The sequence below is a fragment of the Mustela nivalis genome (assembly GCF_964662115.1).
Source record: "Mustela nivalis genome assembly, chromosome: 4".
In the NCBI taxonomy this organism is placed as follows: Eukaryota; Metazoa; Chordata; class Mammalia; order Carnivora; family Mustelidae; genus Mustela; species Mustela nivalis.
Window position 1 is genome coordinate 147838579 of NC_139023.1, and position 72089 is coordinate 147910667.

The 72089-nt window shown below is 42.9% G+C and overlaps 1 protein-coding gene across 4 annotated transcripts; it reads right to left on the reverse strand.

Moving 5' to 3' along the window:
• Positions 1-37090: 37090 nt before the first annotated feature.
• On the reverse strand, positions 37091-55367 carry STMN4 (stathmin 4). 4 transcript variants are annotated; one of them, XM_082727847.1, is made up of 8 exons: positions 55281-55367; positions 44364-44455; positions 43129-43224; positions 42384-42464; positions 41747-41955; positions 40665-40856; positions 39923-39976; positions 37586-37708 (listed from the first exon to the last, which is right to left on the reverse strand). In XM_082727847.1, exons 2-7 carry the CDS (start codon positions 44374-44376, stop codon positions 39956-39958), a joined length of 612 nt encoding a protein of 203 aa, XP_082583973.1. In that variant the 5' UTR covers positions 44377-44455; positions 55281-55367; the 3' UTR covers positions 37586-37708; positions 39923-39955. The 4 variants fall into 4 exon arrangements, with proteins under 4 accessions (XP_082583972.1, XP_082583974.1, XP_082583973.1 ...); XM_082727846.1 differs by lacking the exon at positions 39923-39976 and having other exon boundaries at positions 37091-37708; XM_082727849.1 differs by lacking the exon at positions 42384-42464.
• Positions 55368-72089: the final 16722 nt, after the last annotated feature.

Below are 72089 nucleotides of genomic sequence, written 5' to 3' on the forward strand. Positions count from 1 at the left end.
CTGGAGAACAGTTTCACTGTGTGGGAATCTACGTTGCTATTGCGTTTTCAGCATTGATGTGTTATTTTATCTTCCAACATCCCTCATTTCTGCTGGGAGGTTTTCATCAGATTTCCTATGATGTGTCTTCCTGTGGTTTTCTTTGCGTCTATCCCGCTTACAATTTAATTTTTGAATCAATGGATTGATAATGTATTTCCACTTGGGAAGATGGTTTAGCCTTGAGATCTTCCACTATTGTTTCCACCGCATTTTTTCTATGTCTGCCTTCTTAGATTCCAAAAGACGCACGTTAGATGCACGTTAAAACTTTTGCTATAGCCCTGTGTCTCTTACACCCTCTTATCTATTTTCTGCCCTTTTTTTCTATTTGCATAGCTGTTTTTTACAATTTATCTTCCAGTTTACTAAGTCTCTCTTTATCTGTATATAATGTGATGTTAAACCATCCATTGAGTTATTAATATTTTATTTATACATTTTCTACTTATTCCTTTTGTATAGTTTTCAGTTCCCAGAAATTCAAAGCCTTTTTTCATAAGACTCCTTGAATATAATCAAAATGGTTATTTAACTTTCTGTGCCTGGTAACTATATTATCTGGAGCTGTATGGTCTGTTTCTGTTATCTGTTTCTTAATCTTGGATTCTTATCATGTTGTCTTGTGTCCTTATAAGACTAGTAAGACTAGCTATTCTTTTATTATTTCCCAGACATCTGGACTTTTGGATATCAGTATATTCCTCAGTATCTTATTTGCCATTGCTTCTTTCAAGCAACTAGGGTCACCAGCAATTTTGGATCATTTGAAGACAATTTCATTGATGGAATCATTTGAAACTGAAACTGAACTTTAGCCCAGCAAATGCAAATTTGTTTCTGATTTGTCAATATTTCTAAGGTATAGCTGCTTGAAGTCTCAATACAAATAATGTTTTCTGGGAACCCTTCATTTAATATATAATAAACTCTAATTCTTATCTCCCTATGTACTGGAGGCTATGAAAAGCTCTGTTCAGTTTCTCCGACACAAAGCCACCTCTTCTGAAATTCACAGATTCCCTAAAAGAAGAAAACCCACAGATGTTCACCTCTGTAGATTTTGTTCTTCTCCTGGATTTTAACCATATTGTTTCTCACTGCTTTCATAATAGTGCTGTTCCTGCCTTTTATATCATTCCTGATTATCTGTCCACTTGTTCTATCAATTTCGAGTGGGGATGAAAACATTCAACATATCTGAAATGTTTATTGACATCCCTGAAGAAGGAAGCCTAAACATATCTGTATATTAGGCTGCTTGAAGTTGTTACATAATTTACTAGTAACTGTTCTTTTCCTTTTAAGTTTTTTGTCTTTTGTGTGCTTAATTTCAGATGGTGCTATTCTGTGACTTCCAGTTCTCTAATATTTTCTTTTTCAGTGTTTAATTCCAGTGGATTTTTCATCACAGAAATTCTATCTTTCATCTTAGACATTGTATTTTCATTTCCATGTGTTTGATTTCTGCCTTTTTTTTATATTTTTCATATTTCTACTTAATGTAATCCATTTTTCTCTACATTTTTCAACATATCGAATGTGGTTTAGTAACTGTCTTATTATCCTTATCTACTAATTCTATCATCTCTGTCACTCCTTGGTCTTTTTCTATGGATTGTCTTTTCTCCTTTCCCTATTTTCATACCCAGTAATTTTTTTTTAAAGATTTTATTTATTTATTTGACAGAGAGAAATCACAAGTAGATGGAGAGGCAGGCAGAGAGAGAGAGAGAGAAGCAGGCTCCCTGCTGAGCAGAGAGCCCGATGCGGGACTCGATCCCAGGACCCTGAGATCATGACCTGAGCCGAAGGCAGCGGCTTAACCCACTGAGCCACCCAGGCGCCCCCCAGTAATTTTTATTATATGTTAATTATTGTAAATTTTTTCCTGTTGCCTGCTGGATGTTTTTGTATTCCTATAACTATTCTTTTTTTTTAAGACTTTATTTATTTTTTTAATTTTTTTTATTAACATATAATGTATTATTAGCCCCAGGGGTACAGGTCTGTGAATTGCCAGGTTTACACACTTCACAGCACTCACCGTAGCACATACCTTCCCCAATGTCCATAACCCAGCCACCCTTATAAATATTCTTGATCTTTATTTTGGCATATAGTCAGGTTACTTGGAAATAGATTTTTTTCAAGACTTGATCAGAAACTTTGTTATGTGGGATCAGAGCAGTCTCTTGTCTGGGGCTGATTCTGTCTCACTATTGAGGCAATATTTTCCTGGGTATTTGACAGGCAATGAACTACAAGGGTTTCCACTCTGGCTGGTGAGAACATAAACTATTCTCAGATGTTTAGGAATCCAAAGAGTATCATTGTATTCCTTTGGATTGGATATTTTCCCAGTGTTGGGTAGTGTCTTCACATGCATACACAGATCAATAGTCAACTTACTATCCAAAATGAACTTACTGAAGCTCTCCCTATACATACCCCTCCCTTTAGTACTCAGCAGTGCAAACCTAGCTGACTAGGCATATTCATCTCCCTCACTTTCTCACTAACCTAGAGAGACCTCTGGGCTCTGACTGAGTTTTTCCTCTCTACCCTGCAGTCTGGAAACTCTCCTCAGTCCAGGGAAATTGTCAGGCTCATTTATCTTTCCCCTTACTGTCTTGGGGTCCACTGTCTTGTATTGCCTGGTTTCCAATGCCTAAAAACCCCTGATTCATATATTTTGTCCAATTTTTTAGTTGTCTCAAGACTGAAGGATAAATCTGATCTATATTCCTCCATCTTGACCAAAAAGTGGAAATCTTCACGATTCCATTAGCTCTCCAGTGTCTTTATGGGTATATTTTTATGAAATATTCTTACTGTTTCCAGTGTGAAGGTTCACCCTGGCTTTAAATTCCCCTGTTTCACTCACCATGATACTATTCTCCCCTTGTTCTTCTCATTAAGTGTAACTTCCTGGTTTCTGCCATAGCTTAAACACATTAATTCTCATAAACTTGCTTTTATCAATTTATAGCAGGCTCCATGCCCAGTTCGAGCCCAGTACAAGGCTCAATCTCATAACCCTGAAATCACAGTCTGAGCAAAAATCAAGAGTCGAACACTTTACTGACTAAGCCACGTGGGCACCCATAAACATATTTTATTAAAATGATTTGTTACACCAATAGTCTAATTTGTTTATGTGACATATCTGATTTTTATCTACTTTTTTATTCACTTCTATATCCCTATTATTGTAAGTATTATTAACCCTATAACCTGAATAACCATAACAAAATCCTAGGAAATCCCCTAATTCCCAATTCCATGACACTGTACCCTCAACTGGAGACCCTCTGAGGGAGAGAATAAAATGTATCATTTTACTAATATCAGTTTGAGAGCATCACTTACTGCATAAATCATGATCACTCATTTGAGACATCATATTATTTACAGTTATTGTCCATCTTTTGGTTACCTATGTGATTCTTCTTCCCAGTGATCAGACCCATACTGCTTTGATAACAATCTCCTCGGTCTGCTAAATTCTTTCCCCAAATAATAGTTCTTGTATGAGGCAAAAGAGAACCATGAACTTAGTTCTGAACTAGCATTCTTCATAGCTACATACATCTAAGATAGTAAAACATGTGTATTTATATACTATTTATTTATAGTAAAACATGTGAGGATATTTGGAAAAAGGTAATCCATGTTGGAACTTTGGCTTAAATACTTTTTATATTTCCATATCATACTGAGTTAATCTGGACCACATTTGGGAAAATTATTTTTTACCTAATTAATAAACCTAAATAGACTGCCTCAAGACTCCCTTCCTCTGGGCACCACGTTGGTTGCTACTTTGCTTTGCAAGAGATAGAGGGGGTCATTGAGTATAGTCTTTTTAAAAGTAGGAAGTGGTACCAAGCCATCTTACATTAGCCAAATTAGAGAAGAATGACAAAGAAAAACAGTCCTCCACAAAGAGGGGAAATGGACTCAAGAAAAACAAGTAGGAGCAATTTTTGACTTCGTGATTTTCCCCTTTCAAAAGCATCAAGTCCTTACTCAGAGGCTCAAGTGTGTCCGTTTGCTCCTGATGAGGCTTCTAGCTTTCAGTAAGAGAAGAAGGGTAGATAGCCAAGATACAGAAGCAACTGTAAGTAGGAATGAATGGGTATGGAAAAGATATGGGACACACACAGAAAAATTTTATGCCCCAAAAAGGGATGAGGTCTTGGCGCATGAAAAACCCAGGTGAACCTAGACGGTGTTATGCCAAGTGAAGTAAGTCAGACTGAGAGAGACAAATACCATGTGGTTTCACTCATTATGTGGAATCTAAAAATCAACACATGAATAAACAAGCAAAAAACAGAATCGGATTTATAAATACAAAGAGCTGATAGTTGTCAGAGGGGAGTGGGTAGGGGAGGACGAGCAAAATGGGTGAAGGGAAGTGAGAGATACAGGTTTCCAGTTACAGAATAAATTTAACTCACAGGAATAAAAAGGCACAGGATAGGGAATATGATCAATGATATTGTGACCGCATTATATGGCAAGAGATTGTAGCCATACCATAGTGAGCATAGCATAATGCATGGAGAATTCAGATCACTATGTTGTACACCCAAAACTAATGTAACATTGCATATCAACTATACTAAAAAAAAAAAAAAAAAAAAAAAAAAAAAAAAAAATTAAAGAGCTAGGGAAGATAGGACAGAGGAGAAAGCCTTGAGCGCCCCCTAATGCTACTAAGGGCAATGATTTTATCTGATTCTCCAGTACTTAGAAAAATCTGTGACTCACTCCCTTCTCTCTCTCCTCTTCTAAGACATGAAAGAGGGACAAGTAAGGCATAATTTCCAGAAATAGTCAAGAGACCCATTTAGAGTCAAAGGGAAGAAAAGAAGAAAGAAAGAAAGAAAGAGAAGGACACAGAAAGACAAGGAGGAGGAAGAAAAGAAATGGAAGGAAGAAGGAAAGAAGGATAGAAGAGTGGAAGAAAATGAACATTCCAGGATTACCAGTAATGTCTCTCAAAATGCATTAGGAGCTTTGCGGACATTATGTGATTAATGCTTATTATCATTTTGCAAAGGAAGATTCTTTATCATCTCCACATCATAGAGGAGGGAATTGTGTCCTAGATAAAGAAAATAACAATAATTTTGTTGACACCTACATAATGTTTTCCAAAGCCAAGCAATGGCAGGAAGGTGGTGAATGGATAAGTGACTCCCTGACAAGGCATCTGGTCATTCAGGAACAGTTGTTGGATGGTAGACTCTGAGAGGAAAAACATAGAAGACCTGAGAAAGTTGGAGGACCTGAGGCAACTTTAAGAGAGGAGGGGTGGAGAGAAGCTGCAAGTATAGTAACTGAATGGATTCTATGTGGGGAGGGGCCAAAGACGGGCTCCGCGTCAGTGAGCAGATCCTGAGTATTACTGAGTGAGAGATTGGGCCCGAGGAACAAAGGAAGTCTAGAGAGATCTTTCCTTTCCCAGGACCCAACAGCGCTACATCTCCAGCCTTAGACAGCAAATAGGAACTTGTAACAAATGGTTACATGAATTTAACAGCTGAATGGATTGATTCATTTCATTCATGTTTACTGCAGGTGCAACAACATGGGCGGGGCATCGGGATATAAAATGAGCTCCTGGAGTAACCTATCTAATTACGAAACGAAATGAAGGGCGTAAAATTCCTCCTACTAAAGATTAAAGGCAAGTCAGAACCGAATAACATGAATCTGTATAAATCAAATTTCTTTATAGGATTTTTCTCCAAATTCTTTCCAGCTGCAGTAAATTTGTTTCTGAAGTTGAAACAGCTAACTGAATTTGATCTCAGTTATATTTTTCCCTGACTTTTGAGGGGAATTATTTGTATAAAATTTATAATACATATGTAAAGGATTATGTTTTATAAAACTAAATGTTAATGACTTTGGGAAAAAACATCCATTATACAATTAATTCTTCTTATAATCAAATAAACTGCTAGAATAGCTAAATGTGTGGGTACTGATTCGTTTTTAAGCTGGTCATTAAAGTCATTAACTGATCTATCAAGTATAAAAAAGAGTGCTGTGTTGGTCATCAGTGAAATCTCAGAAAAACACTCATATGTAATTAAAACATCCTAAATAGAAACCAATCGTCAAATCTCAGAAAAAAAAAAAAAAACTTGGAGGTTTGATCAAAATTAACCTGTATATTTTTTTTAATTTTATTTAGTTATTTGTCAAAGAGAGCGAGCGAGGACAAGCAGGGGGAGCAGCAGACAGAAGGAGAAGTAGGCTCCCTGCTGAGCAAGGTGCCAGATGACCCTGGGATTATGACCTGAGCTGAAGGTAGATGCTTAACTGACTGAGCCACCCAGGCATCCCAAATCTATAAATTTAGAACAAACCTTTAAAATAAAACCATACAAAACACTACTGATAGACAAGTACCAGTCAAAAACCTACCTGACAAAAAGCCAGCAAAGCAAAATAGTAACTCAGTGAATGAATGCAAAGGAATGGGAAACCAGAGCTAGCCTGAAGACAAGTACACGTGGAAATTAATCACCTAGCAAAAACTGGCTAGTGAGCACCAGCTGGGATATACAAGCGAGAATGTTTCTATTTTGTGCTGAAATAAGCCTGGACCTATGCCCCTAGGGGCCTTGCCCGCTGACTTCCCCTGCTACCTTCAGAGAGTTTTGTGAATCTAAGATACTGACACTTGTCAGTGCTGGAAATAAAAGACATAAAGCAAGTTGAAGGAGGTGGCAGGGCTCATCATGTCTAAAGATTTATCCAATGGAACTTGAAAGAGTTGAGACCGAAAAGTGAAGTATTTAGGTGTAACTCCAGATGTGGGTGTCTGTCTTATTCTTTTTGCACAGAATTTGTCTTTCTCACAGCTCTGGAGGCTGAAAGTCCAAGATCGGGGTGGCTGTGGGTTCAGGTTCTGGCGAAGGCTCTCTTCCCAGTTACCAACTGTGGACTTCTGGCTGTGTCCTCACATGGTGGAAGGGACAAGCTATCTCTGGGACACCTTTCATAAGAGAACTACTTCCACTGGTTTTCTTTCCTCCTTCTCCTTCTTGTTCTTCTTCTTCTCTTTCTTCTTCTTTTTTCAATTAGCAATAATCGCGCCTCATTGGCTACGATATTTAAATTCCAGTTAGTTAACATATATTGTAATATGAGTTTCAGGTGTAGAATTTAGTAGCCCATCACTTATACACAACACCCAGTGCTCATCACAACGAGTGCCCTCCTCAATCCCCAACAGCTTGTTTAACCCATCCTTCTCCCCTCTCATAACCCTCAGTTTATTCTCTATAGTTAAGAGTCTCTTACAATTTGTCTCTTTCTTTCCACCGCCCCCCTCCATGTTCATCTCTTTTGTTTCTTAAATTCCACATGTGAGTGAAATCCTATGATATTCATCTTTTTCTGACTAGCTTGTTTCAACATATGAGTTTGGGAGAGACACAGACATTCAGACCATAGTGCCCCCCCATCCAGACCCCCAAAACTCATGTCCTTCTCACATATCACTAACTCAAAATTCTAAATCCACAATCTCATCTAAATATCATTTAAATCAGGGCTGAGATTCTGATTGTGAACCTGAGAAATCATACAAGTTGTGGGCTTCCAAAATACAAGGATGGGACAGCATAGGATAGACATTCCCATTCCAAAAAGGAGAAATAGAAAAGAAAAAAGAAGGAACAGGTCCTAAGCAAATTCAAGCCCCCAAGACTCCCCTGGGCCCATCCCTGCAACTTTGCTGGGTGCAGCCTAGGACCCGGTTCACACAGAATGGGCTCACTGACTCACCAGTGGTGGGCTCTACTGGTCGGGGGTCACAGGGATGGCCTGCCCCCATGGCTTTGCCAGCCACTGCCCTAGGGGTGACTTTCTACAATATCTCTGCCCTGGGGTTTCTCTCTGCTTGGGTCATGCACCTGTGACTCTAGATGGAGGGAGCCAAAATGTACCGCATGGGGCACCATGCCCCCCAGAGCAGTGCAAAGAGCATGGTGGACTGAGATTTGGGGAGCAGACGCTAAGAAGTGAGGGCCTCTCCTGGAAACCACTGCACTCGCCAGGCCCTTCACTCTGGGCTTGTGATGGATGAGGCAGCCCTTCCGACCCTCCCATGATCTCCAAAATGCCTTTGGGGTTACTCTTCCATGGTCTTGGATAGCAAGTCCCAGCTGACTAATACCATCAAAGCCTGGTTTGGCCACACCCATGTTTTTCTTCCAAACACATTTTCTTACTTTTCGTTCAATATGGATAGGTGGAGAATTTCCTAAACTGTTCCGTTCTACTTCCCTTTTGATGAACAATTCTATCTTTAAGTCATGTCTCCTTTCTTGCATTTGAAGCACTCAAAAGGAAAACAGGCTGCTTCTTGGATGCTTGGCTTGGAAACATGTTCAGCCAAATCTCCAGTTCCGTTGCTTGCAAGCTCTACCTTCCACAGAACACCAAGACACAAAACACAGCTCCTCCAGACTCCGAACTTTAGAGTAAGGATCACCTTTCTTCAGTTTCCAGTGGTATGTTCCCCATTTCTGTCCAACACCTCACTGGAACACGTGTCAACCAACATTCTGTTTCTGACGACTTCAGTATTTTGTCAGAGGACTGGGCTTTCTCTACAGCTCACCTCCACCCATGAGCCATCAAGAGAGCCACCGTGACGGTCAGTTCATGACAACACAGGCTTTTCTAGCACGCTCCTGTTGCAGCATCTCCCTACTAGCCAGTTCCAAAGCCAAACCCACATTTTTAGGTGTCTACAATGGTTACAGCAGCACCCTACTCTTGGCACCGATTTTCTGTCTGTCCATTCAGGCTGCTGAAACAGAACACCACAGACTGAGTGGCTTCTAAACAACAGGACTTTATTTCTGTTGTGGAGGCTTGAAATCCAAGATTGGGCTGTTTCAAGCATGGTGGGGTTCTGGTGAGAGCCCGCATCTGGGTTGCAGACTGCCAACTTCTCCCTGTTTCCTCACACCGTGCAAAGAATGAGCTAGTCTTCTGGAACCTCATTTCTAAAAGCATTAATCCCCTTAATGAGGTCTCTGCCTCCACCTCATAAAAGTCCGAACTTGTAATACCATAGTCTCGGGCATTAGATTTTCAACTTATAAAATGTGGGGGACACAAACATTTAGACCAGGGCAGTGTCTTCCAATATTATCCCCACCCCAACTCTTAGTTTTCATCAGTTTTTATCGCCACAATGCCGGAAGAAAGAAAACAATGGGTGGCTCAGTCTGTTAAGCATCTGACTCTTGGTGTCAGCTCAGGTCATGATCTCAGGGCCATGGGATGGAGCCCTGAGGCCGGCTCTGGGCTCGGGGCTCAGCAAGGAGTCTGCTTGAGATACTCTCTCTCCCTCTCTCTCTGCAGCCCCCACCATGCATGCACTTATACACTCTCCCTCTCTCTCTCTAAAACAAGTAAATAAATCTTTAAAAAAAAAAAAGAAAGAAAGAAAGCAATAGAAATCTTAAGAAGGTGAAGGGAGAAGTAACATTTATTGAGTGCCTACCTGTCTGACAAACACCTTACTTCTTCATCATATACCTTACCACATTGTATCCTCAAAGTAACCCATTTGGTGGATTTCATTACCCCCATTTCACAGATAAGAAAATGAAGGCTCAGAGGTTATACACAGCCCCAATCTTGCACAACTTACAAGTAGAAAATTATTTTGGAGCCTAGATCTGTTCAAAGTTCAAATCTAGCAGAGGCTTCATTATTTAGAGAAAAAAGCCCCACAATGGAAGCAGCAAAGAGTCCACCAGAAGAAAGGAGTGAGGAGACCATCTGCCTGGTGTCCTAATACAGGTTTCAACAAAGACCATCCCCCCTTGTGTGCAATGGCTATTGTTCCTTTTCTGCTAGCGAGAGTCAGTTCACACATGAAGGTGCTTCCAAAAAAGGCAAGAGGCACAGGAGAAACACACAATAAAATATTAGTGAGGATGACTCCCTTGGTGAGATAAAGCAGGTTTGAGCAAATACGCAGTGTTTTGCATGTCTGTGTTTTTTTTGGAGCTATGTTTTATGATCAATCACAAATGATTATTCACGAAGGGAATGGCATCTCCCTGAAAAATTGTTAGTAACATATTGATCTTAAAACATTGAGAAGATGCACTAAAATGGAAAATAAATGGTGTGTAGAGGCAAAAGTGCTTCGATCCTTTGCCCTTTCATGAGAATGTGGTCATAATTTGATGCGAAGTTACAGATGACTTATCCCTGACACTGTTAGCTATGTCTCGGTGTTGAATTCATTTCCCCACTAAAACTGAGAGCTGAAGATCATTTATGAATCAGTAGTATCTGTGGACAGATATCAGTTCAAGAACATTTCTTAGGAGCCCATAAACAACAATTAACATTTATTGAACCTCCATTCTGCACTGAGTGAGGGACACCTAGCCTCTCCTGGGCCTGTGCCACAGGAAAGAACCCAACACCTCATTGGAGAAACCTACATAAACATGATCAATTACAACTGAATCCATTTTTAACAGAATATTCATTAATATCCTAGCAACAAAATGAGGGTAGATTCCCTAAGTGTTCGTGAATATTCCACTAAGATGGATTCAGTTGTCATTTGACTTTTTGGAAATGAATGGGACTTTGCATTGATTCTAATATGCCAATGTATATTGTGAATCTCCAAGAGCAATAGCATCATAGTCCTTTCCAAACCTGTTAGACCTCGAAGACTTTCCTCTTGGAGTACTTTTACGAAAAAAAAAAAAAAAATACATTGAGAAATGTTGGGGATGGAGAGAAAACAAATACGGGAAGAATAAAAAATCCAATGTGGAATAAGAAACATGTTAAAAAGAGTACATTCTGTCACTCTCGACACCCTGGTTATAGCCCTCCAAACACAGAAGAACCTAGAAAGAATAGCGGCCACTGCAGCTTGCACAATCTTAGGGGATTTTCATGACCTTGTTATACCAGCCATTATCATCAAAGGAAGCAGTCTGATAGCTCACAAAGCATTGGCGCTTACAAAGCCATAAACATCCCAAGACATCCCCCTCATCACCATAGCAACCCTATCCCTAATTACCAATTGTGTGAGCTCTGGAATAGCAATCTCTTTTCTGCAAGTCTACGGTTTTGCACAACTATTGCCGGAGCACCCAGAACGAAAACAACAAGAACCAGGCGCGCCACCTGGTGGTCATCACTCTCTCCTGCGCGCTCCAGGCCGACTCTTCTCAGCGTGTGCTGCAAGTTATTTGTGGAGCATAACAAATAACAGGGAGGACAAGGGGAGATGGAGAGGAGAAGGGAGTTGAGGGAAATTGGAAGGGGAGGTGAACCATGAAAGTCTCTGGACTCTGAAAAACAACCTGAGGGTTTTGAAGGGGCAGGGGGTGGGAGGTTGGGGGAACCAGGTGGTGGGTATTAGGGAGGGCACAGATTGCATGGAGCACTGGGTGTGGTGCAAAAACAATGATACTGTTACCCTGAAAAGAAACAAAATTTTTTTTAAAAAAGAAAAAAGAAATATATCCATAAACAAATAATAAAAGATTATTGTTAAAAACAAACAAACAAACAAACAAACAAAAAACCAACTATGTGCTGCAAGTTACCCTCCTGATTTCCAGAAAGAAATGCATCTTGATCAGACAGAGCTTGCCCAGTAATACGTTTCCATTCCTACATCAATGAAAACAAAAGTCCCAAGCCCACTGGCAGGTTCTTAAAACATAAGAGGAAGCCAAGACAGGAATTAGGAACTAGCTTGTGGAAATAGAAGCACATTTGGTTTTTCTGTTAATTTCTGGAAAATCTGTCTCTCCATAGACTCTTTGCTGAGATCGACTTTAAATGAATTCAGTACTGTCAATGGGTAAATAAGTAGATAAATACCTCCTTTATAATGAATGTTTAGCTCAATGTAGTAACATTTTAGGGTTCACAATTACAGAACAGCAGGCGAGGCACCCTCGAAGCCAAAAGCACTGGGAGCCCTCGCAGTCATGGAAGCCCATAAATTCCCTTTGATGCTTCAATCTGTTTGAGATGAATTTCTATTACCTGTACCCAAAATAATGCATATCAACACATACTACATTCTACTTATGGTTTGTTCACTTTAAAAACTGTATTTCTCTTTTTTTTTTAATTTTTTATTTTTTATAAACATATATTTTTATCCCCAGGGGTAAAGGTCTGTGAATCACCAGGTTTAAACACTTCACAGCACTCACCAAAGCACATACCCTCCCCAATGTCCATAAAAACTGTATTTCTCTTTTCCCTGCCCTCTGGGAGAACTTTTCAAGTGTGTATGACGCTTGGCTTAAATAATCTATTCATGGTGAGTTATTTATTTGTTTGTTTGACTGACGCTAATGTAGAACTCAACTGCGGTATGCATTTTTATTTTTCTTCAAGGCTTCTCAGTATCATAGGCATCTCCATGTTTCTTTCTTTCTCTTCTTGGTTCTTCTCTCATTAATCTTTTGTCTTTGATTTGTTCCATACCTTCTGGAATTTTATTGAAAGACAAAGAAAACACTGTGAAATTCACTTCTCTTTTCTATGATAATACTTCTCAAAACAATCCGAAGCATTCATAGACACAGTCTCAGATTGGTTCTGCCCTATTTATATGTCCTTGAGCAAGGACAATTCTATCCGGCTCTGGAATTGATCAGTTCTCCTAGGGCCTTTTCACTATGTTTCCGTTTATGGAAATGCCTTATCACAGATCATAAACTGGAAGGCCTGTTGGCAATAATCTATGTGAGGACTCGATGATACAACAGTCTAAGGGAACAAGAGAAAAGTCCTTGGGGAGCCCCAGGAGGCAAAATTACCCTGGTGCAGTTTCTTCTCCTTGTTTTGGTGTAGTGGCAGAGTGAACGAGCAGCTTTCTCCATTAAATCTCATCTTTGTTGTGATCTCACGCCACAGTTTCCAGGTGGCTGTTGCAGGTCCTCACCCTGGAGGAGCTGTGTCTGGGTCTGGGAAGCCCCAAGGCCCCCCTGGCTTTCTGCCCTAACAGAGCACCGCAGAGACCCTGGCCTCCCCATCCCTCCACTGCTTTCTGACTATGTTGCTCTTTGAGGGCAGGAGGAATCCCCAGAGGCACGTGGTCCCTAGTGTTCCTCAGCAGGCTGTTGTGCGTATCTTTTGACCCTTTCAATGAGGGTGTGTCATAGGCAGAATTCTGGTCCCTTCAGACGGATCCCAAGATTTCCATATCCCAGAAATGGGTTTCTTCAGTCAAACACTAATGTAGGTGCTGCTGCAGAGACATTTGGTAGATGTTGTTAAAGTCCCAAATCCGTTGACCTTAAGATAGGAAGACTACCCAGATACGCCTCGCCTAAAACCACGAATCCTTTTATTTATTTATTTATTTATTTATTTGATTTTTAGTTCCAGTATGATTAACACATCATGTTATATTAGTTTCAGGTGTGCTATATAGTGATTCAACAATCCCATAGTTTACTCAGTGCTCATCAAGGTAAGTATACTTTTAATATGCTTCACCTCTTATCCCCATTCCTCCCACCAGGACCCCTCCCCCCAGTAACCATCTGTTTGTTCCCTGTAATTAGGAGTCTGTTTTTTGGTTTGTCTCTTTTTTCTTTGCTCACTTGTTTTGTTCTTTAAATTCCACATGAGTGAAAACACATGGTATTTGTCTTTCTCTGACTGACTCATTTCACTTGGCATAATATCCTCCAGTTCCATCCACATTGTTGCAAATGGCAAGATTGCATTCTTTTTTATGGCGGAGTACTATCCCACTGTATGTATATATGCCACATCTTCTTTATCCATTCATCCTCCATGGACACTTAGGCTGCTTACGTAATTCGGCTATTATAAATAACTCTACAATAAGCATAGGCATTCATCTATCTTTTCAAATTAGTATTTTTGTATTCTTTGGGTAAATATCCAGTAGTACAAATACTAGGTCATAGGGTAGTTCTATTTCCAATCTTCTGAGGAAACTTCATCATGCTTTCCACAGTGACTACCAGTTTGCATTCCCACCAGCAGTGCTCAAGGGCTCCTTCTCCCCCACATCCTCACCAACAATTGCTGTTTCTTGTGTTTTTTATTTTAAACATTCTGATAGGAGTGAGGTGATACAATAGCCAGGCTGTGGAAAGAGCCCAGATGTCCATGGACAGACGAATGGATAAAGAAGATATGGTACATCTATACAGCAGAATAATCCTCAGCCATCAGAAAGGATGAATGCCGACTGTTTACATTGAGGTGGATGGAACTGGAGGGTATTGTGCTGAGCAAAATAAGTCATTGAGAGAAAAGCAATTACCATATGGTTTTACTCAGATGTGGAATAGAAGAAACAGCCCAGAGGATCATAGAGGAAGGGAGGGAAATCTGAATGGGAGGTCAACAGAGAGGCAGAAAAACCCTCAGCTACACTTAACTATAGGAAACAAACTGAGGGTTACTGGAGGGAAGGTGGGTGGGAGGATGGAATAACTGGGTGATGGGCATTGAGCAGAGCAGATAATGTGATGGGCACTGGGTGTTATACGTAACTGATAAATTATCGAAAACTACATCTGAAAATAATCTTATATAATGGCTACTTGAATTTAAATTCTAAAAAAGTTTTTAAAAAGGAAGGAAGTTATAGTTCATGTAGTTTTGATTTGCATCTCCCTGATAACGAGTGATGTTGAGCGTCCTTTGTCTGTAGTCCCTCTGGATGTCTTTGGAGAAATGTCTGTTCACGTTCTCTGCCCATTTTTTAGTTGGATTATTTGTTTTGGGGTATTGAGTTGATCAGTTCTTTGTATAATTTGGATACTAACCTTCCATCAGATATGTCATTTACAAATATCTTCTCCTATTCAGTAGTTTGCCTCTTGGTTTTGTTGGTTGTTTCCTTCACTGTGCAGAAACTTTTGATTTTGATGTAGTCCCAGTAGCTTATTTTTGCTTTTATTTCCCTTCCCTCAAAAGACATGTCTAGAAAAATGTCACATCTAATGCCAGAGATATTACTGTCTGTGCTCTGTTCAAGGGTTTTTATGGTTTCAGGTATCACATTTAGGTCTTTAATCCATTTTCAGTTTATTTGTGTGTATGGTGAAAGAAAGTGGCCCAGTTTCATTTTGTTTTGTTTTGTTTTGTTTTTTGCATGTAGCCGACCAGTTTTCCCAACACTATTTGTTGAAGAAACTATCTTTTTCCCATTGTATATTCATCCCTCCTTTGTCAAAGATTAATTGACCATGAATTGTGGGTTTACTTCTGGATTTTCTATTCTATTCCATTGATCTATGTGTCTATTTTTATGCCAGTACTATACTGTTTTATTCACTACCACTTTGTAATATAGCTTGAAATCTGGAATTGTGATGCTTCCAGTTTCGTTTTGGTTTTTCAAGATTGCTTTGGCTATTTGCGGTCTTTTGTGGTTCCATACAATTTTTAAGATAGTTGGTTGTAGTTCTATGAAACATGCTGGAGGTGTTTGACAGGGATTGCATTAAATCTATAGATTGCCTTGAATAGTATAGACATTTTACCCATATTTGTTCTTCCAGCTCATGGACGTGGGATGTCTTTCCATTTCTTTCTATCATCTTGAATTTCTTTTGTCAGTGTTTTATAGTTCTCAGAGTACAGATCTTTCATCTCCTTGGTTAAGTTTATTCTTAAGTATTTTATTATTTTTGGTGCAACAGTAAATGGGGCTATTTTCTTAATTTGACTTCCTGCTACTTCATTATTAGTGTATAGAAACGCAACAGATTTCTGTATATTCCCAATTGATTTTGTATCTTACTATTTTACTAAATTCATTTATCAGTTCTAGTAGGTTGTTGGTAGAGTCTTTAGGGTTTTCTAGATAGACTATCATGTCATCTGCAAATAGTTTATTTCTTTACCAGTTTCGATGTCTTTTACTCCTTTTAGTTGTCTGATTGCTGTGGCTAAGATTTCCAGTACTACGCTGAATAAAAGTGGTGAGGGTGGATATCCTTGTCTTGTTCTTGACCATAGGGGAAACTCAGTTTTTACCATTGAGTATGATGTTAGCTGCAGATTTTTCACATATGACCTTTATTATGTTGACGTATGTTCCCTCTAACCCTACTTTGTTGAGGGTTTTTATCATGAATGTTTGCTGTGCTTTATTAAAAAGGTTTTTTGAATCTATTGAAGGGATCATTTGGTTTTTACCCTTTCTTTTGCTGATGGCATCTATCATGTTGGTTGATTTGCAAATATTGTACTAATTGCAAATATTGGCCCATTTATTCCTTACATCCCAGGAATACATCCCACTTGATCATGGTGGGTGATTTTTTTTAACATATGTTGGATTCACTTAACTAATAATTTATTAAAGATTTTTGCATCCTGTTCATCAGCGATATTGGCCTATCATTCTCTTTTTTATGTAGTTTTTGTGGCCTCATAGAGTGAATTTCCTTCCCCTTCTATTTTTTAGAATAACTTGAAAAAAATGAATATTGACTCTTTAAATGTTTGATAGAATTCACCTGTGAACCTGTTTGATCCTGTTCTTTTGTCTGTTGGTAGTTCTTTGATTGTTGGTTCAAGTCATTGCTGGTCTCTTTTTCTCTCGCTGCTTTTAAGATTATCTCTTTATCACTACTTTTTGCCATTTTAAATACTATGTGTCTTGGTGTGGATCTCCTTGGGTTGATCTTGCTGAGGACACTCTGTGCCTCCTGCATCTGGATTTCTGTTTCCTTTCCCAAATTCAGGAAATTTTCAGCTATTATTTTTCCAAATAAGTTTTCTGTCCATTTTTCTATCTTCTCTTTTTCTGGGATCCCTATAATGGGAATGTTATTATGCTTGATGGTGTCAGTGGCTTTCCTTAAGTCTATTTTTATTTTTTATTTTTTTCTCTCTCCTGTTCAGCTTGATTGCCTCCCATTACCGTCCTCCCGGTCACCGATCCATTCTTCTGCTCCTTCGAGTCTACTCTTTCTCCATCTAGTGCATTTTAATTTCATTTATTGAGTTCTTCATGTCTGATTGGTTCTTTTTTGTTTTCTGTCTCTTTATTAAGGATCTCACTAAGGTCCTCCACTCTTTTCTAAGTCCAGTGAGTATCTTTATGATCATTATCTTAAATTCCTTATCAGACATATTACTTATCTCCATTCCACTTAGGTCTCTTGCTATGATTTTGTCCTGTTCTTTCATTTAGGACATATTCCTCTGTCTTTTCAGTTTGTCTAATTCATGATGTCTGTTAGGAATATCAACTACGTCTCCTACTCTTAAAAGTAGTGGTCCTATCAGGGAGATTCAAATTAAAACCACACTGAGATACCACCTTACACCAGTTAGAATGGCCAAAATTAGCAAGACAGGAAACAACATGTGTTGAATGGGATGTGTAGAAAGGGGAACCCTCTTACACTGTTGGTGGGAATGCAAGTTGGTGCAGCCTCTTTGGAAAACAGTGTGGAGATTCCTCAGGAAATTAAAAATAGAGCTTCCCTATGACCCTGCAATTCTACTACTGGGTGTTTACCCCAAAGATACAGATGTAGTGAAAAGAAGGGCCATCTGTACCCCAATGTTTATAGCAGCAATGGCCACAGTCGCCAAACGGTGGAAAGAACCAAGATGCCCTTCAACGGACAAATGGATAAGGAAGATGTGGTCCACATACACTATGGAGTATTATGCCTCCATCAGAAAGGATGAATACCCAACTTTTGTAGCAACACGGACGGGACTGGAAGAGATGATGCTGAGTGAAATAAGTCAAGCAGAGAGAGTCAATTATCATATGGTTTCACTTATTTGTGGAGCATAACAAATAGCATGGAGGACAAGGGGTGATGGAGAGGAGAAGGGAGCTGAGGGAAATTGGAAGGGGAGGTGAACCATGAGAGACTATGGACTCTGAAAAACAATCTGAGGGTTTTGAAGGGGCGGGGGGTGGGAAGTTGGAGGAACCAGGTGGTAGGTACTAGGGAGGGCATGGATTGCATGGAGCACTGGGTGTGCTGCAAAAACAATGAATTCTGTTACGCTGAAAAGAAATTAAAAAAAAAAAAAGTAGTGGCCTTATGAAGAAGAGGCCCTGGAGTGCCCTGCAGGGCAATGTCCCCTGTTCACCAGAACCTGGCACTTCAGGAAGGTCTCCTATATGTGTTGTGTGCTCCCTGCTGTTGTGGCTGAGCCACTTCTGCCTTCAGTCCAGTCATCTGCCATGTCTCTCTTGGTCTGTTGTGGGCAGGGTTTGGTCTTTGTACTGTTAGTGTGCCAGTTTGGGGCCACTTTGGGCTTGAGTTTGCCCAGGGTTTGCCAGAGATACAGTAGCACTGAACTACAGGGTGCTTTCCCTGTGATTGCCCCCTGAGAAACTCTCATTGGTGGATGAGACCTGTAGTCAGACCAGATGTCTGCCCACATCTGGGACCACAGTCAGACAGGTATTTGTGGTTATTTTCCCTTCTCCCTGGGCCAGGAGTCACTATGGAGTGGTTCCTGCCCCTGTCGGAGACCTTACACACTGCCAGGTTTGTGGCACCACTTTGGATGGCTCCAGCTAAGGGTGGCTTCGAGGGGGCAGGTCCACTGGAGAATGCGGGGGCAGGGCACACAATCTTAGCAAGATTTCCTCAGATCTGGTATAGGATGGGACCTGGACTTGGGACATAGCTGGAGAGGGCATGTCCACAGGAGAACTCAGGGGCAGGCGGTGCTGTTACCAAGTTAGGTAGCAAGTGTTGTTGCCCTGCTGGTTCCCACATGTGTCTGGGTGTCTAGGATGGACATGAAGAGGGAAATGGTGCCCACCAGCTCCTTTGTTCTTGGTGAAGTCTCCCAATGATCCCTACTCTTCTAATACAGGTTCTGGGATTAATAAAAACAATTGTCCCTCCTGTATTCCCCAGGAGTTTGTTTTTGTTTTTGTTTTAAAGATTTTATTTATTTATTTGACAGAGAGAGATCACAGGTAGGTAGAGAGGCAGGCAGAGAGAGAGAGAGAGGGAAGCAGGCTCCCTACTGAGCAGAGAGCCCGATGTGGGACTCGATCCCAGGACCCTGAGATCATAACGTGAGCCGAAGGCAGCGGCTTAGCCCACTGAGCCACCCAGGCACCCCTCCCCAGGAGTTTTTGAAGCTGCTGTTTCTATGCTGTCTCCTTGGGGCTGTTTGTTGTGCTATCTCCCTAAGGCAGGGACCCAGTTTTCTGTCACTTTCTGGGCTCTCCCAAAGCCAAGCCCACTGATTCTCAATGTTCCAGGGGTTAAGCCCCACTGTAAAAACTCAAGAAATTGGGCCCCTCTGGTTTTCAAAGCCAAATGTTACAGGGATTTGCTTGCTTGCTTGCTTGCTTGCTTTTAATTTTACTTATTTATTTAAGAGAGAGGGAACAAATGAGGAGAGGCAGAAGGAGAAGGAGAAAGAATCTGAAGCAGACTGTGCACTGAGTGTACGACTGTGAGATCTTGACCTGAGCCGAAACCGAGAGTCAGACACTTAAACAACTGAGCCACCCACGCACCCAAGGATTTGTCTTTCTAAGGCACCTCTATACCTGAGGTGCCTGGTAGGAGGGTCTATCTCCCCTCTCCCTGATATCATTAATCCTCCCTACCAAAAACAGTCCTATGGGTCCCTTAAACTCCCAACTGCATATCCACCCTACCTATTCTCTTCAATATGGCCTCTTCTCTACACTTCGCTGTGAAGACTCTGTCGTGCCAGTCCTTGGGTCATTTTCTGAGTTATTCACACTGATGTGGGTGTTATCTAGTTCTATCTGTGGGACAAGGTGAGCTTTGGAGCCTCCTACTCTACCATCTTCCCCAGAAGTCCTCAATATGAACCCTTTAAAACAAAAGGGAAGTCAGAGGAGTTTCAAGCATATGATGGATTTTACGTGTCCTCGCCAGCTTGAAGATGGAGGCCACACATGAGAAGAATGTGGGTAGCCTCTAGAAACAGAGAACAGACCCTAGCTGCAACTATCAAGGAGATGAAACATTCAGATCTGCAACTAGCGAAGAAATGGGGACTTCAGATCTATAATCGGGAGGAACTGGATTTTGACAACTTCAATAAGCATAAAATTATTTTCCCTAATCTGTAGTTAAGAGTCCAACCCGGCCAACACCTTGGTTTCAGCAGTAGGAAACCCTGAACAGAGAACCCAGCAGAGCCCATACTGGATTTCTGGCCGACAGAACTATGAGCTAATAAGTGGGTGTTGTTTTATGCTGATAAGTTTTCTCAGCAATAGAAAATGAACATATTGTGTGTTAGTGGGTTTCTTCTAGGATCTCCTCTGCTCTATTCTTGGAGTTCTGCAGATTTCTTAGGGAAGGAGCTTCAAATCAACCCTCATCCCTGCCTTCAGTCTGGTCATATCAACAGTAGATGTAGCAAAATTCCTTGAGATGGTATTTCTACTTTACAGATGAAGATAGCTTAGAATTAATTTGCACAATGTCATACAGGTACTTATTTTTAGAGCTAGAATTTTAATGCAAAGATAAAGCTTATAGTTTTTCAATAATGCTAAGTTTCAGTAATGTTTTTGCCTAAATCAGGGAAATCAAATGCATGGTAAGCTTTTCATTACCTCCTTCTCCTGCACCCATGTCAGACATCTCCAATCTATCATAGAGTTCTTGGTCTCAGTCTGGATGGGGTTTCAGAATCCTTCTTAACACAGAGACCCAGAGCCTAAGGTTAGTTCCAGTGATTGAAGTTAGTATAATAAATGAACATAATTTGTTCATGAATTGGAAGAATTTGTATTGTTAAAATGTCCATACTATGCAAAGTGATCTATAGAGGCAATGCAATCCCCATCAAAATTTCAATGACATTCTTTACAGGAATTAAAAAAAAAAAAAAAAAAACCCTAACATTTGCATGGAACTATAAAAGATCCCAAATAGCCAAAGAAATCTTGAGAAAGAAAAGCACAGCTGGAGGAATCAAACTCTCTGTATTACAATGTTCCAGTAATCAAAAATAGCCTGGTACAGGCATAAAAACAGACATAGGCCAATAGAACAGAATAGAGAGCCCAGAAATACAACCATACACATAGAGTCAACTGATCTTTGATAAAGATGTCAAAAATACAAAATGTAGAAAGGACAGTCTCTTCAATACGTGGTGCTGGGAAAACTGGATATCCACACACAGAAGAATTAAATTGGATCCTTATTTCACACCATATACAAAAACCAGCTCAAAATAAAGACTTAAGCTAGACCAGAAACCATAAACTACGGGAAACCATAAAGCTACTAGAAGAAAACGCAGGGGGAAAGCTTCCTGATACTGATCTAGGCAATGATGTTTTGGAGATGACACTAAAAACACAAGCAACAGTGTTCCAAGATTCATTGTTTATGCACCACACCCAGTGCTCCTGGAACACTGAAAAAATAAAATTAAATTAAAGAGTGAAAAAAAAGAAAGACTGATAAATCACTGACCTCTATTTCTGAAACTAATAGTATGTTATGTTAATTAATTGAATTTAAATTAAAAATAAGTAAATAAAGAGAAAAACAATTTATTAAAACACACGCCCACAGGCAACAAAAGCGAAGATAGATAAATGGGATTGTATCAAACTAAAAAGCTATGCATAGCAAAGAAAACAAAGGCAACAAAGAAAACAAAGTTAAAGGCAATCTACAGAATGGGAGAAAATATTTGCAAGTTATATCTGATAACATCCAGAATATATAAGAACTCATACAACTCAACAACAACAACAGAAAACCTGATTTAAAAACAGGTAAAGAATTTGAGTACATTTCTCCAAAGATAATATATAAATAGCCAACAAGCTTATGAAGAGATGCTTAATGTCACTAATCATCACCAGAATGAAAGTCAAAAACACAATGAGATAATCACCTCACAGCCATTAAGATGGCTAATATAAAAAATAATAATAACAAGTGTTGACAAGGATGTGGAGAAATTAGAATCCTTGTACACTGTTGGGAAAATTGTAAAATGGGGCAACCATTGTAAAAAATAGTATGGCAGTTCTTCAAAAAAGTAAAAACAGAATTACCATATGTTCTGGCAATTCCACTTCTGGGTTTTAGCCAAAATAATTGAAAGCAGGGTCCTGAAGTTGTAGTTTCACATTCATGTTCATAGACACGTTATTCACAATAGACAAGAGCAGGGAGTTCTCCAGAGGTCCACCGACCGATGAATGGATAAACAAAATATGGTATACGCATACCATGAAACAACGTTAAAAAGAAAGGAAATTTTGTCATGTGTTATAACATAGATGAACCTTGAGAAAATTAATTGAAATCAAATTAACCACTCACAAAAGGACAAATACTGCCCAACTCCACTTATATAAGGTATGTAAAGTTGTCAGGTTTATAGAAATAGAAAGTAGAATGGCGGTTACCAGGAGCTGGGAAGAGGGGGAGATGGGCACTTCTTGTTCAGTGGTTGTGGGGATTCCATTTTGACAAATAAAGAAGTCCTGGAGATCTGTTACTCAACACTGTGAGACTACTTAACACTACTGAACGGTGCAGTTAAAAATGGCGGTGATCATCAAGTTTTTACCACAACTAAAGGTTGATTTTTTTTTTAATCAGAGAGGAAAAAAAAAAGACACATTCCATATATCCAGAAAAGCTGTATTTATTTATTTATTTATTTATTTATTTATTTATTTTTATTTTTATTTATTTATTTTTAAAGATTTTACTTATTTATTTGTTTGACAGAGGGAGACGCAGTGAGAAAGGGAGCACAAGCAGGGGGAGTGGGAGAGGGAGAAGCAGGCTTCCCGACAAGCAGAGACTCAATCTCAAGACTCTGGGATCATGACCTGAGCCGAAGGCAGACGCTTAACAACTGAGCCACCCAGGTGACCTGAAAACCTGTTATTTAGAAATATAAAATCATCTAAACACTCCAGTGAAAAGGTGGAAATAGTTAGATTGAGCAGAAAAACAGAACTCAGTTATGTGCTACAAGAAGGCCAGTCCAGCTTTGTTTGGATTTGCGTTAACATGCATCTGTTTCTTTCTTTCTTTCTTTCTTTTTTTTTTTTTTACTTTAAATGTTTTGTGTCTTTATATTTAAAGTGTCTTGCTTAAAGGCAGCATACAGGATTAAGAAATAATAAATTGAAACTTTTCCCAAAATAATAAAGAAAATCAAACCACAGATCCCAAAAGCTCAGAAAACCTGAAGCAGATAAGGCAAAAAAATCCTGAAGTCAGCCAAAGAAGAAAGACACATACAGAGAAACAAAGATAAGAATAAAAGATGACTTCTCATCAGAAAGTATGCAAGTGGAAAGATGATGCTAGAGATTTTTAAAGGACTAAATATTTCCTTCCTTAGGTGCAGACAGAATGGAAAAAAGAGGCTAGACATGAAACCGTGAGGTTAGAACAAGTAAATCCCAGGTGCGAGAAAGCGTAGGAGTAGAGAGGAAGCTAATAAGATCTCATGTTTTAAGTTTTTATTATATTTCTTGTACCATAATAAAGCTTCAGACGCTGTTTTAGTCATTTCTCATGACTAAATGAAGTATTATTACTCTCATCTCACAGATGAGGTATAGGCGTTGGGGTAACTGTCAGTCCTTCAGAGAAGCTGCATGTCCTGGTGTTCCTGAGACCCACGCAGGGCATCCCAGCTCTGCAGACAAGGCAATGGTAGAAAGCCGGCATCAAGAACCGTGAGGATCTGAGAGCTGAGCCCCAGAAGACAATGGTTGGCAATGTGCGAGCAAACAGGAGACCTCGGGTAGTAGAGTAGGGAACACTGGAATGAGAATGTTGAGAGCAGAGCTGGGTCACCAGGAGTTCCCTGAGGAGATGGAGGTTTTGAGAGTCGTGCTGCACTCCTCGTTACCTGCCACGCAGCTGAAAAAGTAGACTTTTGACCCGGGACCCATCAATCCTCCATCCTCACGGCCTAAGCACCCATTAAGTGCTGGCAATATTCTCAAATAATTTAATCAGAAGCAAATAAATTAAGGTAGGGGATTAAAAAGACGTGAAAGCAGCAGACTTTGAAGTTCCAAGGGAAGGGCAGACTGTAAGAGCCACTAAAGCTTCCTGGTAAAGCTGAGATTTGCACTCTTCCATGGAAGAAGAGCAGCCAGAGGTGAACAGATGAAAGAGAAGCACATTCCAAGCATGCTGGAAGGCACAGAGTTGGAAATACGTATTTCATGATAAGCATTGTGCTGACAGGCAAAGGGGCTTTGCCAAAAAGAAATACCAAGGGTTAGGATTGGAAAGATAAATGCCAGAATATGTGAACACTTGACTTCTGGTCTTGAGGGCAATCCAAGGTGTTTCACTTTCCAGTCATTTCCCATCTCTACATCAGGGTCCCACAGTCTAATGAAAGAACTTTAGACTCGTAATACCGTATTTCTACCTTCACAGATGTGACAATTCCATGAAATCACCATGGAGGCAGGGAAGTAAGAAAACTAAACGCCCATTACCATGAAGGTTCAAATACTTTTCTTGAATTTTGGAAGTTGAAAAACAGATCAATATCCTGTCTGATTTGAGATATTCGAGGCTTATGAAACAGACTAAAAATAGCACATAACAAGGCAGTCCCATGTTCCTATAGCTTCCCATATGGTTCAAGAGCCTTATACTCATCACCTCTCAGTGAAGCATATGGTTTATGTGTGAAGAGAGGCAGTGATTCAAGGTGGCTTTAGAGTTGCTCAGCTATCCCTCCTGTCTCACTAGGGCCAGAGCATCCTAACAGGCTTTAAAAGGCTTTTCTTCATAGATGCAAAGGACCCAAATAAAACTGCCAACAGGAAGTCATCGATGAGTGCTCTATTTTCTTGCCATGAGAAACTTAACCTGGAATCACGAGTACACCACATTTCAGGGTTCTCAGAAGCATCGCCTTTGGGAATTCAGGACATAGCTTCGTTCACCTCATTACAGCCGTACAACAAAGCCCTAGTTCTCTCAGCTGGTGGGAGGCAGGCCATGATGTTCTTCGGGTTTCGAAAGAACAAAGACTCTACAGTCAAGCTGATTAGAATTCCAATCCTGGTTCTGCTGCTTGGGCATTCTCTAAGACCATCAGCTCCCTCTGTAAAATGGATGCAATCATGTCTACTACCTCTGGGGGCGCCTGGGTGACTCAGTCAGTTAAGGGTCTGCCTTTGGCTCAGGTCATGATCCCAGGGTCCTGGGATGAAGTCCCTTACAGGGCTCCCTTCTCAGTGGGGAGTGTGCTTCTTCCTCTCCCTCTCACCCAGTTTGTGCTTGCGCTCTCTCTCTCTTTCTCTCTCTCTCAAGTAAATAACTAAAATCTTTTTTAAAAAGCTACTTCTTAGGGTTATGGTGATGGGTAAACCAAATGAGGTGAGGTAGACTAAGCACCAGCCATTGTCTAGGCACATGGGATGCATGTCATGTCCATTTTCTTCTCCTGTTTCCAGTGCGAAACTTAATTTTAAAATTATAAAATTTCCCTTGGGTATTTATAAAAAAAAAAATCCTGAAATTAAGTAAGTATTGCATGAAACATTTCTAGAAACTGAATCAAAAAGGCATTTAACATCTATTACCATTAACCTGCAAAAAAAGCCACAAAAATAGACCAAGGAAGAAAGTGTGAAGATCTCATTATAAATAAATTTAGAGACAGTTTTCTCCTTCCCTAAGGCAAAACGTCCCATGCTCTTAATTAAACTTCTCAAAATTCATCTTCATTCTTCCTTCCATTCCTTTAAAATCTTTTCTGATTCAAGTCTTCAGGCTTTCTTCTCTCTCTTTCTTATCTACCATCTGGAGCTTCTATTAAACATGCACATGTACATACACATTGTGTGTGTGGGGGGGGGGGGTTCCCCTCCCTCCCGCTCTTCCTTCCCTCAACTCCCAGTTCTTGTCTGAAAAATTATTTGATTCCTTGGGAATAAATTGTAATTATATTGTATTTCTATAGAAAGCCCCTTCACTATTTTGCTGTCCACAGATAGATGATCTGAAAAACGGAACTGTGTGATAATTGCCATGGCAGGCTGTGCTGGACTTTGTATGTTTGCAGATTATTAGATAGCTCTTAATTACCTGTAGATTAGGTACGAATTACTTAGTTTGACATTAGGGTTCCTTCCTAGGTTCGTCTTCTGTCAGTCTCATTGCAATGGCATTCTGGTCTTTCTGGATAACAGACTGTTCCCTAAATCCACTCTCCTTCCAGACAACATTTCCATTAGTTGCACATACCCATTGCCTTTACCCCTTGCTGTATGATCCTTGAAATGCCCTCTCCCCGCATTGTTTCCATACCTGCCTCCTTACATAGAGTGTTCAGCTCAAATGTCACTCATTTTCACTCTATCTGAGCTAATGACTCCCTCTTCTGTGCCTCCAGCAAACAACAATGGGACCTATCACCTGTAGTTTGTGGTAGTTGGTGGTGTGTGATTCTTCCCCAATAGAACACAAGTTTTATACTCCTTTTATTCATATCCATCATCCCCGTGCTTTCAATGTGTCATTACAATCTCAGGGCACAGGGAGGACAAAAACTATATGTAAATTTTACTAATGAAAAAATAAATTATCTTGTTTTTATTTTTTAACACTTTTTTAAGTAGGCTCCATGCCCAAAATGGGGCTTGAACTCGTGACCCTGAGATCAAGAATCGTTCGCTCTATAGGCTCTGAGCCAGGTAATTGCCCCTGAAAATGGAAATTAAATTCAATATGATTAGATCTCATTGTTATTGACAGGAAGGAAAAAAAAAAAACCAGAAAAAGAAAGGGTTTATTTCTCTTTCATATGCCTGAAGTATGTTTGGTTCCCAGGTGTTAGGGACCCAGGCTTCTGCCCACCCCGTTATGCCCCAAAGCATACCTCTTTTCTCATTTCCACCTCAGGATCCAAAATGGTTGCCCCAGTTCCAGTCATCCCGCCCACATTCAATCCAGCAGGAGATAGGAAAGGAAAGAAAAAGGGCACATTTCTCCAATTAAAAACATTTCCTGGAGGGGCACCTGAGTGGCTCAGTTGGTTAATTGTCCAACTCTTGATTTTGGCTCAGGTCATGATCTCGGGGTCATGAGATCAAGCCCTGTGTCTCCAACTCTGTGTTCGGCATGATGTCTGCTTGAGATTCTGTCTCTCCCTCTCTCTCTACCCCTTGCCCCTACTTGTGCATGCACATATGCTCGCTGCTGTCTCTCTCTCTCAAACAAATAAATAATAATAAAATCTTAAAAAAAAAAAAAACAGTTCCTGGAAATCATATGTTCCATTTCCATTTCCTGATCAGAAATTTATAAACTGACACCTAGTAATAAGGCAGGTTGGGAACTATAGAGTGTAGTTATCTGAAGTTTCATTATGCAAGCTAAACACGTACTTATGAAACAGAATCCCTGCAACTGCAATGACTTATGATAATTTGAAGTTATGCTCAAGGCAAGTTAAAATGTGCAACACATTTAGCATTAATTACTCTGCATTCATGCATATATTTTCACATGTATTTATAGCTAGGATTTAAACTTAACCATGTAATGGGATATTACTGCAGTCTCTGCTTCTGAGATTGCCCACGTCTAATCGTGCCAGAATTGTTCCCCCAGCTTTGGTTGTTAAACAGGGCCCCCCATTACTCCCTGACGATGTTAATGAAAAATGGTTCATAAGCAAAGTAGGTAACTTAATTGTAATCAAGAAATCAGCTTAGTGATATTACTTAAAGAAATCACATCTGAAAGTCACCATACCCCAAACCAAATCCTTCCCCTCCTCCTGTGCTCTCATCTTAATGATGGCACCACCATCTGCCCACCTGCTCAAGCCAGAAGCATGGAAATCTCTCTGTACAGTCACCAAGTTCTGTAGATGCCTCCTGTTTCAGTCCCTCCCTCTATGCCCTCACCATCAGGTTCTTGATGTGCAGGCTCTCACCCCGCCTGTTCTTCTCCTGCACTTTTCCTACCAGACTCCCACTTCTAGTTACAGCCCCCTCCTCACTGCTGTCAGAATGACCTTCCAGATTACAAGTGTGTTGTTCTCTTGCCTTAAATCCTCCATAACACTCACAGGATCAAGCCCACACTGGTTAATTCCCAACCATCCTGGCCACATGAGGAATCCTGCCAACCTCCCTATAACATTAAAATTTTTAATAAGCATCTATTATATAACAATTCCCTACTTTTTAAAGTATTTCCCTATTGCTAGACATTTACATTATTTGCATTTTTATCTTTAATGCTTTGATGAGTATTAATTTTCATGAAGCTTTGTATTTTAGAATATTTCTTTAGATTAGATTTTTAGAAAGAATATAACTAAGTCAGTGAGTCTGGACTTATTTTGGGGGGATGGACATTTTTAAGGACCATGTTACATATTGCCAAATGGCTTACTAAAATGCCCAAACCCATTTGGATTCACAAAAGCAGTACCTGAAAGTAAGCATCACATTTAAAGAGCTATAAGCCAACTATAAAGCACCTATAGCAGGAGGAAAGAAATTTGAGGAATTTGCAAACATCCCATGCAAGTGATTATTGGAGACACATGGGACCTAGGTAATAAGGGTGAAGATAGGAGAGGATAGTTGTTCAAATAGGATGCTTCTCTGAAAAGAGAAGTAAGTGTAGGCCATGATATTTGCTAAACATGAGTACAATATTATGATAAGGTTACCATGAGGAAGAGGAAACAGACTTTGGTGTCATTTACAGAAAACGATAGAATAGCACTAGCTACTACTGATTGAGCATTAGCTGTGTGTCAGGCACTGGGCTAAGCATTGTAGATATGTAATTACTGACTTCATTTTACAGATGAGTAAGTAAGACTCTGAACGGTTTAGTCACTTACCCAGAATCACAGAGGTAACTGATAGCAGATCTAGTATTCATAAATCCAAGTGCACTGATTTTAAAGACCATGTTTTTCACCACTACACCAGGAGTTCCCATTCTTTTCCACCAAAGTAAACCTAATGGTAGAGAAGAATGAAAGGGGATCCTTGGGATTTGTGGAATTGAGTGGACAGAGCTAACTCTCTATTGTGTCTATACGTTTATATCATCACCATCATCATTCACATTGGGCAAAATGAGAAAGTAACTCAGAGGTCCACCAGTGGGTAAATGGATAAACAAAATGGTATGTTTGTACAATGGAATTCATAGAACTCTTTAGAGGAATGGAAATACCGTTGCATGTTACAATATGGCTGAAACTTAAAGACATTATGCTAACTAAAATAAGCCAATCACAAAAAGATAAATATCATCCAATTCCACTTATATGCCATATCTAAGGTAGTCAAACTCATAGCATCAGAAAATAGAATGGTGGCTACCAGCAGCCAAGGGGAAGGTGAATGGAGCTGTTTAATGGGTATGGGGTTTCAGTTTTGCAACTTGAAAAGTTTCTGTGAATCTGTTTCACAGCAATGTGATTATACTTAACACTGCTAACATGTACACTTAAAATGGTTAAAATGGTAAATTTTACATTATGTGCTTTTACTGCAGTTTAAAAATCTAGATACATTTTTGTATCAGATTTGATATTTACCATAGCAAGATGTCCCGCTCCCAACTTTCCAATAAAAATGATCCTGTAGGAGGACGCCTGGGTGGCTCAGTCGGTTGGACGACTGCCTTCGGCTCAGGTCATGATCCCAGAGTCCTGGGATCGAGTCCCACATCAGGCTCCCAGCTCCATGGGGAGTCTGCTTCGCTCTCTGACCTTCTCCTTGCTCATGCTCTCTCTCACTGTCTCTCTCTCTCAAATAAATAAATAAAATCTAAAAAAAAAAAAAAAATGATCCTCTAGGAGCATGTGCAATTTTATCTGTAGCTTTGCATATCCCTGCATGTGTTGTGCTTAGTTTGAGAAGCACTGCTCTGCACCACTCTTCAAAGGAAACCAAATGCAACATTATCCATGGGGCACTGCCATTTCTGTATCTTCATCCAGAGTAACAATTGGTTATTGTCTTTCTGTTTTTAATTCCACTGATGGTATCTTTAGGTAGGCTTTCCTTTTGGCTACTTTTAGTTTAATCTGTTCTTCCTTTTCTGAATTCTTAAGGTGGATTTAGATCTGTTTCTAACAAAAGTATATGAAGATATAAATTTCTGTCTAGGCATTTCAATAGCTGCTTTCTATAATTTTTAATACATTTTTGTTTTCATTCAGTTTAAAATATTTCTAATTTTCCTTGTGATTTGTGCATTCACCCACAGGTTATTTAGAGTGTGATGTTTAATTCCTAAATATTTGGGAATTTCCACCTCTCTCTATTGCTGTTTTCTACTTTCATTCTATCATGGTCAAAGAATTTATTTTGTGTCATTTCCATCATCTTAAATGTTTTGACACTTGTTCTATGGTCCTGAATATAGTCCTTCTTGATAAATTCCATGTGAACTCAGAAAAGAATGTACATTCTGCTGTTGTGGGATATAATGTTTTAGTTGGTTTTTCCTTTCAGGTCTATCAGGTCTTGTGTATTTTGAAGCTCTAGTTAACAGATACACATATATCCAGAATTATTATTTTCTCTTGGTAAATTGATTCCTTTTGTTATGATCAATTTTCTTTCTTTGTGTCTGGCAATAATCCTTGTTCTGAGATCTACTTTGTCTGGTATGAATGTGGCCACCCCAGCTGTCTTTTGATTGGGTAATACACCTTTGCGTATTGCATGATACATCTTTATCATACTTTCCCTTTTAACCTGTGTTTGTAATTATAGTTAGAGTGGGTTACCTTTGTCTAGCAAATAGCTGCATCTCGCTTTTTGGTTCAGTATGACAGTCTATGCATCTCAATAGGAGAGTTTAGAACTTTTAAATTTAATATGATTATCAATATGGCATATTTGACAGTTGTTAAGAGAGTAAATTCTGAGTTCTCATCAGAAGGAAAAAGCCATTATTTTCCTCTTTTTTGTGGATCTATAGGAGATGATGGATGCTACCTTAACTTATTGTAATCGCTTCTCAATAGATGTAAATCACTATGCGGTATATACACGGTAAACTTTTTCTGTGCTGTATGTCAATTACATCTCAATAAAAATGAAGAAAATGAATGAAAAAATCTTCATGTGGTTAGATGTAAATATACTACCTTGCTATTTGCTTTACATTTGCCTGATTTGGTCTTTGTTTCTTTTCTCTTGTCTTGTTTTTGGTTGGAATTTTTTTAATATTCCATTTTATCTCTGGTCTTGGCTTATGAGCTACACCTCTCCGTTTTTCTGGTTCTCATCTTTCTTTTTATTGGCAATGCTGTTTTCATTGTTGTTCTAAGACTTACAATACACATCCTCAACCTACTTCAGTCTCTCATCAAACAACATCATACAAAATCCTCACCGCAGGATGCTTTCATTTCCCACCTCCAGTCTCCCATGCCTTCTTTGATACATCTCACCTTTATATGTGATAAAGCCCTCAATACATTGTCATTAATTTTGCTTTAAACTTTTTTAAGTGAGGAAAAAAATGTGTTTATGCCTACCCACATATTTACGATTCTTTTTAAAATATTTATTTATTTATTTATTTATTTGAGAGAGAGAGAGAGAGAGAGAGATAGCACAAGCAGAGAGATGGGCAGAGGGAGAAGCAGACTCCTCACTGAGCAGGGGGCCCAAAGTGGGACTGGATTCCAGGACCCTGGGATCATGACCTGAGCCAAAAGCAGACATGTAACTGACTGAGCTATTCAGTCACCCCCATATTTATGATTCTTGATACTCTATAGTCTTTTAATAAATCTGATAGCATGTTCCTGCTGCCTGAGGAAAGTTTATCATTTCTTTTAGTTCAGGTCTGCTGGCAATGAATTCTCTCTGATGTTGATGATCTGAAAAAAGTGTTTACTTCTCCTTCATTCTTAAAGGATATTTTTGGTGCGAATATAATTTTAAACTGCCAGATTTCTTCCTTCTAGAACTTTAAAGATTTTGCTCCATTATTTTATTAGTTTTTTTAGGGCTGCCATGAAAACTACCAGAGACTGGGTGGCTTAAACAACAGACTCATAGTTCTAGAGGCTAGAAGTCCACGATCAAGGTGTTGGCCAGGTTGGTTTCTCCTGAGGCTTCTCTCCTTCTCTCCCAGATGGCCACCTTCTTGCTTTGCCTTGCTGTGTCTTTCCTCTGCATGTTTGTGTCCTTACCTCCTCTTCTTATAAAGATACCAGTCACATTGGGTTAGCGCCCACCATACAATCTCATTTGATTACCTCTTGAAAGACCTATCTCCAAATACAATCACTGGGAGTGCTGGGAGTTAGGTCTTCAACATGGGAATTTGGGGAGTGCATGTTCAGCCCGTAACAACTGTTTTCTGAGAAGAGTGTGCTATCACTCTTAGCTCTGATTCACTGTATCTAATGCCTTTTCTCCCCAGCTGCTTTTAAGATTTTTCTCTTTACCACTTTTTAAAAAAAGATTTATTCATTTGAGAAAGTTGAGTACACATGCAGAGGGGCAGAAGGAGAGGGAGAGAGAAACTCCAGGCAGACTCTGCACTGAGCACAGAGCTTGATGGAGGACTCTATCCCAAGATCTCAGGGTCTTGACCAAGAGTCAGGCACTTAACTGACTGCACCACCCAGGCACCCCTCTTTATCACTTTTTTCAACAGTTTGATCAGGATATATATTGGTATGGTTTTGCTATGTTTATCCTTTTTGAAGTTTGTTGCAATTTTTAAATCTGATGCTTACACTTCTTATAAAATCTCAAATATGTCAGCCATTATTTCTGCATATATTTTTTGTTCCCTCACTACCCCAGCATTCTCCTGTCTTTCTGAGACTCAAATTTTACATATGATAAAACATTTATCTTGCTCCATGGGTCATTGCTATCTTCTTCATTTCTTTAGTACTTTTCGTCCTATGCTTAGTTTTAGATAGTCTTTATTGTTTTGTCTTTCTTTTAAGATTTTATTTATTTATTTGAGAGGGAAAGAATGAGAGAGAGAGAGCACAAGAGGGGAAGGTCAGAGGGAGAAACGGACTCCTCGCCCAGCAGGGAGCCCAGTGCAAGACTCGATCCTGGGACTCCAGGATGATGACCTGAGCCGAAGGCAGTCACCCAACCAACTGAGCCACCAGGCGCCCTTATTGTTTTGTCTTTACCTTCCAGCTTTCCTTTACTGTAACTAACCAGCCATTAATACCACCAGGGTATTTTTTCCCAATTGTATTTTTCATTCTAGAAGTTGCATTTGGGTCTTTTTTATATCTTCCATTTCTTCTATGCTTTCCACTAGTTTCTTGAATATCTGGAGTGAATTTCTAGAAGTCTTAATGTCTTGGTTAATTCCATCATTTTTGTCATTTCTATACTTGCACCTATAGATTTTTCTCTTGACTAAATGTTGTATTTTCTCATGTCTTTGTATGCCTGACAAAGTTTTATTGAATGCTAGACATTTTGAAGTCTACATTGTTGGTCCTGGGTTTTGTTGGATTCCTTTAAATTGATTGGGACTTCATTCTGGCATGACTTAACTTTACTTGAAAGCAGTATGATTCTTTCAAGACTTGCTTCTTTCTTAAGATCTTATTTACTTATTTATGTATTTATTTATTATTTGTTTATTGTGAGAAATAGAGCAGGAGCGGGGCGGGGGGGGGGGGGATGCAGAATGCAGACAGAGGCAGAGGAAGAATCTCAAGCAGACTCTGTGCCCTGACAGGAGCCTCCATCTCATGACTCTGAATGGACAGGACTAAGAGGCAGGAGACAGAAAAGAGCAGGAGGAATGAGCGCGATCAAGGGACAAAGACCAGAGACGGGCAGACCTGAGAAGTTGCATTCCTGTAAAAGTCAGCAAATATTTAAATTGTCATGGGGGGGGGGGCGCCTGGGTGGCTCAGTGGGTTAAGCCGCTGCCTTCGGCTCAGGTCATGATCTCAGGTCCTGGGATCGAGTCCCACATCAGGCTCTCTGCTCGGCAGGGAGCCTGCTTCCTCCTCTCTCTCTGCCTGCCTCTCTGCCTACTTGTGATCTCTGTCTGTCAAATAAATAAATAAAATCTTTAAAAAAAATAAAAATAAAAATAAATTGTCATGGGGGGAGGGGGAACGGAGTGTGTTTATTTATAAAACTGAGCTAGGGTCTGGGCTGAGATGATCATAAACAGGTTTCTCCTTTTCATTCAGAAGTCCAGTGTGATGTGGGACATTGTCTCGGTGCAGCCAAGCATCCTTCGCCCCCCCCCCCTGCCCCCCAAAGGAAGCGCTAAGCCTGCTATTTGTTTACCAAATTTGCAGCTGCACATTTCCAAAATGCCCTCTAGGGGGCATTATGGCCTCCATTGAAAACCTGGTTTGGGATCTCAGGATTTAAAATATGCCTCTCTTCCGTGGCCCCAGTTCCTCATCCTGCCACAACATCTTGCCACAATCCCAAGAGCCCTTTTCTTTGTACACTCTTCCTGGATGATGAATTTATTCACTTTTGCAGCAGCAACTCCCTCCCACTTGTACAACTCTCCCTTCCCATATCTGCCTCATCCTCTCTGTTCAAAGTCAGCTCACCCTTGAGTGCTGCCCACTCCGTGAAGGCTTCTCTCTCCCTCTTACCTTCAGATATACTGCCTAAGGCTTAGTTCTCAATCTTAAGGAACTCCTCAAGCTGTAGTCAGGATTGGCACCTAAAAAGCTGGGAAATGGCTTTTTAAAACATCGATTCCAAAGCAAGCTCCTCAAAAAGGTAGTAGTATTTCAGTAAGCCTGATCAATTATTTTCATTTATAAACACCCACTGTTTGTAACATACTTGGTAATGTACATTTTAACAAGCTCTCAGAGATATTTTGATATAAACTAAAAAATTAAGATCTGCCACATTGGACATTTCATTTGCATCCCAAGTGGTGTGTAAACCTTTCAATGTAGGAATCCTTTTTAATGCTTGGAAGCTAGCTCCATGCTGAGCACATAATTGGAGTTTTCACTTTTCAACGTCAGGCACTGAGGATTAGTGGGACCCAGGGGTATCTTGTTGACAGATTGTAGTTTTCTGCCTGATCTAGATCAGCCATATTCTTTGATATGCAATTGAGTGTGTTTTCTGGGTCTTATATACAGTGCTTCAGTAAAATGCTATACCAATGAAGACAAGTGGCCTGACCTTTCTTTTAACTAGATTGCTGCCCATAATCCCATCCTATGAAGAAATTCTGGAGCAACCAGTGCCTAGGACACAGAGAATAATAAAACTGGTTCCTGCTTTCAAGAAACTTCAAGTCTAATAGATGAGAGAGATAGGTAAACAAATAATTACATGGTAATCAAACCATGTAAAAGGTACCAAATATTGATGAAGTCAGGGAACTTAATATCTGAGATGACTTTAAAAGAATGGTTAAGAATTAATATTCAGCAAGGCAGGGAAGAGCAACCCAAGTAAGAGAATTGCCTTTGCAAAGGATGGCAAGGTGGATTCATAGGGTTGAACAAGGTATGAATGCTAAGTACAAGTGTTTGGTGAAAGAGAATAGTGGGAATGAAGCTTCCTCCCAGTCTTGGGTTTTCCCATGGCAGGACGGAGATGCTAGTGGGGTAGATTTGTGGGAATAGATCCTTAAGCCATTCTTGTCTCCTTTTACTCAGAGGCAGACAGTTCTAGATGGCATGGCCCCAAGCCTCTCACTTTCTCAAGCACAGTAGCTTCTAAAGCCCCTGGGGCTATAAGTCTGATCTCCACATTCACTGGAGAGCAGTGACTTTCAAGGAGCTTGGATTGCAACTCCCAGAAAGAAATACATCTTATGCTGTGACCTAGAACACACATGTGCAAATGTAAAACTGAAACACAACTTCTCCAAAACACTATCTCCATTGTTGCCTGCAGTCACTTTGATGTTTTGTTTCCTAGTCTATTCCATTAAAAAAAAAAAAAAAATTAAGGTTAGGTGGCACCCACTAAGTTGATATCACAGTCTAATGAGCCACAACTGGCACTTTGAGAAATACTCTCCTGGAACTTACATTCTAGTTTGGAAGTGTTGAGAAACAGCAGAGTACAGCCACCAAGGGCTTGGACTCTGGGAACAAATGGCCAGAATTCAAGTCCCAATTCACCTATATATTGCCTGCATGACCCTGATGAAGTTACTTAACCTTTGTATGCCTCAGTTTCCTAGTCTGCAAAATGGGATAAGAGTACTCCTGGGTAGTGTTGTGAGGATGAAGTGATAGATGTAGAGATAGACATAGATATATACCCAGAAAACTGCCGGGCATCTAGTAAGTGCTGCTGAAGTGTTAACTGCCATTATCTTCTTCCTCCTTGGCTCATCCTCATCATCAATGAACCTCCTGTCATCCCCTCCTAAAATGAAGAAGCCAAATGCAGTACCACTGGTGGGTTGGGTGGGGAGATTTACCAAAAGGTTTATTTATAAAGCTGTCCAAAGCTACAAAGAGTGTGGGCCAGGGGGAGACCCCTTGCTCTTGCAGGCTGTGGCCCTGTTTGCAAGGAAGAAGAAGGAAACTCCTTTCCCAGTCATGGTTTAGTGTTTTGGATAAGGTGGGTCTGAAATGATCCCTCTGCATTCCATTAACAAACATTTTATTTCCTTGCTCACTTTTATGACCACCTAGAATCCCACACTCGCAAAGGAATGGGAACCTTCTTACTGTGTGTGTTGAGGATGATTGGAATGCCAATCCACAGAAGGCAGGCTGGAATTTCTTTCCTCATCAATTCAGTGAACTCAATCCAATAATGGACAACCCACAAAGGGGGTTTAAAAAAATGAAGAAGAAGAAAAGCAAAAGCAAATTTTTCCATTATGCCGAAGGCTGCCATGTTTAACCCACCTCACCTAGCACCTTTCAGTTGCTCTGATGGTCCAACTAAGGAAAAAAAGGGACATCAGCCACCCTAGGGGTAGAAACCCAAGAATACTCTGTCCAACACTCAAAGGACAAATTCAGAAAATAAAGAACAGGAGACCTGGAGTAAATATTTCATTGGTCATGATGATCAAAAGATGATGGTTAATACACACACACACACTCAGACCTCATCCCACCTGTTGCAGGGCGGAAGCAAGACCTCCGGGCCCCCCACCCACTCCCTGGGCTTCTCCTTCCATGCCCTGCAGCCACACCGTCACCCAAGACCCCACCCTTCACTTGGTACTTCTACTGCCCCATTTGTAGCTTCCCTCGACAGGGTGCCTGGATGTTCACTGTGAAGAAAAGCCAAGGACTTGACCTGAGTCTGTGGTGGGCAGGGTTGCAATGTCCATGAGTTCTTCTCTACCTCCTTTCCCAAATTCTCTCCTTCTCTCCCCTCTCCCACCCCATCATTGTTCCCCAGAAACAAATAGGATGGCTTCACTGGTCAATTCTTTACATGTACAAACACCAAAAGCAGAGGAAACACCCCTGGCCACCCCCCTCCCCCCAAACCCCAGTGCTGGGAGAGCAGCCGACGGCGGACGAGGCTGCCTTGGGAACTGCGGAGCTGCTGGAGCTGTCCGGCTGTTCTGGAAACTTCTTTGGCCTCTGGGCTTTACCTGGAGGCCTCTTCCTTCAGCTCCTTGTTTTTCCGCACCTCCTCTGCGTGCTTGTCCTGAGAAGGAAGGGAGTGAAAAGGGCAGGTCACACAGGCTTCCCCAGGGATAAAAAGGAAGCCGAGGGGCAAGAGAACCCAAAGTAAGAATTGCAGCTGCAGGAAGTGATGAGGAAGGTCTGCAAAGATGTCCTGAGAAGGGGCAAGACTGGTAGGAGGCAGGTGAGTGAGCTGACTGGTACGGCCCCAGGGAGCTCATTGACTGGGGCCAACCTCCCCAGGGGGACCCACCTCACAGCAACCTCAGACTCCACCAGCCTCCCCCTCCTTCACCTGGCCCTCCTGGGCTTGCACTGAGTGCATGGGTTGACTTATTGTAAGGAGCAGCTCAGTGCAGCTACACCGGAGGAGCAGGTGGAACAGACAGGCCTCATTACAAATGTCCCCTACACACACTTGCAGCGTGACCGCTGCTTTCACTTCTGTCCAACCCCTCAGTTGTTTTCTTCAGCCCCATGGTGAAAGATGAGGGCTCTTAAATATAAATTGACTGGGGAACTTTTGGAAATGTCACCCAACTCCAAAAAGTGGACTCTCATAAGTGGCGTATGAGAACCGTCTTTGCCGGACAGCATAATCAAACCAAAAGATGGGATCTGACCTCAAAGACCCATCAGCTGTGTGACCTTGACCAACCACTTCATCAGTCAGAACTTGGCTCTCTGGTGTTTAAAGACAGGGCCTAAACCAGAAGTTCTTTTTACCTCCAGAATTCTGTGATTTTAGCTTTCCCCTCTAGGACACATTATGGTCTGCCTTACGTCACTGCTCATTGTGCATCTGTCTAGGTCCTCTATTGGATGGTGACTTCCCTGGAGGCAGGGAGCACGCCTTTTTCTCCTTTATATTTCCCAGTTCCGCCTATGGTACTTTGCACTCAGCAGGTGCTTGATAAATATCATCTCTGCCAGACCCTGGCAATCACCCAAATAGCATCATATTCAGATATCAAAAGTCAGCCTGGAGTAGGCCTACTGAGGCAGACCAGGAGCCCAGGATAGACTGAAAACCATGAATCCATCCCTGAGAAGACCCTAGAACTTTCCACTGCCCTGGGCAGAGTGTGGGTAGTGGTGTGTCTAGGATAATGTTTCTAAACCTTGCTATGCATTATCAGCAAAATCTAGGGAATTGGTTAAACTGCTGGATCCTCAGGAACCATCCCTAGAGAGCCAGTGATGGTAGACCAGTAGGCTCCCAAGGATCTGTAGTTTTAAACTCTATACCCGGTGAATCTGATGTGGATGGTCAGTGACCCATGCAGATACTGACACAGAAAACATTGACTTGGAGCAGGCAGAAGCCACATACCTATCTGTTACCACACCTCCCACCTTCCTCGGTGCCCAAGGGTCACAGTCCCCAAGGAGTGATGCCCACTCAGATTCTGACTCTAACATCTTGCTTCTTTGAGTCTTACTCCACCTCCATAGCTATTACTTCAGATGGGGGGCATATCTCAAACTCTTCGCCTTGGAATCGACCTCCATTCAGGTAAGGAGGTACTTCTTCACTTGGTACTTGGTGAAGAAGTACCAACTCTAGATTTCTGGGTTTTCTTTGGTCTCTGATTGTCCCCTCTCTGGCAAAAGGCTAATGGGACCATTGTAGGCTGGTCCCCCTGAAACAGGGTTGAAAGAGTCCCCTGGATTACACAGCCAGAGAATTGGGTTCTAGTCCCAGCTGCACTGCTTAAGGGCTGTGTGACCCTGGCCAAGGTATTCGACCTTCTCTGACATAGTTTCCCTATCAATTAAATAAGGATAACGTTGTTCTGCTTACTTCATGGATTTGTTGTTAGGATGGGAGTAGGAAGAAGTAAAACTGTTTTTGCCATTTTTTAAAATACCATATCGTGGCTCTAGCCTCTAGTATTTCTTCTGGGTTTGTCCTGAGTGCCCATCCCCCACTTTATGGCAATCCCAGATTTTTTTCTTTTTTCTTGCAAGAGTTTGTTCCTAGCCATCCATCAACAACTGGGGAAGACTGAAGTGAGACCCAGATCACTTCCCTCCCATATGATACTTGGTGGAGGCCTTACTGCCCCTATTAGGGCAGAGTGTGAGAGTGAAAGGGCTGCCACATGCTGGCTAGCTGCAAGGTCTATGCAACATTCAGATCCCCTGTAAAGAAACCAGTCTTTCTAGCAACTGTTGCCAAGTGCCTGAGACTCTAGGTGGATGGGCAGGAAGGAGTGGGGACCACGCTGCTCACCATGGGACGAGGCCACCGATCGGGTCCCGGGAGTCACCGCGCAGCAGGCGGCTCCTGGAAATAAAACACAGAGCTGGAGCTCTCCCAGGAGCTGCAGGAGAAACTGGGGCAGCCTTGAGACTCAGGAAATGAGGCCAACGTGTTCTCAGCAGAACGGGCTGTTATTCTGCTGACACGTGGGACCAATCCCAGTCTCTCACGTTTCTCTTATGTAGGTGACACCATTAGGTTTATTGACAAAGGGCAGAATATTGGAAAGAACCGTGACTCACTCAGTCCCAATCAAGAGTTTTGGAGAGAATCATGTTTCCTGCTCAATGGTCAACTCAGCTTATCAAGTCCTTGGCTTAGAGCCAAGAGCCCAAGTCATCATCTTTCATTAAATTGAATTGGTCCATTCAAGGATGAAGCCAGGAATGTACAACGGCTAGTTCGTCCTTACTCTCTTGCATTAGGCAGGCTTTCTCTAGAGATAAGAGGTCTGATCTCCCTAAGACAATGAGAAATTTCAATTGTGTAACTGCGCATAATATCCCCCAAGGAATTCCAGAGCTCAGCTCATGTTTCTTACCTATGACTTCCCAAAACATCCCTTGAAACTCTGTAAAGATCCAGCCTAACAGAAATACCCCCTTTCCTACCTGAGGCTGTTTGCTACCTGAAATAATATGTAGGTCCTTTATACTTGCCTTGGAAGGAAGAGAGTGTTCCAGGAGTCTCCTCTCTCACCAAGAACACTTACCTTCTCTTGCAGCCGTTCCAACATGGCAGCAAGGTGGGCCTCCCGGTTCTCCTTATTCGATTCCATCTTCTGAGCCAGTTTCTCCTTAGCCATCTTGATGAAGTTGTTGTTTTCCTCAATGGCTTTTTGGATCACCTCTCGCTCATGTTCTCGTTTCTCTGCCAGGTGCTTCAGGAGCTCAGCTTCCTGATACTGAGGCAGCACAAAGGGAGAAAGAGACCCTTGAAGGTGAACATGCCACGGTGTGTTTTCACCACCAAAACATAAGAGTTCTATACCCAGAACACATACCTCCCTGAGCCTGGTCCCTGGCCCATTGGCAAGAAACAAGGACACTTTCTGGATTCTCCCACCATTCCCTCAGTTGTTGTTGTTGTTTGTTTTTTGATTTTCCTCAATGCCTTCATTCACTCCCTCCTTCCTTCATTGATTCACCAATATTAGGTGACTATATAGTACTATTAGTACTATCCTAGCAACTTGGGAAAGAAAAAAAGTCTCATAGAGGAGATATGTGTGTGTGTGTGTGTGTGTGTGTGTGTGTGTGTGTATGACTCTAATCCAGACTAGCATGTGACATATGCCTTAAAAGGTAGAAAGGAAATGCCATTAAATCCAAGTGAAAGAAGATTTTTTTCTGCTTCAAAGATGGAAAGCTTACATAAAGATGGCACCGGAGTTGGGACATAAGAATCACTAGGAAACAGAAGGACACACAAAGGAATGAAAGAATACAACACCATGACCTTCACCTTCCCCCAGTTAAGGAGCCCTTTCCTTGATTGTCTAGCCTTTATAGAAATCTTTAGTGTTTGTCAATGTCTTCCTCCTGTTAGTGTGCACCTCATGGACATAGTCATGCAATGCCTTACCCCTCTAACCAAGCTGTAAGCTCCTAGAGACCAGGGACCTTTACTTCTTTGTTTCCCTCAATGGTTCCTCATAATCTTCCCTGTATATAGGAGGTGCTACTTAAATATTTGTAGGTTGGTGGTGACCTGACCCCAGCTCAGAGCCACCTCTTATCTTGTCCAGCTCCCTCCTGTCATGCTGAGTTGGAAGAAAGAAACGACGGCACTTACCTTCCTTCGTTCCTCAGCTGCTTCTAGTTTCTTCTGGATCTCTTCCAGTGATGGGTCTCGCCGCCTGGGTAAGGAGGCATTGAACTCGGGAACCCCATCAAAGGAGGGTGGCTTCAGGATGACTTCAAAGGACTGGCCCGAAGTACATTTGTTCAGTTCGATGACTTCCATGTCAGAAATTACACACCAGTTCAGGTCCACTGTATCTGCTGAAGAGAGCAAGAAACGTGCTACTTACTCTCTGTAGACTAGATTGGCCCTCCAAAAGCATGCACACATGCATACATATATGGGAGATCTGGGGTCCCCAATGCAAATCAATGACCAGGGTTCTGGGTTGGCCCTGAACCTGGTACCTAATAGTCAGTGGGCTTCAATGGGGCTCAAGGAATTGGTAGCCACAGCAAGGGCCCAGGCTCCAAGAGTAGGTGCCCCAGGGTTTGTGGCTTCTAATAATGGCTATAGCAAATGATTTTGCTTTTGCCACAAGGCTTCTCCCATACTTGAGCTCTTGCTCAAATTGTCCTCAGTGGTGGCCAACAGTGGTGTATTTGCCCACCACCCACCACCCCACTCCTTGTCCCACTACCAATCTGATGGCTCAGCCTGTTGCCACCTCTCCCCTGCTCCCTCCTACCCTGCTCTCTTCTTTCTCTCCAGTCAGCACTGTCTTTCCGCTGGCTTTGATCTTTCCTCCTACACTGTCTCCCACACCAGCCTAGACAGAAAGAACAATCTCAGGTAACCCAAGCACTCTCATCTCTCATTTCCAGAACAAATCTGTCCCTTCCTTTTAATCCCTGGAAAATTAAAAGGTGTCCTGTTCCCTGCCCCTCTCTGGTCAGAACATGGCCATTCAGTGCTTCTTGCCAGTGTCCTGGAACCTGTCACAGGTCCTTGTCAGCATGGTTACCCTCATTGGGTGACTGCAGGTAGAAGCCCTCTCTCTACTTCTGGACTCTCAGAACATTCTCCACCATTCCCAGAGGAGGCCTGTCAACCGTGGAATCTAGTGATTCATACTGCATCTTGTCTTCTATTCTAGGTGCTCTCCAAGAGTAGAATCTCTGTCTGCTTCACTTCTGTATCCTCCACAGCATCCATTTGTTAAATGAAGGAAGAAAAGCTAAGATCAAGATTGCTCTGCAGAGGGTCTGATTCAGATTTTCACCTGCTGTCTAATCCCCCAGTAGCAGCCCCACACCTGCCTTCTCATGGTGTTTAGACCCTCAGAATAAGCTGTGGAGGTTTTACTTGCTCTGGGAAAGAGAATGTGACATGGGAAGGAGAGTTTCATGAAACTGGGACAAGAGTGTGGTACTCATGGATACGAGCCCAGACACCCTCCACAAGTTATTCTCTCAGCGGCGGCCCTCACTTACCTTCATATTTATAGGATGATTTATTCAGGGGATCGGCCAGAAAACAGGAGCAGAACAAGGATACCAGTGGAAGCTCCTTCATCTTCTCTTTGTAGGCTGCAGAAACACCAGTAGGACAACATGGTGACCCCCTCCTAGACTCAGAAGTCAGCCTTCTTGTGACTCTGCATAACCGAGCACCCAGGGGTGACCAGGCTCCACAGAGGTATCTAAACCATCCAGACCTACGCCTTGGCTGAGGCTCCAGCCTCCATTGCCCTGAGCAGCCTGGTTTAGGATTTTCGTGTGCGTCCTATGTTTGTTATGTCCACTTCTGTCCATCTTATCAGAACCTGAGCCTTCCAGAGCACCCAGATGATCCCATCTTCTCCTCAGTGCATTGTTTCCCTTCTTAGCACTGAATGCAAAATGCCTTCAGGTAAAACACAAGCACTAGTGCCTTTGCCCCTGCCTGGCACCCTGGACCTAGTTCTCTTTTTCCTCACATTTGCCAGAACAGTTCATTTACTTTGCTCCAAGATACAGGAAATCTACACTCCATATTACTCAAGGTACTCAGCAGTGCATCTCTGAAAGGTAAAGAAGCCACACCATCATCACTCTAGTCTTGCCCCTCACTGAGAGGCAAGGTCAGGATGTGAGTCTTCTCTGACCTTCCCAGGGCAGTGGTCAAAGCCAAACATGCTGGTGTCCATGAGGGCTGAAGGAGTAGCCCCACCACTGCCTAGCCTCTTTGTGTCAGAAGTGGATTTGAAAACCAGGAGGTCACAGGCTAGAGCTGATACGGTGAAGTCCAGCCCACCCCTCCCCTGGCTCTGGCGTGTGCTCCTGCCTGTACCCCTACCACCCTAGGGCCAATGCTTCTGGTTTTAAGCTCCACTATGTTCAGACTCTCTCTGTTCTCAGCTAAACCCAATGTAGTGCTTAAGCACTTTCCTCCTCATTTCTCATTTCTCAATGAGAAAAAATTCTCATTTTTTACAAATTGAAAACATAATTAAGCGCAAAATAATATATGTGCATTGTAAAAACTTCTTAAAAACACACACAGATGAGTAAAAGGAGGAAAAGCTCAATGGTGATCCCACCCATCTTCTAGAGATAACTTCCTTAACCCTTAGGTCTACTTCTTGTCAGTCTTTTATCCTTCTTTGTGCCTATGTAAGTACATATATGTGTGTACAGAAATACCCTATGCTGTGGTGCACCTTCACAGAAAGAGTTTTTGTACCTACCAGCGAGGGTCATGTTTTCTGGATGGTGAGGGCTGAATCTGGCTCAAAGTCACAAAGTAGGTCTGTCACCAACTCAGGATTCCGTCACAAATCTGAGAAAGAGAGTATTCTACCACTGACATGTTATTTGCATACGGAATTTCTTTATAAAATTGGGGAGGGAATCCCAGAAGGCACCTGGTCTGCTCCCACCACCAGGAACTCTACACACCCACTCTCCCTTTCCCAAACCCAGATCCTCTCTTCAACATCACCACAGTCAAGTTCAGTTTCCATGCACTAATGATAGTTTCATAATTGGCTTTCTAGTCTCAAGTCTCCCTAAGTATCAGACACAGATTTCCCAAAACTGTATGTGTCAAGAGGTGTTCATTTCTCTCTCTGTAAAGCTTAATGGCTGGCCCAAAACAAAGGCTAGGGTGAGAGACAAATCCTAATTCAGAATCACTTGGGAGGTTTTCAAAAAATAACTCTGTGTCCTGAATTTCTCCCTATTCCCACCCTCAGACCTCCCTGCCCAGCCTGTTCTGATAGGAGATCAGAAGGAAGTGGAGAGAGGATGTCAAAATACTCCTCCAGATGGCCCCTCACTCACTACCCACCAAGAACCTCTTGTCTTAAGCACTCCTTGACCCCAATTAACATAACCCTGGACTATGAGAGAAAAAAAAAAACATTGTTACAGAATAATGTCATCATAATGTGGTTGGTGCAGAGTTGGAAATCAGCATGCAGGATCATTGTGGGAGCACAAAGTTGGGGCTTCATACTCAGCACCTGGGAGACCCTGGGGAGCCAGGCAGGGGTCCTGGTGTTAGCAGTACCTGAACCAAGTCTTAAATGATGATTGGAATTAAGCAGGGAGGGCATTGTGCCAAGGAAGGAACACAAGCAAGGTGGGGGTGGGGCGTGAGAAAGCTCTGTGTCTGTGGTTGATGCTGGACCCGAGAGTGTGAAGGAGGAGGGAGAGATGAAATAGTAGGTGACAGGGCCCTACTGAAGGCTGCTAGCCAGTGAACTGAGGAATAGCCAGTGGTAAACAGTCATCATGGGGACCACTTGATCTTTGGTCACTGTGGTGGTTAATTTTTGTATCAACTTGACGGGACTAAGGGATGCCCAGATAACTGGTGAACATTATTTCTGAAGGTGTCTGTGAGGGTGTCCCATGGACAGGTTAACATTTGAGTGGATAGGCTGAGAAAAGATGACTGTCCCCAACGCGGGTGGGCCTCACCCAATCTGTTGAGGGCCTTAAAAGAACAAAAGGTAGAGAAAGAATGAATTCACTCTCTCTGCTTGAGATGGACATCCATCTACTCCAGCCCTCAGATATGAGAGCTCTGGTTCTCTGGCCTTCAGACTTGGACTGGAATTACGCCACCAGCTCTCTTGGGTCTCCAGCTTGCAGGTGACTGATTGTGGGATTTCTCAGCCTCCCTAACCACATGAGCCAATCCATCATAATAAATCTCTTTCTGTATGCGTCCTATTGGTTCTGTTTCTCTGGAGAATGCCAACTAATGCAATCACCCTCGGTGGTCACCGTGCCAGCACAGGTTGGTGTGAGCCAACAGCTTCACTGCCTGCAGCTCACAAGGGGAAGGACTCTGAGACTGATGTAGAGCCCCTTTCCTTCCTTAATGAGGTGTTTTCCCTCTGGCAACTGGGGTCTGTACTAGCTATGGATGAGCAGCGGATGAGTGGGGGAGCCATGGGGGGCGGGAGGGGAAGGCAGGGGGCTCAGCTTTAGGACCAGACCAATGCAGAGTCAGACTCAGACTTGATCTCACTTACTAGCTGTCACTCACATGTCCAATTTGCTTTCTCCATCTTAATTCTGCACCACATTGCACAATTGACGTGAGAAAAGCACATTACAGCATCCAGCAAAAAGGAGGTACTTAATGAATGTGAATTTCCCTTTCTCTGCCTTTTCCATCAGGGTAGCCACCACCCACATCCCTGCTTCAGAGTCCCTGCCCTGGTCCTCACCAGCTCGGCAATTAAGGACTGTAATCTCCATTTGCAGATGAGGAACCAGAGGCCCAGAAGGTTTATGTGGCTTACTCGGGGTCATGAGGTTAGAGAGGTATAAAAGCAGAGATTTAAAGCCAGGTCGACTGGCCTTGAAGTGCACCTCCCTGAAGCCTTTGTGTTCTTTGCCAGGCCCCACCCCGCTTGCTATGCAGCACAATGGGCCTCTTTCCTCTGAGCCAAGCTGATCCTGACTGTACCAGTGGGTCCCTGAACAGGGCCTGGATGTGACATCCCTGGTCACAAGGCTCCATTCCACACAATTTTGGCTCATAGCCAAGTTGATTAATGAGGTGACTGGCTGGGCCAGCGGGCCCTTGCAGGAGAGGGCATGGCATCAGACTTAACCTAGGTAATGGATCTAAAGCTGGAGGTCCAAGTAAGTGAAGTGAGGCAGAGAAGGATACTCTAAGAAAGAAAGGGGACTGAGCTGGACTTCTTATGTAGGAGTAGTACCTGGAATGAGGGACCATGCCCTTCAACCAGACCTGGGCAGGACAATTAAGACCCTCTACTCATGGAGCACAGATTACGACTCCTGTCACCTACATGATCCCAATTAATCTTCATGTGAAGAATCAGATTCTGCAGGTGCCTCTATCCCTGCCATGGCTTTGGAACTTGACAGTGTGTGAGCATGTGGACAGGATTTAATGGGAAACAGAGAAGGCCCAGTGGGCTGCATGCAAGGCTCATTGGGACCAACTGGTAGACCAGCAATAAGAAGATGAGGAACCAGCAGACTAGGGAAAGCATTTGCTCTTTATATTCTATTCAGCAGGAAGGTGCTGACATCTTTGGACTAAAGGAGGAGAGAGAACATGGTGATGCTGATGATAATAGCCAAAGGAATAGCTACCACATCATGAACACCTGCTTGGTACCAGAAAATTCACAAGCATTATTCCAATTTGTTCTCTGAGGTTATTTGTAAGAAGGAACTTGAAGCTCAGTGGAGTGAGTTTAATGATACAAAAGCCTACAAGTGGGAAAGGCAGACCTGGGGTGTTCATTCTAAAGCCATTTCTGTCATTAGTTGCTACTCAAGCAAAAAGATTCTTCTGACAGCATCAGCCTTGGGAAAAAATAAGGAGAGGAAGTTTGGAAGCCAGGACGAGGCACAAAGTGACGAGGACCCACCTAGAACAAGCCCTCGACTGTTTGCATCCCAACCAGTACCGTTTTCCTGCAAGCCAATCTATACATTCACTCCAGCTCCAGCATCTAAGTCTATGTATAGAAAAGAAAGTATCACACATTTTTATTGATAGATGGAACCATTAGCATAATTGGTAGAAGTAGTTGGTTAGCAATAACCCAAACGAGAAGAGACCCAGGCCATAAAAACACGAGATGCAGAATGAGTATGTTTTGATTGGCAGACACGGTGGCTGAGAGAGAAGGTCTGGAAATTAAGGCTGTTGACTGAAGGGGGATCTTGTGTGGCATGGTGGGGGGAAAGATGTCTAAAACAAAGAGGTCAGAGCCCCCCGTTTTCCCCTTGAACATAAGAATATCAGCTGTGGAGTGGAGTAAATTTCTGACCAGAAGTTCCCAACTAGGTCAGCCTCACTCCCAGGAATAAACGTGGGACTATTTGATAGTCACTAGACTAGAGGTGCTCCACGCCTTCAGTGGGCAACAGCTGGATAAACTAAACACTGAACAGCACATATCCATCCCACACAACCAACAATTGTCCGTTCCAAAGTGCTAATACACTCCTCCCCGGGGATCAAAGATCCTAAGGTCGCCCTGAGATGGGACCAGGGTCCAAACCTTTGAATTCCAGCACCCTTACCCTTCTTCTTGATCCCTTCACTCCTCCCACACACCAGGACATGAGGGGAAAACCCATGTGGGGCCCACCTGAGCTGCATGAAGAGATGGGGATTTAAAGGACTTTTTACATGACCAGAAATGGCACCCCATGCTCCCAGGTGTTCTGTAATGTGGTTGATGCCCAGGAGCCCATAGAGATGCACACCAAGCTCTCTGATGCTCTATCACCATGACCATTTACTAGGTGCATGCCTGATCCCCTTGAGGTTCCTCTGTCAACCCACACTCCCCAAGTAAGACTGTGTTTTGTCACTGCAAGGAATGGACTATTTTTGAAGGGTGAAAAGTTAACGCACATGCCAGTGGTTTGACTAGAGTGGTCCCTGGTGAGGGTGTCTGTAGAAAATAGAGGGACTCTGGCATGGAATCAGGGCATGGACACAGTGAGCTCTGATCTGGGACGTCTAAACATGTTCGGTACAGGGAGGTGGCTTTTTAGGTCTATGCCAATTACTAGTCCTGTTGAAGTTACTCCTGTGCCTGAAATCAGCCGTACATGTGACCTAAATGTCATGGAATCCTATCTCGGCACAGTAACCGTGGTTATTTTTGTGCCGATCAAAGGACTTTGACTGAAAACTTTACATCTTATCTGAGATTTAAAAAAGGGAAATAAATTATTTTTTCATGAATGTGGCTCTTTCCACGATACTTATTGAATATTTAATTCTGTGCCAAGCCCCCAGCTGGGTCCTAAAATGACCACAGGTGTTTTGGGGGATGAAAATGTGAAACAGGTCCCCAGGGTGAGAATTTGGAGTCTGGGAAAGTTTTGCAGATGCCCTGCGGGTCCACGGCAATTCTCCAGCAGAGAATTATATAGCATGGACCATGTTATAAAGAGAGAAGGAGCAGCCAGTAGAACACAGGCCAAGACCGGACCAGTGAGACCCACAGAAGGCAACGCGGTAAAGCGCAATAGCGTGTGATTGGCTGGCTTTGGAGAGCTAGCGTTGTCCAATCACCACGCCCGCAGGGGTTGCTTCTAAGGGCTTCCGGAAGATGAGATGGTGGGAACCAGTGTCAGAGGCAACTTCCAGACAGTATCTAACAGGCTCAGGAATGCAGCTTCTGTCGTATTTCTAGGAAATAAAGAGGAGTCACCTGTTGGCAAGCACAGAGTCTAGGGAGCCCCTCCTCCTTGTAACAGCTATGTTGGGAGGCCAGCCAAAGAAGGAAAATTAAGTCTAAAAAAATGACAGCCCCAAATAATCTACAGTGATGGCACTTTCTGGGCTGCTCGTATTTTCCATTTAATTCATACGGAAGAATCAACATATTGGAAGCAAAATTCCAGGGCACGGACTTCCATGCAGGGTTGCTGGATGGAGGGCAAGGCATTGAGAACCCGGTACCGTGGGAGATGCTGGACTCAGAGTACTTGGGAGCATGGAGTATGGAACAAGCCCTGTAATCGGAGTCCTAGTCACAACAGTAGCAATATTTGGAGTGCTTTGCAGTTTACCAGGCACTTTCAAGTACATGTATGTGCATATATACATTTTATATGTAATGTTTTAATTACAAACATATTAATATCCTATTTCAGAAAAGAAATCCCTGTCATCTCGCTGCTTTTTGCTGTTGGCATTTCTTTCTAGTTTTTTTTTTTTCTTCCTAATGTCCATGATTTCTAGATAGTTGTAAATTGGGCATATATATTTTATCATTACATTCTCTCCAAATCCTATAAAATGGGTCTATTATACCCATTTTACTGATGACTAATTCAGTCAAGTGACTTGATTTGCCCAAAGTCTTACAAGCAGAAAGCAGAAAATGATATAGATGGGATTTGAATGAATGTCTTCAAGGTCCTATGGTCCTTCCTCATATCCAAGACCAAGTGTAAATGTAAGTAGGATGGATGACCGCATAGGGCATGTGGATGAAGGGTGCACAAAGGTTTGACCACCCCAACCATGGGCAGACCGAGGGCTTAAAGTTTTCACCACTGAGTTCTCTTCTACAACAGGCATTGCCTCAGAAAGTCCTGTTCAAAAGCATATACATGCCCTACCAAGTGTAATAAATTAAATCATTTTCACATCAGCAGAGAACAAGCAATAGATCTGTAGGCATTTCTACAGGTCAAGCTCTCTGCCCATAGATGGGAGGAGCCATGGTGATCTCTAGCATCTTCATTTCCCACGCTTTTCAGATGAAGAGACAGAGGGCCCAAGAGTGTTGGTGCCTTTCCCAATACTAAGTAGGAGGGGCAGAGCCAGGTTTCCAGTCCACATTTAGCTACAATCAAGAGAGATTCTCATCTTTTACAATATTATTCTTGTTTTCTTTATTCTTTCATTCTTCCCCAGTGCTTTGTAAGTTTTACATCTTGTTTTAATCTCCAAGTTAAAAATCATTTATATCTATGTTTTATTATATTAAGAAGAAAACAGTATCTAATGGTTTTCTTTGTGAAAGATGAGAGCTTTTGCATGCTTTTATTTCCTTTCACTACAAACCTTCTGATTTTGTCACAGGGATCTGTATTTTCAGTTCTGGATTACTATTATTGATTTCTTTCTTAAATTACTTATTCAACACATATTTACTGAGAATTGACTATACATATCACATTAGGAAGGTGCTTAGAAGTAATATAATGATAAATTTAATAGACATGTTCCTTAGCCTTCACATATTTCACATTCAGCTCTATAAATATGTTGATTATATTAGACAAAGACTCGGGAAGCGCAGGTGGCTCGGGTTCAACATCTGACTCTTAATTTTGGCTCAGGTTGTGATCTCAGGGTTGTGAGAGCCTCCTGAAGATTCTCTCTCTCTCCCTCTTCCTCTGCCCCTCTCCCCAGCTCCCTCACCAATAAAGAAAATAATTAGATAAGAAAAATAATTAGACAAACCATCTAAATTCTAGTATTTTCTTTCACCATTATCAATACCATATCTGTTTTGTACCCAAGTTCTTTAATTTGATAAAAAGTTTTGGTTAGCTAGACTACTTCTGGGGTAATACATTCTTCAAGCAGGGTTCATGGAATATTTATTGAGTCCTTACTTATCTGTTTGGTGGCAAGTGATGAAGACAGATACGTCTGTCCCAGGATCAACAGTCAGGTAAGTTGTGTTAGTGCTATTAGCTAATGGAATCTATGACCTGCTTCCTCATTCTCGGTTTCAACCTTGCTTTCTACCTGGGCATTGACCCCCAAACGATCCCCTGGAACTCTACACCCTGCCCCACCCCCTCTCTCACCCTGTAGTCTGCACTCAGCTCCTTTCTCTGGATTCACATTCCCTGATTGGTTCTCTGAACTCCCGGGATGCCTGTTCTCCACCATAAATTAGGCCAATCATCCCAGAGCTCCACCCTTTCCCATCTGTTATGTCCTCTTGCTTCCAACAACCTACCTCTGAAAGAAGGACCCTAAGGGCATGGACACACGGCAACCATCAGCTTGAATGGATAGAAAAGACCAGAGAGCATAGGCGAGGAAGGGGGACGTGTAGGTGTGTATGGGGAAGCAGGGGTAGTGGACCTTTATCTGTGTATTTTCCTGTCTTCCTGGTGGAACTAAAGATGTAAAAACCTGCAAAATGCTTTTTAAAGTATCAGAAGATATTTTTTTTTGTCCATACTCTTCCTAAAAAAAAAAAAAAAAAGAAAAGAAAAAAGAAAAGAAAAAAAATAACCTTTTTCCAGACTGTCACATCTCTAAATATAACAAATTCTAACTTAGTAAGCAAATTAAATTATAAATGAAGAGTGTTTATTAGCCAAGCCAAAAAAAGGGGGGGGGGGGTGGAAATAGAGTTTGTTTCTCTACAGAGCATACAAAATTACATTTTGAATATTTTATAGTTTTTCCCAAATTTCTATCCTCCTCCCCAAATAAATGGCTCATTTCTACCTACCTATGATTTCAAAACCTCTGGAAATTCTGTACCTCCAAATGATAGTCTCCAGTTAAGTGAGAAATAATATAAAGAGATCAAGGGGGTCTGCAGAACAGATCTTAAGACTTCAGGAAAAATTAAGCTTTTCTTGGATTATGATATTGATTTTGAAAACATCCCATTATTTAAAATCAACAGTACAAACAGATCTGAATTTTCCCGTTCTTTCTGTATGGTTGGTTTAATGCAGACACTGTCCTTCTCGCTTTACCTTCCTCTTACCTTCCTTCTCTGCCTTCTTTCCTGTCACACCTTACTCTCCAGATCTCAGTTTATCAATCTTTATTGCTCTACTTGAAGTCGTATCTGTCAGCACACTTATGTCCCATCAGGCAAATGTGGTTTAAATGGCCTAGTTGGATGAGGGAAGGCAGCCAAACTTGGTTGGCCCTGGGATTTCTTTTATTGAGCCAAAGTGAAATCTAAATGTTAAGCAAAAAAAATTGCAAGACACTCCCACCACCCCACTGGCCAATAGTGTGTCTGTTCAACCCTCTGCTCAGGAAGAACTGTATTAGACCAGACTTCTCAATTTTTGATATACCCTTTAGAATGGACTATCCCCCTACAGAAACAGTTTTCCACTTAACACAGTACTTGGATGTTAGACACCTATTTGATACATGGTCACTGGGACGTGTTTGAGCAGGACAGTTCTTGCAAGAAGTTCACAGTCTATGATATGGATGAATCTTGAGGACGCTATACCAAGTGAAAGAAGCCAGTCATAAAAACACAAAAGCTGCAAGATTTCATAAGGTACCTAGAGTAATCAAATTCATAGAGACCGAAAATAGAATGGGGGTTGCCAGGGGCTAGGGCAGGGGGAGAAGGACTGGAGAGTTAGTATTTTACAGGGACAGAGTTTCAGTTTGGAGAAATGAAAAAATTTCTGGGGCTGGATGGTGGTGATGGTTGCCCAACAATGTGAATATAGTTAACACCACTGGACTGGATACCATAAAATGTTTAATATGGTAAATTTCGTGTCATGTGTATTTTACCAAAATTAAAAATTTTTATAAAGAATTCATAGTCTGGTAAGAGTTATCCACAGGCTTACAGTCTTAGAAAAGATCATAAGGGTCACTGAGCTTGTGTTTTTTTCTTACTGGGACCAACAACAAAGAACTGCATTTTTGTATCATGACCCAGGATATACCTGCCTTAACGCTGACAGACATACATACCTATAGTCACTGATACAAATACATACACAGAAGTGTACACATAACTGAACTATAAACATAAATATGTAAATACGTGCTTATTTATTTTTAACTATAGTAATATTTCTAAAATATGTTTATAAAGATAAACATTATTTATATTTATAAATATTTACATAACTGAAAATACATAATTAAGAAATCATGATTGAAAATATTTACTCTATTATATGGAATATGTTTTGACTTTTTTTCCATTCTCACTTATCTCATTTTATTTGAAAAAAAAAAAAAATACCAGTTACAACCCATAAATCAGACTTCACAATACACTATTGGATCTCAGTCTGCAGTTTGAAAAACACTAATCTAGATCCAGTCCCCAACACAAGGCAGAAATCTCTATAGCTACCCTGTGGATGGTCAACTAACATCTGCTTGAATGCCCTCGGTGGTGGGGAGCTCACTCTCTACAATGCTTTTGGTGGATCCATCTAGCAATAAAGATCCTTGTCCAATCCAGATCTATTCCAGGAGTGGCCTGGGTGGAGCTGGTGATCCCAGGACAGGGACCTGCTGACAGGTGCTCCGGCAATGCTGGTAAGTGGATTTTAAGGAGGATGCAAGCACATTTCCTAGCAGCAAGGTGGGGGCTTGGGACAAGCTGAGGAGAGAGTGCTGGCTGGCCCTAGAGGACAGGGCAGGGTCTCTGGAGGCTCTAGCTTCATTCAGTGGAGCTGCTAATCAGACTTTGCCCCTCTGCCTCCTCACCTCTCGCTCCAGCACTATGATTATCTCCTCATCTGGTAGATGATCTCATTCCCCCTGGCACCCTGACTCCCTGCCTGTGGGAGAGGTTTCCTCCCCCTAGAGGGGGCCTCAGCCTCAGTAGAGACAGATTCTCCCACATTCCTCTCAACCTGCCACCCACCCGGCAGAACTCCAGTAGTCCACCGCTGGACATCCCTTCCCAATGTGTTCTCTTGGTCTTGGGACACGGATGTATCCCTGCCCAGAGGGTTCGGACCTGGGCTGCCTCAATATTTCTGAACCTCCTCCCAAGGGGTTCAGGGGACCTGTTTTTGTTTGATTTTTTTTTCCCCCAGGACAATGGGACTGCTCCACACCTAACTGTATCTTCCTGGGAGGAATGAGACAAAGACAGCACGCCACGTGGGGACGGAGCTGGCCACTGGACAGCAAATCCCTAGTCCTGGTCCCCTGGATGAGAAGAGAGCAATGCCTAAACTCCTGGTGACGGCAGTGGGCTGAGCAAGGAGGGGCCGGCTCGGCCACTAGCGGGGACCAGGGTGTGGCAGTTGTGGGTTCCCGCAGTTTGCTGCCTGACAGCCCGCTGGCCCTGCCCAGGTAGGAGCAGGTTGACCTCAGGGCGGGGCGGGGCAAGGAAGAGGTGGTGATCTCATTGTATCCTTAGAATACAGGAGCAAAAAGTAACCCAGTGCAGATAGAGGAGAAAGAAAAGGATGAAACACACGGGGAAAGGGAGCCAAGAAAAACTGTGGCTGAGAAAGGAAATGTAAAACCCAGAGCAGCTGCTAGCTTGAAGCGGGTCTGGGCATCAGAGCCAGCTCAGGGGAAGACAGACTCAACAAAACCATTCTGCCTGTGCAACAGAACATTTTTATGCAGGAAAAAACTCACCATGGACATCCGACCCAAAAGAAACGCTGGCAATTCCCGCCCACCCTCTCTCTCCTGAGCTCTGGAATAGAAGGACTGCCTCTAGCCATGCCCTTACCCCTGGGGTAGACCCATTCTTTTCACACATCACCCCATTTCCCCCAGGATTTGACAAAGTTGAATTGATGGAGTGAAACCAAAGGCAGCACAATAGTGCCAGATCTCTTGCTTCTCCTCTCTGCCGCTGCTAATTTTTTCTTTTGTCTGAAAAGCCTCAAATAATTTGCATTTCATTCCTACTTACCTGCAGTCCTGTTCGAAGCGACCTGCTCCCTTCCTCACTCCCTCAATTAGTGGTACCCTGGGCTTCTCTCCACATCAGCACCACTGCTCGCTCTCGCCATGACATCACCTCTGAGCTCGGTGATTGGCCGACAGTGGGTTGCTTGGCAATTGGACAGTCTCTGGCGGAGCAGGGATTGCCTGAGTGAGTAACTCTTAGCAGGCCAGGGAGTGGAAGATGATGTCAGACAAATAGCCTGCTTTCCATGCTGCCTACAGAGCCAGAGCCGGGGTGTAGGGGCGGGGGGGGGGCAGGGTGTGGGTGGGGATCCAGAAGAGAAGGAGGGAGTGGTACAGGAAGGTGGGGGTGAAGGCCCAGCTTGCAAGCTGAGCTGTCCAGCGAGGGAGAGCACCTGGAGGGGGGAATGATGAATGATGTCCAGAATCTTTAGCTCTTTCAGATCTGGGGGTGGGAAAATATGGAATCTAGAGGAGAAATCAGAAAGAACAGATGAACCCTAAAAATAGCTTCTGGAGGGCTCGGTGCCTGTTTCCAGCTCTGTCAGAGGGCTGGTGGGTTTGAGCGGTGACTCAGAATGCAAGAAAGGGGGCTGCAGACACCCCAGGCCTGGGAGCTCGTGAGGGCATGGCACGTGGGTCCCAGGAGAGCAGGGTTTCCCTCTTGCCACCTGGCTGTGATATTGGCCACGCCTCTTCTGTGGCAACGTGACTAGCACTGGTGGGTCCTCACAGTCCACCCAACCCTCCCCTCCCCCCGGACCTTCCAGAGGTAAGAAGACCATGACTGACGCTGAGGAGCATCACTACCCAGGTACCTCCTCAAACAGATGGACCCCTGAGGGGAGAGGTGGGGTCAACCATGGTGGCTTCCCTAGTTCCCTCAGGAAATGAGGACAGGGAGCCCCTGATGTCACCTTCTCAGCCTGCTGGTCCACCGGAAGTAGCAGGGCCAGGCATCCTGTGGAACAAGACCCCTTCTCTAGAATGCCTCTCTGTTCAAAGCCTCACTGAATGTCTTCTCCCATCCCCACACTCCCATGGCCGTGCTCCAGCACTCTGCCTCACCTCACCTCCATTTTTGAAGGGGGTGGATTTCTTTTACTGTGGTAAAAGGCACATGACACAAAACTTAACCATTTTAACCATTTCTCTGCATACACGTCGATGGCATTAAGCACATCCACGATGTTGAGCAGCCGTCAGCACCATCCAGCTCCAGAACTCTTTCATCTTCCCAAATTGAAACTCTGTCCCCATTAAACACTAACTCCCCTCCCCCCCCCCGGCTCCTGGTGACCTCTAATCTACTTTTTATTCCACTGAATGTGCCTATTCTAGCAAATTCATTACCTCATATATTACCTCATGTAATTGGGCTCATACAGTATTTGTCCTTTTCTTTCTGGCTTGTGTCACTTAGCATCATGTCCTCAAGGCTCATCTACATGGTAGCGGGTATCAGGATGTCCTCCCCTCAGCCTTCCAGGGGAGGATCTATTCTACCACAGTCAATGTCACTGACCCTTACCTTCTACCTCCACTGCCCTGCTGACTGAGAACAGACAAAAGTCACCTTTGTTCAGCCCATGCTCTTAAATCGTTTTTGAATTGCAAGAGCACCAAAGAGCATCTGCATATCCCCACCTGTGCATACAGAAGCCATGCTGTGTACCTATTCTGCAAGCGTCTCACATCAGGGAGGAAGCAGGTTCTTGGGCCTTGGCATGCACCCCACAGCTGGGAACCACTGGTTGGCCACTCACTGCCCAGTGCCCTGTGCTCCTCTCCAGGGGCCCCATGGGGACTTCTATCTTCCAACTCCCACCCCCCTCACCAGGGAAGGAAAGCACCCATTAGTTGCCCAGCTCTGGGCAACCCCACAGGGTGGGGGGAGGGGATGACCAGAATAATGAATGGCCCCTGACAGCCTTTGGAGTCCACCAAGCTCACTCTCACTGGTCCGGTCATGTAACCCACAGCAAACAGCAAAGGCAACGGGACGAAAACCCTTCTTCTGCAGGAATAACATGCTTATCATGTATGCCACAAGCCAAGAAACCAAGACCCTCTGGTCCCGAACTGGCCCAATTCAAAGGCAATCAGGAATGCCTAGGGATATCGAAATGGTTGCCTGAATGTGCAGAGAGAGCAGAGGTCACACTGCCTGCCAGACCAGTATCAGGAATCCAAGTGAACCTGAACCATGGAGACGCTTTGCAGTCAAGGGAGCCTCTCCCCTCACCCCTCTCCCCTGGCTTCTCTTTCCTCCTCCCTCCCAGCGCTGAGAAGTCTGGAACTCCACAATCTGCTGCTCTGGAAAGGGAGTGGGGTGGAGGGAGGAGACAGTGAGTTGCCATGGTGATGGCAACCAATGAGAGATTCTCTGCTCCTAGGGGAGGGGAGCACTCTGTCTGAGTCCCCTTTACCGACTAATAGGAGAGGGGGGCTGGGGCAGAGGATAGGACATCACAACCTGAGAGCAGAGACCAAGGTGGGGGAAATGCAGAAAGCTGCCTTATTTCCAGAGTTATTTAGTTACTATTTGAGTACTCCGCAGTGATGGACTGTGTGTGTGTGTGTGTGTGTGTGTATAATCAGTAAATCTCACTACAGCCCTGTGAGAAGGGGACTCACCACCCCATTTCTACAAGAAATAGAGTCAAGTGGTAACTTGTGCACAGCCTCCCATTAAGGGATGAGACCTAGATTTGAATTGATTGGGCCTGATATCAGGAAGAGGGAGAGTAGGCAAGCCACATAGAGCTCTGCCTGCCCAGTCTAACCAGATGCCAGTGTCCCAAAGCTTCCCCAAGATGGCATAAGACCAGAGTGATGGAACAGAGAAAGAAATACAGTTATTTTACGGAAAAGCATCAAGCATGGAGTCCAAAGGTTAAAGAGTGAGGCATGCAATCCCCAAGGTCAAAGTCAGGAGGTTAAGGGGGGCCTTTATTTTAGGAGTGAGACTAAAGTTTGGGAGATCTCTTCTATAGAATGTATTGAATTAAATACTATCGGGTATTTACTTAAAACAAATACAAACGTGTGTACTATGTAACTTTTAAAAATGTGAGCAATGTTGTTTCCCTTGAATAGTGGCTCCCATGATTCAAGCACACTCACGACACCAATAGCTTGGATCAATTTCAATCAACCAAACGCAAATAAAACTTAGCCAGTTCGAATCTAGGCAATGTTGGATTGCTGAACCTGTTTCTTTATGCTGATAATTAGATTTGCAAACTAAATTATAAGGATGGTTCATATTTAGAACAACAACATATAGTGATGTTTATGAAAACAACATGCATCAAGGGGGCAGGGCGCCTGGGTGGCTCAGTCATTAAACGTCTGCCTTCAGCTCAGGTCATGATCCCAGGGTCCTGGGATCCAGCCCTGCATCAGGGTCCCTCCTCAGCAGAACCTGCTTCTCCCTCTCCCACTCCCCTTGCTTGTGTTCCCTCTCTCTTGCTGCCCTCTCTTAGTCAAATAAAAATTAAAAAATTATATATATATATATATAATACATAATATATATATACATTACATATTATACATAATATATATAATATATATACATAATACACACACATATATATGTATATACACACACACACACATATATCTCAAGGGAGCTACAACCTGTAAGTCACTTAGAACAGTGCCCAATGCAAAGTATGTGTTCAATAAATGTTAGCTTTTACTTCAGTTGAATTCAAAAGTAGACTACCCATGAGTCTGCAAGTAAACAGAAGTTGGTCTCGAACTTAACAAAACATGAGCATTTACATCAAAACTGAACACACACCCATTAGAGAATGGGCACGACAAGCAGTCTCCTCCTGGAGGAAGGCACTGTGGCTGAGACGGCTGCAGGAGACCTGAGCCAAACAGTCACCTTCAGAAAGTGGACAAAGTCCCAGGGGAGACCTCTCCCTCACAGATGGCACATTCCATCTGGAAGTCTCGATTAAATGGAGCAAGACAGGTCAAAACTTCCCAGAGAGACAATGTGATGCCTTAACACCCTGGTTTCACCAGACCCTCAAGAAGAGGGCAGAGATCAAAATGTAAAGAGAGAAGCTGTCCTTACTTGCCGAGGCCACGTTCACAGTCCGAGGGGCTTGGGCACCCACAGTTATCCACAGTGTAAGTGAAGCCTGAGTGAAGTTCCCACGAGGATAATGCCACAGGTGATAACTTTGTATTTGAACATCACCATGAAGGAACTGACAGTTACAAACTGACTGGTTTAGCCAGAAGTGGGGACCATGCCTCTGAATTAAAGAGGAATAATGCCCAAGCAGTAGGAGCAGCTTCAAAGCGAACTTCCTTTGCTACTTTGGATGAAGCTGTTAAGATAACCAACAGGCGTGTAAACCCCATCGAACATGACAACCTTCCCCAGACTGGACATGCCCTTGCCTGTAGCATCACAGAGCTGGATAAGAGACAACGAGACTTCTAGAGGTTAAAGAAAACACAGAAGAAGGAAAAGATTCTCCAGGAAAAATCTGAGCAGGACTTGGCACAGCGGAGGGTGGCTGGAGGGGCGAGGGAGCCCACTGATGGGCTGCCTGGAGAGAAGCACAGAACTCTTCTGTTCAGATAGTCTTTCCTGCTCTGCTTCATTCAGAAATCCTTGCATGAGCAGCTGAACTTGCCGAGGTATGGATAGCTCTTTACTGATTTGGGCTAGGAATTTCACAGGTTGGAAACATTCCCCTGGTGTCCATTTATGGGATTCCCTTCGCAGAATCATAACTCCGCTACCATTTGTCACAGAAGAGATTCGTAGAACCTGCCCAGGGAACTTGTAGAATTTGTCCTGTGCAAGTTTTACCCCACTCACGTACATCTGGGTTTCAAGTGACCTGCTTCCAGGCACATGAGATTGCCCTTGAGAAACAACAGTGGCCTCGGGGCAACACACGTCCACCAACTACCATTGCAGCACCCCTGCCCGCACGCGCACCCTGGCACCATCCTCTGAGACTCCTGTAGCCATCTTTGTATGACCATGACACTTTTCTCTCCGCAAGCTTTAAAAAACCTTCGTTTACTTTCCCTTGCATAACAGGTCTCTGCCTTGTCTGTCCGGAGGCGGTTCTGCCAACTTAAATGTGACTATGGTACAGACAGTAAAATCATTTAAAAATGACTTCTTCTGGGGGCCTCTGGGTGGCTCCGTCAGTTAAGCCTCATCTTTTAGTTTTGGCTCAGGTCATGAGCTCAGGGTCCTGCAGTGAATCCCCAAATTGAGACTCTGAGCTCAGGGGGGAGTCTATTTGAGCTTCTCTGCCTCCGCCTCTGCCCCTCCACCCACATGCATGCCAACGCACACATAGGTGCTCTCAAAATAAATAAACAAATCTTTTTTAAAAAGATGAGTTTTTTTTTTTTTAAACTAACTTATTGCTAAGATTAACAATCAATGAGCTTATGCTCAGAACTGCAAAGGGGATTGTCATCCAAAAGAGCTTTCTCTGCAGACATGGAAGAAGGAGGTGGTGGCCTTCCCTCCCCACACTAACCCCCCCCCCATAGGTCAGTGTTTCACAGACAAGCTTAATGAGATGGTTGTTGAAATTTCGGAATAGTAATAAATGCATGATTGCCAAGGGAAAAAAAAAGGAAATAGGCAAAAGTTATGAAGAGACATTGTATCAGTGAAAATATACAAACAGTGACTATACACATGCAAAAATGTTCACCGCCAGTGATAAGGGAGAAGAACACAATGACATCAGAACAAGTAAAATAAAAAATGACACTATCAAATGCTGGTGATGATGAAGAGAAACTGGAACTCTCATGCATAGCTGATGTGAATGCAAAATGGCACGGCCACTCCAGAAAGGATTCTGTTAATTTCTTTAAAAACAAAAACAAAACACACACTCACCATACAACTCAGCAATTTCACTCCCAGGCATTATTTCCGGAGAAACGAAAACACGTTTACAAAATAACGGGTAGTACACAAATGTTCGTTGCAGTTCTATTTGTAATAATCCCAAACTGTAAACAACCCAAATGTCCCTGGAGAGCTGACGGGTTAAACCGAAGTAGTACACCAGCCATGGAATACTCACCGGCAATAACAATTGATGAACAATTGATACATAATGATTTGGATGCATCCCAAAGAATTATGCTGAGTAAAAGAAAGCCACTCTCAAAAGACCGTATGACTCCACTGGTAGAATATTCTCCCAATGACAAAACTACAGGGGTGAAGGACAGACCGGTAGCTTCGGGGGAAGAGGAACAGTGGGAGGAGGGATGACTACATAAGGTTGGCAGTGAGTAGATGCTTATGGATGGACTAGCTCTGTATCTTGATCGCAAACCTACACATGTGATAAAATGGCACACATTATAGCAACGTCAAGTTCCTGCTTTGATGTTGTGCTACAGTTATGTAAATTGTAACCGTGAGGGCAACAGTGAGGGCTTCGTAGGACTTCTCTGTACCACCCTGGCAACTTCTTCCTGATCTAGAATTATTTTCTCTATCTCTGTCTCCGTCTCTCTCCCATCTCAGAAATGCCGCTTCTTTCTTTGTAGACTACTGTCTCTACATGCCTGTGACTGCCTCACAGCCATGAAGGGCCCCACTGCCTTCTGGTGGAGCTGGTATGCTTTGCAGATACCACCGGATATCTGATCAGGCCATGGCCATCCCGTGCTGACTCCTGCAGGCCCCTGGTTTTCCAGTTGGACCACTCCACGTTCTGCCCCTTAGGGACATGCCTTGTCAGGGGCCCTGTTAGAAGCACCCCTGGGGGGAGAATGGGGATGAACTGGCTGTGGGGCATGAAAACCTTCTGAATGGAGCCAGCAGCCTCTGAGCTGGACCTGGGCTTGCCTCAGGGACTGAGAAGCCCTGAGGAATAGATTTGTGTTGCTCTAAAGACCCTGTGAGGTTTTCCTGGCAGCATAATGCCTTTAAAGCCTGGGTGGCTCAGTCGTTAAGCATGTGCCTTGGACTCAGGTCATGATCCCAGGGTCTTGGGATCGAGTCCCTCATCAGGCTCCCTGCCCAGGGGAAGCCTGCTTTTCCCTCTCCCACTCGCCTTGCTTGTGTTCCCTCTCTCGCTGGAACCCTAACGCCCCTGGCATGTCCCAGGTGTCCTCATTCCAAGTGCTAAGACCTCACTGTTTCAAAATCAGTGTACCGCCTTTAGTTGTGGATGTCTGTCACTGCGGAGTGTTAGGGCTACAGCTCAGAAAGTCCACTTCTGGAGCCAACTCAAGGGCTCTCAGCTCCTATCCCATCAGCAGAAAGGACTCCCTGGAGCACAGGTGCCTAACTGACCTGTTTCCCCCCTCCACTGTAAGTGGGACAACCACGCACTAGGTCACATCTCCATGTCCCTTATCGAGGTCCCAGAGAGGAGCCAGCACAGTCGGACAGCCTTCAACCTGGCCTTTCAAGCCTGCTCAAGCCTCAGCCTAAGGAGGAAAATTGTCCAAGTCCCCAAAACGGTGACACTAACATCACCAGCTACTTCAGTCTATGCTCCACTAATATTCCTCCCCTGTCCCGGGGTGGTGGGATCCTCATTGTTTCCAAGCCCTGCAAAGGCCCACTTTGGTGGTGTGTGTGGGCAGTTTTGTTTCTCAGATACCAGGTTGCATCTTGTTCAGTCTTTTGGTTGCAAATGAATAGGAAACTACTCCAAGTCACCTCATGAATAAACAGGAAGTTCATCAAGTTTATAGGAATATCACATGGAAACCAACACAAAGGGACAGCTGGGCTGGAACTTGGAACTGGAAGCCAACAAAATCTGAGCAGCCTCCTGCATCTTCTCTCTCTCTCTCTCTGTGTCCCTCTCCTCCCCTCCCTCTCTCTTCTTCCCTCTCCCTCTCTCTCCCCTTCCCTTTCCTTCTCTCTCCTTCTCTCCCTCCCCCTTCTCCCTCCTTTTTCTCTCCCTCTCACCCTCCCTCTGTGTCTCCATCCCTCTCTCCCTGCCTCCCCTTTCTGTATGTGGCTGTGCCTCCAGCCCCCATCACCCTGTGCTCACACAGGCCCCCATCTGCATCCATCTACAAGGATATTTCCTTCCATCTCCATGACAGACTCTGCCTTCCAAGCACTGGCCATCCCGTGTTTCTTAAGGTGAGAGATGGACGAACCCCTCTTTCAATCCCAGTTTCAAATACCCAGGCAAGAGAATCCAGCTAGCCCAGTTTCAATCAGGTGTGCTTGTCTGGTGTCAAGGGCGGGCTGGGAGCTGGGCTGCACAGTATGACTCTGCCTGGGCTCTGTTCTTAGCGCATGGCATTGCCAGGAGCTGAGCAGACGTTCCACAAGGGGACTCGGCTGGGGTTAGCGACCAATCATAACAGCAACATTGTGCTCAGTGCAAAAAGGGCTTTGAACAAAAAGGTAACTGGCAGGGGCAACTGGGTGGCTCAGTTGTTAAGCATCTGCCTTTGGTTCAGGTCATGATCCCAGGGTCCTGGGATTGAGTCCCACATTGGGCTCCCTGCTCAGTGGGAAGCCTGCTTTTCCTTCTCCAACTCCCCCTGTTTGTGTTCCTTCTCTCTCTGTGTTTCTGTCAAATTAATGAACAAAATCTTAAAAAAAAAAAAAAAGGTAACTGGCAATGGCAGAACACTTACATTGGATTAGGCAAAGAAGAAAAAAAGCTGGGGACAAGAGAATATTTGCTTTTTGCATTTCAATGCCCCTCCCTAGAACTAGAGCTATTTCCTCCCCCAATGCAGGACTCTCAGGACACCCCCCCCCCAACACGTCAGAGGGACAGGGATGCCTCCTCTGCCATCACAGCAGGGAACCAAGAGATGCACCTCTAACACGGGCTGTCAGATGGGCTGGGGGCTGGGAGACCAGGGGCTACAGCAATCACTCATCCAGTTTCGTCTGCTGCATTCTTATCTGTACATGGAAGGTACTGGAACCAGGAGAGGGAATCACCTCTGGGGTCATGTTGGCAGATTTCCTCCTGGCTCTCATTCAAGAATGCAGAGAGAACGGGAGCTGGGAGGGTGGGTGGGCAGCTCCTATCTCCTCTACAGAATTTAGGTTTAAGGAACAGTAGGGACTTGGAAGGCTCTAAAGGTAGGTCCAAAAGAAAGGCAGAAAAGGAAAAAAAATACCTACAATCCTGCCACAATAACAAAAAGCCATGGTAAATTTCATTCATGTAGTTTAGAATCTGTTCAATGTCTTCAAAAATATAGTAGATCAATGAATAGTCCAAACTCAAGCAAAGTAATCTTGAAGATGTATGAGCCCATGAAAAATCAATTTGTATCCAAATCCAAGGAAATCTGAAATACCCATAAGCAGAATGCCAATAACATTTTTATATTCTAGCAAAATAAATAAGACATCAAAGGAAAATGGAAACATAAATTAGAGAAGGAGGATAGAGATTTTGAGCTAATCAGAAAATATAATCAGAAAAATTATATTTCAATGTTTTTACTTTCCAGAGAGAATAAATATTGGTTCGGAAACATCCCCCATTTTAAACTGACTTTCTTATTCTCTAGAAAGAAACTGGCTTTTTCTTATGTAGACAGATTTCTCTTGATTAAACTTGAATTGTCATGTACAAATTCATTTATATAAAGCTCTAGGAAAAGCAAATCTCATCCAAAGAGATAGAAAGCAGAGCGGGTTGCCTGGGGCTGGGCAAGGGTGGGGTTGATCTGGGGAAGGGACAAGGGAAATTTGGGGTGACAGAGATAGTCCATATCTTAATTGTGATAGTGATGGGCGTGGGTTTATATATTTGTCAAAACTCCCTGAACTTAAAATGAGTTTATCTTATTGTTGGTAAATCATACCTCAATAAATCTGATTAAACAACAATAACAACACTGTGCAGTAATGGCAAGAAGAGTTATTATAAATAATAGCATCTTTCCCCAAAGCTGGGACATTGCACTGGAGGTCTGCCCTCCTGCCACCAAACAGGTGTGCCCCTTCTCTCTCTACAAAGGAAAGTAGGGACAGGGAGGGGCAAGAGAGACTCTCTGAAGGAGATGGTGATGGGCTTGTGTTTGGATGAGGGAACAGGAACAGGGGTGGGGATGGCATTCTAGGTTAAGAGATCAACACGGTAAGGCCCTGGCTTTCCTGAGTGGTGTATTCGGAGAACTCTAATAGTAAAATCAAAATGCAGTTGAACAAACACAATTTATAACAGGCAACCAATATTCCTGATGAAAACCCGGGACTTCCTTATTTCTTCTCACTCTTCTCAGTTCCTAAAGCAGCCTCAACTCAAGACTTAGTGTGTCCCGGGTCACCTGGGTAGCTCAGTTGGTTAAGCAACTGACTCTTGATCTCAGCTCAGGTCTTGATCTGAGGGTTGTGAGTTTGGGCCCAGTGTTGGGCTCTATGCCGGTTGTGGAGCCTACTTAAAAAAAATAAAATTAAATTAATATTTCCCCCAAAGATTTCCAACTTTTTAGAAGTTACCAGCTCTGTCTCTATCCATCCTGGGGGTCTTTGGGGCTGGGGTGAGCTCCTCTCCAGAGCTCTGCCTTCCTTTCTTCCTCTCCTGCCAGAATGCAGGTTGGGGGTGTGAGGAGAAGGGTCTTCTGAGGATGCCTCAGTCATGACGATAAATTGGGTGGGTCTCCTCTGGGCCTTGCAGGTGTTCAGAGCTGACTTTTTCCCTTGGAGCATTCTGAAGGGTTCCTCAAAGAGCCCCCACTCCCATTTCTGTCCTTCCTTGTTTGCATTGTTCTAGCAGCCCCGAGGCAGGGAGGTACACACCTGCTTTTCAGTGTTAGGGTCCCTCTCCACTCAAGGCCACCCCCTTGGGTAGAATCTAAGATAACTCCAGGAAGCTCACACAGGCCTTAACAGGAGCTCAAACCTTCTGGCCTGCCCTTTGTTCTGACAATCCTGTGGGTTCAGGCTGTCCCTGATGCAGCGGCCTCTCTCCTCTGCCCTCAGAGGCAGCCACCAGGTGCTGACCGTCCCAGGCTGACTCTGCAACCATTACTGAGACACCAGCCCACTGTAAGAAATATTCTAGGTGGTTCCCGAGAAGTTCCTTTCCTTGGCCTTGGGTTAAGAGAAAGGCACATCCGTCATTGTCCTTCGTGGTGGAAGCATGTTGGGGAGGGGAGCGGGAGGAATTGGAAGGCAGAATGGAAGCCACAGCATCCCAACAACACTCCTCAAAGAAATCCTCTCTCTATAACTCTGCACCATCCTTTGGTTTCCCAGCTTCTCCTACAGGTTGAAAGAGGGTGGCGAGCGGAGGATGGCAAAACAAGGTGTGGGTCCCCTGGACTTTAACTTTCATTTGGGTCCACCCCTCACCTTAGAATGCCAGAGTGTTTGGCCCTATTTTCTTGGGATCCCAGCCTGAAACAATACCAGCGACACTGCTACGTACTGATTCTACATGGGTCTGATACCCTGCCAGGTTCTTGCCGCAGGTTATCTCATTTAATTTTCAGAATAAATCTATAGGGCAGAAATGGCTATTATTATTTTACAGATAAAGAAACGGAACCTAAAGGATGGAAACGAACTTAGCCAAGATCCCATGGCTACATACAGGAGCCAGATGAGGAGCCAAGGTCTTCTGGTTCCAACACTCTGTGCTGCACCAAGTGTTTTGTGTTGGTTGATATTTTGGAAATAAAATCCACAAATCCAAAAGGCTTCAAGTAGCTTACAATCCAGATAGTGTAGGTAATGACCACATTCTTCCAGGCCACCCTCTCCTGCTCATCCTTCCAGCCCCCTTAAGACCCCCACCCCCTCCTCCCCCATCCTCCCGACTCCTCTCTGGCCTCCAGCAGAATGTTGACACTAAATGTCCACAATGTGTTTTCCTTCCCTGTCTCTGCCTTAGACTGTGAGCTTCTTCTTCTTCTTCTTTTTTTTTTTTTTAAGATTTTATTTATTTATTTGACAGAGAGAGAGAGAGAGATCACAAGTAGGCAGAGAGGCAGGCAGAGAGAGAGGGGAAGCAGGCTCCCTGCTGAGCAGAGAGCCAGATGCGGGGCTCGATCCCAGGACCCTGGGATCATGACCTGAGCCGAAGGCAGAGGCTTTAACCCACTGAGCCACCCAGGTGCCCCAGGCTGTGAGCTTCTTGAGGGCAAGGACTGATGAACATGGTATCCTCGGTGGGTCTCACTGCCTGCCAGAGTCTCAAAAGCTACGGGATTAAGGAAGGCATGGATAAATGGCGAACAAATGACAAGGGCTGTCCTCAGAATCCCGATCTTTGCCCAAGAACTTGGCCCCAGCACTTGATGTAAGGGATTTGTAGGTTTCTCTGGGAGGGAGAAAGGAAGTGGAGATTCAAGCTCCCAGCCTATAAGATGATGGGGATGAGCTGGGTCACATCTAAGACTCCTTCCCAGGGTTATTGCTGTGGCTCTTTTTTTTTTTTTTAATATTTTGTTTATTTATTTGAATGAGCAGGGGAAGGAGGAGCAGAGGGAGAGCAACAAGCAGACTCCGTGCTGAGTACAGAGCCCTATGGGGGGCTTAATCCCAAGACCCTGAGATCATGACCTGAGTTGAAATCAAGCATCACTGAAACCACTGAGCCACCCAGGTGCCTCTCACTCTTGAGGAGTCCAGAGAGAAGAAAGAAGGAAGACAGTACCCTGTGTCTGCTCCCTTCTTTCCTTTGACTGGGTGGTACATTCCAACAAAACACAGGTACAGGTATTGGGGATCAATCTAGCAGGCTGAGAGCCCAGGATGTACCAGGAATGTCCCAGGAAGAGGGAAACAGAGAAGGAGGAAGCTTTGGGGGACAGAGGCAGTAGATGGATTCATTCTAAGGCAACAGAAGCAAACTTCCACTATGTTAAGGGTTATGTGTTTCAAGTTCTGAACAACCATCCTCCAGATGGACTGTTGGATCTGTCAGAATTTAAGGTCTGCCTTCATGGATTGTAAGGAAGACTACAGAGGACTACACAGGGGAGTCCGACAGGCCAAAGGGAATAGGACCCATTTCAGAGGTCTTGCACAGAAGGACTCATCACCATCGTGTCACTTCTCCATTTCCCAAAGAGAGCTAATCTAGAAATGGAGAGATCAGAAGCCACAGATAACACCATGTTTAACGTTCAAAAAACATCACAAGCCACATCTTGGTATTTTCCTCACTGAATCTCAGCTCACCATCTTGGGCCTTCTTCAGCCCTTGGCCATGCACTGTCCACCTGGGGGAGGGACCCAGTGAATGCTGTCCCTGGAGGAAGGAGGACTCAAGTCACAGAAAGCATGACATCATCCTGGCTGCTGAGAGTCTGAGGACTCCAGTGATGCCCTCAGCTCCCCAGGGTTGATTCCAAGGCCCGTGAAGGGCTATAATTCTTTAAGTAATGAGGATCATGGCTGTGGAAGCCAAGCCATTATTATCATTCTGTCCTCATACAGAGAATAACCTCAAGGGGCTAGTGGTTGGGGGAAGACAAAAGGGGAAACCTGCTCTTGAGTGTACCTTGTCCCTCCTTTAAAACCTTCAGTAGCTCCCCAGCACCTACAGGACAAAGTCCAAACCTCTCCACATATCCCCAAGGCTTTCCATGCACACCATTCTCACCTCCTGCCTTTCGCCCTTGACACGTGTGCACATGCACACACACACACACACACACACACACACACACACCCTACACACTGAGCTCCTTTCAAGCTGCAACAAAGTACAACTGGCTCCCCAAAGGTGCCACACAATTTCCAGCCACTCGCCTCGTGCCTGGGGTGACTTCCCACCATCTCTCTGTCTAGCTAGCTCCTATCTGTTTTTTAAATCCCAGCACACTCGTCATCCCTTCTGGGAGGCTTTCTCTGACTCAGGGAACAGTTGTTTTCACCCCTGGGCTTCCCAAAGCACCTGATAGAGACAACAATTTAGAACATCTAACCGGAGAGCTGAATAGGAATCTAGAATTTTTAAAGGGGAACCCATGGGGAGAGTGGAATTCTTCAATGATAGCACATGGTACAATTTCAGAAACGGAAGTATGAACGTAGACGAGACATTGTGAGTGCAGGTGGGGTGGTACTGTCATCCTCATTTTACATCATTGTACAGACCACCCTGCTGCTCTGCATTTTTTATTCTAAGGCTCAGGATTTTGTTTTCTAATTTTAAAAATAATGCATGTTCATTATAGCATTTTTTAAAAAAATGGATTTACAAAATTAAAATCATTTATAATTCTTTTTTAAAAGATTTTATTCATTTATTTGTCACAGAGAGAGAGCAGAAGCAGAGGAAGCAATAGGCAGAGGGAGAAGCAGGTTCCCCAATGAGCAGGGAGCCCGATGTGGGGCTCGATCCCAGGACACTGGGATCATGACCTGATCAGAGGCAGACACTTAACCTACTGAGCCACCCAGGCATCCTGAGTTATGTATAATTCTTGCTCCCAGTTACCTTAGTAGAGCAGAGAGAGGGCACCACCCTAGAGACTGGTGAGCTGCCACACTTGTTCCTGATGGGCCAGTTGCACAAAACACTGAGCAACGGCACCAGTGCAGAAGCAAAATTCTAGTTGTGACAAACGAGGGTTCTGGTTCCCTCCTAACCATCTCACCCCAGGCTTTTGGTTCTCTGGACTGGGAACGAATACATATGGCAAATGAAATTATTTCTTTTGTCCTCCCATTTTGGCCTGAGTTTTAGACAGAGAACTATACTAGAGCCCATTTTTACTTATTCATATATTCTGAATTCAAGCCCTTTGTTAGATTATATGTTTTACAAATATCTTCTCTTACTCTGTGGCTTGAATGATAACTTTCTTAATGATTTCTTCTGATGAACAGAACTTCTTAATGTAGTCAGTTTCATCAACCTCTTAATTATAGTTAAATATTTCTGTGTGCCTTATTTATTTCCCTACATCAAGGCCTGAAAAATATTTACTTATTAGATCTTTCACATTTGAAAGCATTACTTGCTTTTTGCATTTGACTTTACAATCTACAAATTGTATTTCTATAAATCATGTGGAATTTTTACTGAGGTTGTGTTGCTTCTTTAGAACAACTGGCAGGGAACTGACGTCTAACAATATTGATTGAATATTACAATCCATGAACATGGTATATTTGTTATTTATTTAAATCTTCTTCAATTTTTTTCAAAATGCTTTTTTTTCTAGTCATAAGGATTTATTTATTTTTTCAAGTCTCAAAATGTTTTATCATTTTCTGTGTGGAGTCTTCAATGTACTTTGTTTTATTTATTTCTAAGTATTATTTCTAAATATTTAATTTTTCAATATGACTGAAAAAATCTTTTGTTGAAAATGCTGTTTGCTAAATTTCATATTCTAGTTTCTTGTTAGACTCAATTATTTATTAATAATTTATGTGTAAATTGCTTTGATTTACCTACACAAATAATTGTACCATCTACAAATACTAAGTTGTATTTTTTTCTTTTCAATCCTCATGCCTTTTATTTCTTTACCCTGCCTTGTCCCACTGCCTAGGGCCTCCAAAAATTGCTGAATAGAAGTGACTGTGAGGCACATGGGTGGCTCAGTCAGATTAGTGTCAGCCTTCAGCTCATGTCATGATCCTGGAGTCCAGGATTGGGCCCGGAGTAGGGCTCCCTGCTCAGTAAGGAATCCACTTCTCTCTCTCCCTCTGCCACTCTCCTGCTCATGCTCTCTCAACTAAATAAAAAAATTAAAAAAAAAAAAAAGTGGTGACTGTGGACATCTTCGTCTTGTTCTTGACTTCAAGAAAAAAGCTTTTAACATTTCATCATTAAGTATGCGTTTCCTCTAAGTTTTCGCATATACCCATTATTAGAGTGAGAATTTTTTTTTCTGTTCCCAGTTTTCAAAGAATGTTTAAATAGCTAGCTGTTGAATTTTATCAGATGATTTTTCCACATCTACTGAGATGATCATATACTTTTTTCCTTGTTAATGTGTGTGTGTGTGTGTATATATATGTATATATATACATATATACATATATATACACACTGTTTTTAGATGAGATTTGACTATTTGTTTAAAAATTTTGTTTGGGATCTTTGGTTATAAATGATTTTGGTCTATAATGTCTCTTTCATGTGTTGATCTCTAACGCTAATTTCATAAAATGAGTGGGAGTGTTAGTTATGTTTTCTAATAGAACTGAAGATAGCAGGACATCTGCCTATTTCAGTGGGTGGAGAGTGTGACTTTTCATCTTGGGATTGTAAGCTCAAGCCCCACTGGATGTAGAGATTATTTAATTGAATAAAATAAATCTTTAAAAAAGAAGAGCTGAAGAGAGCTACTAAAACTACAAATAACATCCGCACTTACCAAATTCCTAGACAAAAAAAAAAAAAGCAAAGAAAATATACTGTACACAGCAAAATAGGGGAAGAAAATAAAAGAAGTGTAAAACACATAAGACAGGGTGACAATAAAAATAAATTTTAGATTTTTCTATTAAAAACCACATCTAGGGGCGCCTGGGTGGCTCAGTGGGTTAAAGCCTCTGCCTTCGGCTCAAGTCATGATCCCAGGATCCTGGGATCGAACCCCACATCGGGCTCCCTGTTCAGCGGGAAGCCTGCTTCCCTCTCTCTCTCTGACTACCTCTCTGCCTACTTGTGATATCTCTGCCAAATAAATAAATAAAATCTTTTTTAAAAATCTAGAAAAATAAGTCTCATCTTACTATTTCACTGCAAATATATCTTTTAAAAATGACAAAGTTAAAACTGAAAGAATGAACCAATGTATACTAGACAAATGTACACAAAAATAAAATGAGAGCAGCAATATTATGTCAGATAAAATAGAATTCAATGGGACG

What these genes read in the sequence shown, in the direction of transcription:
- STMN4 (XM_082727846.1), bottom strand. An exon ending in ATCATCCTATAAATATGAAG is followed by an intron (nt 42,465 to 43,128) that starts GTAAGTGAGGGC and finishes CTTTCTGTCTAG; the next exon opens with GCTGGTGTGGGAGACAGTGT. An exon ending in TGGAACGGCTGCAAGAGAAG is followed by an intron (nt 37,709 to 40,664) that starts GTAAGTGTTCTT and finishes CTTCCTTCTCAG; the next exon opens with GACAAGCACGCAGAGGAGGT.